Source organism: Magnolia sinica, chromosome 3 (genome assembly GCF_029962835.1).
Source record: "Magnolia sinica isolate HGM2019 chromosome 3, MsV1, whole genome shotgun sequence".
NCBI classification, from domain to species: domain Eukaryota; kingdom Viridiplantae; phylum Streptophyta; class Magnoliopsida; order Magnoliales; family Magnoliaceae; genus Magnolia; species Magnolia sinica.
The window spans coordinates 12,237,706-12,292,416 of NC_080575.1; the positions used below are offsets into that span (position 1 = coordinate 12,237,706).

Consider the following 54,711-nt stretch of genomic DNA (forward strand, 5'->3'; position numbering starts at 1 on the left):
TAGTGGGGCCCACACAGCTTGACCTCATGGGAAGTACCCATGAGGCAGACCTCATAGTATTACACACACACACACACACACACACACACACACACACACATGGTACTATGAGGTCGAGGTCGAGCTGTGTGGGCCCCACCGTGATGTTTGTCGGACATCAACGCCATGCATTTGATGGGTCCCTTTTACGCTAAAACATATAAAAGCACTTGGTTGGGCTCACCTAAGTTTTGGATGCTGCTGAAACTTGGTCTGACCCCTCATACAAGTGGGACATACGCAATGGATGGACTGGATTTGTGAACCACATCTAATGATTATGAATGTTTTAATGGAAGAGTAACCTCTCTCAATTATTGTATTTGGTGTGGCCACCCAAGTCATGGATTGACTTAATTTTTAAAGCCCTTGGCCCACCATGAAATGGTGCATCTGACTGATGGGGTAGATGTCCCACACGCATCATGGTGGGGCCCGAGATCAACCTCATACTACCATTTCCCCTCCCCCCCCCACACACACACACACACACACATACTGTCAATCAACATCTTCCCAATGGAACATTTCTCCGTGAAATAGAACATCATGTAATAACCCTTCATCATAATTTCCACAAGATGCTAAGAATAAATTCGAAACCCTTTCAAAGATTACGAGGGTATCAAAGAAAATCAATCGTTGCTTTGGACGGGGACTGATATTCTGATTAATAAAATGGAAGTATCACCTTATAAATTTTGGCACGTGAACGTGGATCACAGCTGTGGCCCACTATCCCGTTCAAAGGGAACAATGGGAGATGTTGGGTCGGGTGACATGCACCGTAGAAACCTTCAGATGGAATGTGCGGTTTGTCGTGTTGTTTATATGCCATTCAAACCAGTCATCAGGTATGCCCCCACTAAGATGAACAGAGGGAGGCAGATTAAGCGGATCCGTGATGGTGGTTCCACCATGGTGTATGTTTTTTTTATATCAACACCGTTCATCTGTTTTTTCAGCTCATTTTAGGATATAAGTCCAAAAATGAAGTAGACCCAAATCTCAGGTTGTCCACAAGGCAGGAAACAGTGATGATTGAACGCCCACCTTTAAAACTTCCTAAGGGGGCGTTTGGCGCATGGGATTAGGTGGGATGGAATTGCATTTGGTCCGTACCAATTCCACTCAATGTTTGGGAAGAATGGAAAAGCTTGGAATTAGATAAGATGGAATTGCATTGGTCCGTGCCAATTCCACTCAATGTTAGCAAGTTGTGTAGATCTTACCATGATGTGTGAGCTATATCCACACTGTCCACCCACTTTTCGAGATCATTTTCGAGAATGGGCCAAAAACTCAGGTAGATCTAAAGCTCAAGTGGACCCCACCATAGAAAGCGGCGGGGATTGAATACCTACCGTTGAAAGCTTCTTTGGAGCGAATTAAGTTTTGGATCTGCCTCATTTTTAGGCTCATGCCATAAAATGAGGTTACAAAACAAATGAACAATTTGAATATAACACATGTGTTATTCTCAATAATTTCAAATGATGGTAGGTATATCCATTCAATGTACCACTGTATTACCGTAGCATGAAATTAAGCTTATTCCATGCCAATCCCTGCCCTGTATAATAATTATGTTTTTTAAATCCCATCCCACCTAATCCTTCCCAATGCCATGCGCCAAACACCCCCTAAGGCCTATATTAATATTTATTTGCCATCCAACCCGTGCACAAGGTAACAAAAACCTTGGATGAAGGGAAAACACAAATATCAGCTTGATCCAAAAATTTTATAGCCCAAGAAATATTTAATGCTGGTCGTTCAATTACCATTGTTTCCTGTGATGTGGTCCACCTGAAATTTAGATCTGCTTCATTTTTGGGCTCATGTCTTAAAATGAGCTGAAAAAACAACAAAGAGGTTGGCGTGGATATAAAACACACATATCACGTCCACCGACCTCGAGATGTACCAAAACTTCACGCCATTTTAAAACTCTGATGGGCCGTACCACATGAATATACATGTTTTAGGTGTGATTGTACATGGCTCTCCTTGGTGTGTCCCACCTGAATTTTTATCATCATGACTCTTGGGATGTATGGTAAAGATGCAAAGGTACTATAAATGAGTTGTTTGGATTCCATACCCACATTAAGGGTGGGCCCCATACATCTCTAACGTATGGTAATTCCGATGTCTGTGATCATTCCCCCTAACATGCAGCATTCGGTAGAAGTGGGTCCATGGTCCGGTGATTCAAAACTGCTTGACTGATCTGAGATAACCATTCGAGCAATGGCCTACAATTACACAATAATGGCGAAAATACAACAATGGTCCAGATTTAACCTGAGATAATCTATAGATTAAAAGATTGAGATCTTCTAATCTGGGAGTGGACGCGGATTGCGTCCTACCCCCGCTCCTCTCCAGCTGGGAACGGGCAGGAGCTTTGAGTGGCCACCGTGATGCATAGGTCTTATCCACACCGTCCATCCATTTTTTACTATCATTTTATTATATAAGCCCAAAACTGTATATAAGCCCAAAACTGAGGCAGATCTAGATCCAAGGCAGATGTGGACTACACAGATGGGATTAAATCTTACCGTTGAAAACTTTTTAGGGGCCACGGAAGTTTTGGATGGAGCTCGCCAAAATATCTTGTATATCATTTATAAGGCCTTAGCCTTAATATCTTATCAGACATGTTATCTCTGTCACAGGGGTTAAATGATAACTTGCACAAGTGTTGACTCAAAAGTAATTCTATCCTGACATCCGCATTTCATCCCTTCAAAAATTCCAATTAAAGTAGGATTTTTTTTTATTTTTTATTTTTTTTATAACAAATATGAAAATAGTTACTTGTTGTTTACACACATTTTTGACGTCCTAGCATGGGCCAATCAAAGGTCGCCACATGCTGACACCACAATATCGTAATTGACACAAAGCATGCTCTCACACGAGAGTAATTACATTTCCTTCGACAACATGCATTTTGTGAAAAATGTGGATGCATGAGCCTTTAGGCTTTTATTTAGGAGAATATATATGTATAAGCATGTTATTATGATTATTGTGCCCATTAACGAGGTAATGTGCCCACCATGTCTATAAGAGACTCATCAAGAGATCAGATCTTATTACAAATCTAGTAATAATTCTTTCAGCGGAGCTGTCTCTCACAATCCTTCCAAAATGAAAGATTTTCTTAGAGATGTTTAAAAATACTGCAGCAAAAAAAGAAAAATTTTAAAAAAGATTCCCAAAAACTCGTAGATCGTATCAGTGCCTAAGCAAATTGGGCTATGGATTGAGTTCAAATTAGAAAAAATGGACATATCATCTGGATTGGGTTTGCAACCATTTCCCAACTAAAACAAAAAGAACGGGCAATGGACTCAAATAAGGATATGACCTGGCTGGCAACAGATTAATATTGGATAGGTCTAGACCACTTATCAAGGAAATTGAAAGAAACAGAGAGATTACCCAAAAGTCACATTGGGTAATCCAATCTAATGATGATGGTCCTATTAAAACTAAAAGAATGAAAAATCTTAACCCAATGGATCTGGCCCACCGTCGGGAGCAAACCTATACTAGATGTCAAATCCCACTCCTCTAATTAGAAATTGAGTGATCTAGACTAGGTTGCTCAGATGAACAGACGCGATTAAGCGAAAGATACTTCATAACAGTCCAATAGGTGAGCATCTATGTGTAGGAGAGGAATTATGAGATATAACGTCCGTAAACTTTTCAAAAACCTTCATGATTAAGAGTTTCCAGATATCCCTAAGGAGATTTTCTTATCTGGAAAGACAATAACATAAGCATGAAGGATCCAGAAGCGACAAGAAAATCCTAACGGGGGTTTTACCACTTCGAAGATCTATAAAAGGAGTAATCGAATAAGATTTTGAAGCCATATGCCAAACAAATTAGTCTATCTTTTATTTATTTTTTCTTTTCTTAGCCTAACTTAGTTTAGTTACTGTCTAATGGCTCCCACCATAATACCATAGGAGTAGAGATGGTATATAATATGATTCTTCCAAGTTACGATTTGGTTGGTCACACCTGGCTCAATTCATCTGTTGTAATAGGTGTATCAAATATTTATCAATTTTTATTTTAAAAAAAAAATCATTTGATTGTCTCACAAGTTGTCAGTTGTAGTAAATATTATTTTACAATACTTAATACAATCAACATCCTTTAACCTTTATTTAATTTGAATATGTATCTTTATTCATTTAAAAAGTGTTTTGAACTTAAATTATTTTTGAAAGAATAAATCCTTAGGGTTACATACCCATATCTATTGTCAAAAGACAAAAAGAAATCATTCAAAAGAAATAGCCTCATTTCCTTTCACCACTTATGAGCATAATGCAACTTCGGTGGCCATGAGGACCATGGATCTTCGATTCCAGTGTATCCATCTTGGTGAAGGGGACTCCAACAATTTAATCAACCCTTGAGTTAAGTGGACTATAGCACGCCCATGCATCCTACTCACACACGCATATCTAATATAGACTCTTGGTCACACAAGTGATCCTATTCAATCAAATTAGAGTACAACATGTGTTATTTATAAATACAAAAAGAAATGGTGTTTTCCTCTTATATAAGAAAAAAAAAGTCCTATATGTAAAAAAACAAAAAATGACATTGAAGATGGATACTAGCACATGTAAGACCTACATCGCAGAAGTGGAGGTGCTTAAAGTTGGATGACTGCACCTGCAACATATTTGTACATGTGGGGTGCTTGAAGATGAAGTTATCACTTGTTCCACAAATAATATGTTGGGGCATGTGGCATGTTGGTACACTTGAATATGCTAAAAGTTAAGCAACGCACATGTGTGTCATTTTTAGATAAATGATAGTACATGCTTCACATATGGTATATTGGCACATGTATGGCACTTAAAAATACGACATTGCATATACGAGCACTTAGAAGTTGGAAATAACACATGGCAATCACACGGGACATTTTATTAGAAGATGAAGGCTCATTTTCTTTCTTAAAACTAATATTTTTTTTTATAATTTGATTTTTAAAAATGATGTAGAGCAGGTCGCGGATAGTTACATGGCCAAGATGGATCAGAAAAGGCCCGATCGACGACAAAAGTAATCCAAACTATCGGACCTTAAATCAGGCATATCTCGCAATTCGAAATGAGTTATCAGACGTAAAATATATGATTTTGGGATAAAACGAGCTACTTTAGCCAACCAACTCCGCTATACCGGGTTACACAAGCCGGATTTACAAAATACCCCTAGATCGATGGTCATTTATCCATTTTAATTCCGTTTTTACTATAAATAGTAAGTTTTAGTTTGATTATAACTCTTCATTCGTTGAGCTTTAGGAATTGCGCCCAATGTGAAAAGAGCTTAGAATAATTAGGAGAACGGTTTGGTGAAGCCAAATAGGACACTTACTATTTTTGGCCGAAAACCTTGCGCACTAGTAGACATTATAACTGTCTATAAATAGCAAGCTTACTATTTATAGTAAGTTGCGAATTCTAGGAGTTTAAGTTGTAGTTTGATTCTGATTTCTTTCTCATTGCTTGATATCCCTATTTAAAAAGTTGTGAATTCGTTTTTACTAATTTATTAATCAATTTTGAATTTATTAGAATTTATTTTTATTTTCTTATTTTCTTTCCTCATGGATTCGAGAAGTATCTGTGAGGAGTCCAGATAAGTTATGTGGATTCGAAAGAGTTATCCTCTTGAGGAAAATGGTGCTCGACCTCACGTCCTTCCTAGCTTCAAAAAATAAAAATAAATAAATAAATAAATAATAGATGAAAAGAAAAACATTGTTTTATAGAAATTTACAAACGCAAACAGTGCAAATGTCATATCCATGTAAATGACATTTCCTCATTTTAAATTTCAACCGTTCAAACCAAGCTGTTCTTGTACGCAATGAGTACAATTTCTGAGTTAATTTATTGCGCCTGAGCATCAAGGGCCACTTTCCCAGAGTATCAAATAACCCCTCGTGAAGGAAGGCAGTGTTCAGCTTACTGAAATGGAATAATAGTCAGCCAGTCGGACCGCGTAGTGTACGGTCCACTTTTAGAAAGAAAGTCCCAAGTAGACTTTCCACGGACGGCCTTCTTTTTTTTTTTTGTTTTTCTTTTGGGATGATATGCTGATGAGACAAGGCGATTCACATTCCTACCGTGACACGTGTCCGGCTCTTGTCTGGAGAGAACAGTACGGACCTCTGGTCGACCATCAGTGTAATGTAAATGGTGGGCCCCACCTTGAAGATCACCTAAAAGAGATCACGCCCGTACCCTCTCATCAATTGACAACCGATGGTCTGATGTGGCCCACGTAAGACAATCCCATTTCGCTGGGACCCACCTTCTTAGAATCAGCATGTTGGTACGTGATCATTTCCCGTATCCAAGTTGCCAGGTGAAAGGCTCATACGCATGAATTACATGCCAGCCCATGATCTTCTCTGGCACATGTGTGAGATCCAATCCGTCCATCATATGCATCCTGCACTGTAGATGACATTGCCAAAACTTTCATCAATTTCACTGAAGAAATTGGCCACAGTTAAACCAAAGATACCTGTTTGTTTCTACTAGAAGGGCATCACGTGATGGGAGCCATATATAGATGGCTTGGATCTCTTACACGTGTGCAACGTTGGCAAATGGTTGGTATGTAAATGGGTTCAGGCATGAAGACACTTGTTGTAATAGGAGAGTACATTTAAACCGTTGATATTTCTATAATTTTAGTCTGTTCGTAGATCGAACGGCTAACGTCATCTTAGTAACCCGTACATTACCAGTGGCCTTTTGATGGTGGGAGCTTCTTGAAGGGCTCCGATCACACTTATTCGAGGACCCAACCCGCGGACTATGAATTCACTTCAGTAGTCCACCAACTGTAAGACGAGGGCCTCGGGATAAAGTTATATGCTTCCGTGAACTTCTTCCCTCATGGATATCTCCTTTCAATACACTCGTGCGATAAACTTCAACCAGTTTTTGGTGCAGATGGTCCCGTTTCGTGACGGGATGGTGGCGGGAGCTCATACGTATTGTACTTAAGGTTTTATATCCTTAAAATTACTTTTTTATTTGTTGGAAGATGAAAATGCCTCTCTACCACGTTTAACACTAGTACAATAGTCTCGTTTTAAAAATAGAAATATCATCCTAAAAAGATACGTGGGTTTATTAAAAGTTAAAATTTGACTTACCCCTTGACTGATTTGATTATTTTATTTTAATCGAACAGTCGCAAACTCACAGTAAAAATTTTCTTCTATATTTTATTTGAAGTTCTCTGTAGCTTACAAGTATACTAATCTTATGCATTAATTATAAATTGTTTTCTTTGATGTAGTTCATCTGTAATGAGTTTTGCTCTTAAACTTGGACTGATGAAATTAAATTAAAACTCTTTACATGTGGATGGGTTGAATTTACTTTACGAAAATTCGATGAGCCCCACATAAGATATGGATTGGTTCAAAATATGAGGCTCTTCTGCACGAGGGTCATTCGGTCGTTTCCTTCTTCCTTGATTTTTTTCACAAGAGAAGAGGATAGTGCCTTTTTTTATTCCCTTCCTTGGTTTCATGTATAATTATTTTTGAATTTTTTAAAAAAATTTGGTATGAATTGGGGGAGCTTGTGAAAGGAAGGGAATCTGAAATAATAACATAATAGATGAATTTTTATAATGGATGAATTTTGTAATAGAAAATTATTATAATGCTTGAATTTTGTAATTCAAAATTGTTGTAATGGATAAATGTTGTAATGAATGACTATTATAATGGCTGAATGTTGTATGGTGGATCGTCAATATTTATTGTGGATCACCGATATTCACTATGAATTGTTGATATTTTCACTGGGAATCATCGATATTCAGTGTAAATTGCCGATATTCACTATGGATCAATGATATTAAGAGTGGACCAATGATATTCACTGTGGCTAATATTTCCACTATGAATCACAGAATTCACTATGGATCATCGATCCCATGAAAATGGCCATAACTTTCTCGTTACATGTCCGATTTTGGTGATCTTATACTCATTAGAAAAATTATTTTATCAAATTACCTCTCTAACAAGTATAAGATACCTAAATCGGACTTGTAACGAGGGAGTTATGGCCATGGTCTCATATGGATAGCCCATGGTGAATATTTATCTATAGTGAATGATGAATTTTGGGCTCACTTTTAGTAAATCAAATAGTTTTCGAATGAGATGATTCTAATGTCATTTGAAAATTTATTAAATTATCTTTTTAACGAGCATAAGATAACCTAAATCGGACATGCAATGAGGGAGTTAGTTATGGTCATTTTGTTAGATCGATGGCCCACAACAAATATTAGCAATTTACAATTAATGATGAACTTTGAACCCACTTTTAGACAAATAGCTAATAATGTCCAAATAAGATGATTTTAAAGATATTGAAAAGTTCATCAAATTATATTTCCAGTGAGTACAAGATAACCTAAATCAGATATAAAATGTGGGAGTTATGGATATTTTCGTGGGATCGGCGATCCATAGTGTATATCTGTGATATATAATGGAAATATTAGCAATACTCTGAATATCAGTGGTCCACAGTGAATATCGGTAGTCCACTCTTAATATCAGCAGTCCACAGTAAATAGCGATGACGACACTGAATATTGGTGATCCACAACAAATATGGACGATTCATAGTAAATAGTGATGATCCACCATACAACATTTGTCCATTACAATATACTTACATCTCAACATTCTTCCATTACAAAAAATCATCAATTATAATAGCCATTCATTACAATATTCGTCACATTCATCTATTATAATATTCTTTCATTATGAAAAATCATCCATTACAACATTCTTCCACACCCTCCTCCCTTTCACAAACTCCCATAATTCATATTCAATAATAAAAAAAATGAAAAATAAATGAAACCAATGAAGGAAGAAGAAGTGGAACTACAAAATAACATCTTCCCTTTCACACCCTCCTCTCTCATAAAAAATACCAAGGAACGAAGAAAGAAACGGCCAAATGACCTCGTGCAGCAAGGGTCCCACATTTGAACCCATCAACATCTTATGTAAGGCGTCATTGGGTTATCGTGAAGCAAATCTAACCCGTTTACATGTAAGGTGTTTTAATTTCATGTCATTTATTCAAGTTTAAGGGAAAAACTCATTACGAATGGATCACACTAAATAAAATAATTCAAAATTAATACACAACATTACTATAATTGTGGGCCACATACATTTTCAAACAAAAAACAAAAAAAAAAAAAAAACTTTCATGGGTTCATGGCTGTCCAATTAAAATAAATGGCCAGATCGGCCAAGGAATGAGTTGAATTTCAATTTTCATTAATAGTCACACTCCTTTTCTTTCGAGAGAAGAGCCCGTCGTACGAATAGCACCTATGGGTACTGAGTATGGGTTGCCATGACCACATCACAGTATGAGGCCATCTAAACCAAAAACCCACTTAAATCCCATGTTATGAATGGTGTCGATCCAACTGCTACCATGTAAAAGCTTAAGCTGTAAGAGTGTGGTGTATCAGTCTATGTCAAGGTACTTTATCACTCCAATTGAAATAAGATAGCAAAATGACAAGAATTCGGTCACAGCCGCATGTCCACTAGATTTTTTTGTTGGCCAAAAGAGAGTTACACTATCTCATGCTCCTCCCATACACCGTTAGAAATCCCACTGAAATTGCCACGTACGCATCTATCTCATTTGGAATAAAACATGCAACAAAGATGATAATACAAGGAAAAACAAAAAGCCAAAGAGAATTAGCAAAGTTTTACATCATCCCACTCCAACGTAATACCAATTCCAATAAATAATGTAACATGCATGCGTATGCATAAAAGTTCCATGCATGCACCTTCTTCTGTTGATCTGAGCCGTTGTTATGATGGGCCAACACGTATGTAGCCCATTTCTAAAAAACCAACATGATAGGACTCCTTTATTCATCTAATCAGTCTCCAACAGAAGGAACATGTAAACCAATGGTCCAACAAATGAACGGTCAGAGTTTTCGATTTGATATTATTTTTAGCCAATATCGTATCCATGTAGTGGCCTACAGCCAGATCTATCCACCCACTTGCAGAAAATGTTCACCACGCGTACCATAAAGAGTGAGATGCACAGAACTTTCATGCACCAACATGCATATAAACATCCATCAAAATCCAATTTGTTCAAAAGAAGGTATGGCCAAACAAGCGACAAGATAATGCATAAAAATAATTGTAGACCTTTTCAAGCATAACGAGAAGAGGCCCATCTATCCAATCAATACCTCAGCATCATGAAACACCATCCATATTCCAAAACCATCAAAAACCATTGGTAAGATATTAGGAATATAGGTAGTGGACAGTATTATTTTAGATAGAAGAAAATAAAATAAAAATTAAATCAAACTAAAATGTATTTTCTCCATCACTTAAGAGAGCATGTATTCTATATTCTCTAGACATGTATATAATTGTGTAAGATAATATAATTGGTAGTCTGCAGGACCACCGAGGGTTACAGCCTGAAGAGCCTGTCTCACTGGGTCATTGATCCAAGTATGCCCCAAAGTGAATGGATCGTGTTAAATTCATGGGTCCCACCTATAAATGGATGGTCAAAACCAAAAAAAAAAGCCCGACAATGTGGACTCGCCAACCAGGATTCCTTTAATCCGATAGCTAGGATGTTTTGATCAGGACAGGTTCTTCACCACAGCCCATCAATGACATTGCATGACGGATTAACGAACCAGATCAAAAATGTTGGGGCTCATGTATGGAAAAAGAGGTGAATGTGTACATATTTAGGTGCTCCTGCAGAGTTCTAAACCATAACCTAATTCAATAGAAATAAAGAGAATATATAACACCCAAAAAAACTCACAACACCGGCCTTGCAAGATGAGTGGAATAATCGCTGGATCTCATTCCATATTCTAGAGCTGGAAACAGATTGCTAACCATATACCATTAGTGAAAGGAACACTGACGTTTCATACACCACCAAAACACTTCCATTGGTGAGAATCCACGGCATAGAATCGTATGCACCCACTAAAATCTCTCTCTCTCTCTCTCTCTCTCTCTCTCTCTCTCTCTCTCTCTCTATCCTATATATTCTCTTCATTGCTTCATTGAAGAACATGTCTCGTACAACCACTGCACTTATTTTCACCAACTCTCCAAAACAAGTGCACCCAAGAGAGATTTTTAAAGAAAAATGATAGGGTGGGAGGATGTATACAAAGTTGTGGTAGCCATGCTACCTCTATACTTCGCACTACTCCTGGGCTATGCATCAGTAAGGTGGTGGGCCATCTTCACTCCTGAACACTGCGACGCAATCAACCGGCTCGTATCGTTCTTCACGCTCCCGCTCTTCACATTCGAGTTCACGGCTAATATCGACCCTTTCAAAATGAACTACCGGTTCATCGCGGCGGATGCAATATCGAAGGTGATTATTGTAATCGTTCTAGCAGCATGGGCTAAGTGCAGTAGCAAAGGAAGTTATTGTTGGTCTATCACAAGCTTCTCTTTGTCTACTCTTACTAATACGTTGGTTGTGGGGGTCCCACTGCTTAAGGCCATGTATGGACCAGACAGTCAGGATCTTGTTGTACAGGCGTCTGTAGTGCAAGGGATCGTGTGGCTGACGATTCTTTTGTTCGTGTTGGAGATTAGAAAGACTACTAGTGATATTGCGATGGGGCCCATCAGTGTGGACACTCATGGTGTGGGGTCCACAAACCCAACAAAAGATTTAGAGTGTAATCAGCAGGGTGTGACAGTTGGAAGTAAGCCGTCGTTTTGGCAACTGATGAAGATCGTGTGGTTGAAACTTGCTCTTAATCCTAACTCTTATGCCAGCATCGTTGGTGTTGTGTGGGCTTTTGTCGCAAATAGGTATGGAAATTTCTTATAATAATTGATCAGAACCGTTGGATACTCATCATGATCAATGATCAATGAGTACAACGGCTTGGATCACATTTTACGCCATTATTTGCACTCGTGGGACCTGCCTTTTGGTAAACTAAGCAATACATCTTCTACATCAAAACAATCTTACCCAACTGATCAGAATTGATAACTGTCATCAATGGCCCAAACTTCAGCTGAATTGGACGGTTAGGATCATTGGATGGAGGAGATTTCAGTGGCACGAGATTCACCATATGAAAACCTCACTAGAGGGTGGGCCACGTACATATATTTCCTCTACATAACTAATAACTAAATAACAAGGATTGATATATAGGTGGCATATTAAAATGCCGATTTTGGTGGAGGGATCGGTGATGATCATGTCCAGAGCGGGCACTGGCATGGCTATGTTTAGTATGGGTAAGATATAGACCGTCTGATCAAGCTCTAGCCTGTTGTAGAATTTTCATACATGATAAGAATGTCATTTTTATTTTATTTTATTTTATTTTATTTTTTGTCTGCAGGGTTGTTCATGGGATTGCAGGAGAAGCTAATAGTTTGTGGGCCATGCCTGACTGTGGTTGGGATGGTGTTGAGGTTTTTCGCAGGGCCTGCAGCGATGGCGATCGGAGCCATTGCCATGGGTCTGCATGGCACGGTCTTACGTGTGGCTATCATTCAGGTAACCAACCTTTGGGATGAGATATATATAGTACGGTTGAGAAATGCTAAGTCCATTCTTGCAAATAGATATGGAAGGGGTGATTATCGCACATGTTCTGGGCCATTCATCTGTTGGGGCACACCAGCATGTATATGCCCTAGATGTACTATTAGCTTGGTCCACTTGATCAAGTGGACCTACGACCATTATTGCAAATAGAGATAGAAGGGGTGATTATTACACATGTCCCAAGTTGGAACATGTGTGTGGAATCCGGGCCATTCATCTGTTGGGGCACGCATCCATGTATATGCCCCAGCCATAATATTATCTTGGTCCACTTGATCAAATGGACCCATGACCATTATTGCAAATAGAGATAGAAAGGGGTGATGTCCCAAGTTGGAGCATGTGTGTGAGATCTAGGCCATTCATCTGTTGGGACACACGACCATGTATATGCCCCAGCCATGATGTTATCTTGGTCCACTTGATCAAGTGGACCCATGACCATTATTGCAAATAGAGATAGAAGGGGTGATTATCGCACACGTTCCAACTATGTCCCAAGTTGGAACATGTGTGTGGAATCCGGGCCATTCTTCTGTTGGGGCACGTGACCATGTATATGTCCCAGCCATACTATTAGCTTGGTCCACTTGATCAAGTGAACCCAGGCCATGTGTATGATAAAAAAATGGACACTTCACCAAGGGAATTTTACGCATAAATTCTCTCCAGATTTGGAATTTATGAAATAGTCCCTCGAGCAACCGATATTCCACGGCAATGCATTTTAATGGGTGAAATTACGTTACTGCTTTTCTTTGCCTTTTTCTTCAGAAGGTGGAGAATCCAGAATTGTGGGTCATGTGGTATGTGTATGAAATCCATGCCGTCTGATAGATACACACCAACATATTAGATGAACAAAAAATAAGACAGATCTAATTATAAGGTGGGCCAGTTCATAAAAAATAATATACAGCACTTGTAATATTCAAATTCAATTGTAACCCACCTGATGAATTGATCAGCCTGATTTTTTGTTCACATTACCACCATGGTGGGTACATATGTTGGATGGGTTGGATGTTATACACCTAACACATCCCACAGGTATAGACTTTCACTACTTTTTTAAGAAACATTACTTGAGACATTTTTTCTTCAACCCTCAAAAAGCGTAGATTCCTTGAAATTGACAAGTCCGCGTTTAATACGCGGTCCCTCATTTTTAGCCCAACCTTAAAATGAGCTGGCAAAACGGATGGACGGCGTGGATTACCGGGTGGAATTACCGGGTCCCCACCAGGGAGCATCTAGTCGATGGTTTCCCTCCAGTATTGTTAAATTCATACGTAAAAACATCCATGCATGAACTCCAGCAAAATGCTCATCTCTCGCGCGCTTGAGGGAAAAAAAGGTTTCCACACGCGATTCGATTGGTTACTTGGTTAACATGGGCAGTGGGACCCACACATCGAATATAATACCTCAGTTATTCTGCGGTTTACAATCTCGTGTGCACCACTTCCTTCACACGCGTACGCAAGATTAGTAGTGATCTAATACAGGATGTATGGATGGGATATTCTCGTTAGTCAAAGGTTTGAAATTGATGGTTTTGATCATGTGCAGGCAGCATTGCCACAATCCATCACGTCCTTCATCTACGCGCGAGAGTATGGATTGCATGCTGACGTGCTTAGTACCGCGTAAGTTGTTTTAAACTATTCCTTTTGCTACAGAAGCTTTCTCTAATGCATCCCCTCCTATTAATGCATTAGTGTGGTTCGGCACCTTAGCCGTTTGGATTTGGGTCCTTTTCAATGGCTCAAACTATACATGATGACCCTTACAATGGATTGGGAACACCCAAAGATACAAACTATCGGATTAAAGAATCTCAAACCTTCAAAGTTCATAGACAGTGTCCATCAAAAGTGTAAAAGATTTTAATGATAATCACCTTGACCACTCTCTTCTTTTATCCTCACTTCAAACCGGTAATGAAAGCACAAAATTTCCTTAAAAACTATATAATAATCTATTAAATGAAACCGAATCTTGATCTGTTTTGGACAAACATAGATTTCCTGTTTAATTGTAATTAGGTCAAGTCATCACTGACTGTTGCATTAAGTATTAACAGTGATAACATGGCCCTTTCACAATACAGACAAACAGGAAATCTCTATCTGTCACGGAGGATCCGGACTCCTTTTAAATAGGTTGATCAAAATCACATGATCAAAGGGTTAAAATATTCCAATTTAAGAGTTGTTATTTTTTGATGTCCCCTGTCCAAGGTGGGGCTCATGATATAAACAGTTTAGATCATTGCTAAATGTCCCCAGACATGGTCCATGCACAAAATTTTCTTGGATGCTTAATGCAACTGATTGTAGCCATTGAATTCGATCTGAGATTTCTACAAGATGGATCTAACATGAAAATGTTTGTTTTGCAGGGTGATCTTTGGAATGCTGGTTTCCTTGCCTGTGTTGATTGCATACTATATAGTTCTAGGATTTTTGAGTTAATCAATCTTGTATTTTTGGCTTTGGCATATTGGAAATTAGACCTAAATTTCCTTTTACTGGTCTCTAATTTCCAATAAAAAAAATTCATGAAATTTTCATTATGTGTGCCGAATAGGCATGAAACTTCTTGCAATTATATGATAAATAGATATCCTCTTACACACTAATTACATTCTTAATCAGGAATATAAGTAGTTTGTTGTTGGCCCACCAATCATATGGTCCACGTTTGAGTCGATGAAGAGCCACCCTTGGGTGTTGATAGGACTGTTGCAAATTGTATCTACAGTTCGACTCACAACCTTTAACATGTGCAGCCTCATTGGGGCCCACATGATGAGATGGTTGGATTATCAGAACCGTCAATGTATTGGGTGCTGACCCAGATGTGACGCTAGCGCTGGGAGAGACGATGAATGGATGATTGTTGCCAATGATATGGATAGATGAACGTGGAACATTGACGGGAAATTCTTTAGTGGACCATATTCAGCTCAATAAATCAATGGTCAGGATCTTTTTCAGCTCGTAGGCCATTCAAACTATCCCCATGGTGTGGACGGTAGGACTGGGGTGGGCCCCACACTCGGGGTTGAAATTTAGGCCTAGTATCCGGATTGTAGAATAAGCTTATTCTACAAGGACCGGCACTGAGGCCCATTGTATCAACGGTTTCTATCATCATATCCGGAACTAATAGTACACGTGTGAGCATGTGTGTGGGTTCATGCAATGACCCAAAATTTTGGTGTGTGCGGGCATACACGTGCATGCGTGCACACTGCATTTATCTAATCATACATGTATAAAACCATTCATTTATCCATGCATTCATATGTATGCACATCAACAAATTTTTGCAAAGAGTGATCATTAATGCGTGTGATAGACCTAGTTACTTTAGCCATCGATATTATAATTAATGCATGTATGACTTTGTGTACATATAAAATATTATATGTATGTATATGTTCGCTTTTGCTTCTAATGCACACAAAAAATTAACCGTTCATTTGTAATTAATTTCACCCAATCCTAACCCCATTAAACTTGCTCAACCATCTACATGTAGCTTGTGGAGTATATAATTCAAATCTAATTGTTAGTTTCCATATGAGTCACACACAACAAGTGAGATCATGAAAGAGCAAGAGCCATTGAAATTTATTTTTACTACCTTAGTATGATTATACCGCAATACTAAGCTCATTGGATAAAGTATGTCGAGTGTAAGTTAGGCGGTAAGTTACTTTCCGATCTAACGGTCCAAACTTTAGATTTGCATGTTCTAAACTCCGTATTACAAAAGGGGAGTTAGAAGAGCCAAAATGTTACTAGACTCTATCCAGATAACGCAGCAAGTTAAAAAAAAGAAAAAAAAATTAAAATTAAATTAAATTAAAGGGAGTGACGTAAGTGGCTAGGGAAACAAATCTAAACCTAGGACAATACATCGTGGGATCCATGGTTCATCATGGGCCACTCACCCCAGATCAAATCATAGCTATCAGCCATCTACTCTTGATATTCTAAATCATCCAACTTCCAACCATTCATTCTGTATGAAAGCCTAACTTTAACTATAACTGTCCGTTAACAGCCATCCACGAATTCAATCTATCTCTCCATCAACAACCTTCTTTTACATTTATACCTGTATCAAACCTTAATGTAAGACACGAGTTTGGGACACACAAAACATCCAACACGTGTCTCACTCGAGATAGAGTCAGTTTCAACATATAGTGCACCATCACACTGTGCACATGTATGCACCATTTAATCAAACAACTACAGCACCGTCACACCAAAGACTCCTTGTAACTCTTCTTCTTTTCACTGGATTGATATTAGAACTGTAACAGAATTTCCAAAAATCAACGACAGTAGGCGTGAACACCCATCACGATCAAAGACCTTAAAATCCAAACCATCCATCAAGCTGAACCATGAACGTTGCAATGATAAGCCTGCCTCATTCATGAACCCATGTCCTAGCATGATCACGCAAAATAGATGAACGGAGCAGATTTCTCACAAACATCACGGTGGACTCCACTAAATAAATAAATAAAAACAATCCAAGTATCCAGTGACGTGTGCTATGCACTATGCCGAATATCACTCTCCAACTCCACTTCTTATCCTTGTCAGTTTTGGATGTAGAGACCCACCTACATATGGCAATTATCTTCTTAAATTGCGGAAGCTATACCGTCCACAACCAATCCATCTAAACCGTTTACCTTCTAGACGTTCATCTAAACCATTTAAATCCTAATTCTCTATAAACCATCTTAACTACCCATCACCAAGATCTAACCATTGTTGAAAATCAGTGGTTTAAAAATAATAAAAATGAAAATTCAAATTTTTCAAAATTTTAGAATTTTCTCACCAAAATACTTTTTTGAATTTTTAAATTAAAAAGTGCGGTGTGTGTGCTTTGTCCCACATCGGAAATGCAAAGAATAGTTTTATGGTTTATATGAGATGTTGAGAAGGGTATTCTTACTTGGAGCTTTTTGGAGGAGATGAAACATAGGTTCGCACTAGAACACACGTACGCACGCACGCCCACTCGGGCGTAGGCGTGGGCAGTGAGGCAGCGCAGTGCGATGGGTCTGGTCAAAGCCTTAGGGCGGTGTAGATTTGAAATGTTGGAAATGAGTCTGGGTTTTATAGGTGACTGAAAACAGTCGGATCTTAAATCCAAAACGTCTAGCCGTTTCTTAAACGGATGGCTACCTTAAAAGCCACAACGGTCCGAAAACGGACGGGGCAGGATGATCCAACGGTCAGATCTACAGATCTAATGATCAGAAACGTCTGGGATTAATGGACAACGGACAGAAACATTTTTCGAACGTTCTGGACCATTGAATACCACACAGCAACGGATCTAAACCTGAGGCCTATATAAACTGGATCATTCCAGTCCGATTTCATCATCTCAACACAGCAACTCTCCCATCAAATCAGATACAGTCCATAGTTTCATACTAGAATACTGTTATCATCTCCATCGTCTAAGTCTGCCAGAATAAATCTACTGGACCATTCCAGTTCGATTTCATCATCTCAACACACCATCACGCTGGATCCAGATAAGGCTTATCTTATCCTGGAAGCAATTCTCCTGTAACCCATCAGCAGTTGATAAGGGAGCGAATCACGCTTTAAGGACAGCGTATTTTATACGTGATTCAGCCTAGTAATAATTTTTATTTTTTCTATTTTTTATTTTCGGTGTATCCAAAAGAACTTTTTCTAACAACCATTTCAACCGTACATGCAAGGCATCACACTCCACTACACCCACCTAACTTCCCAACGCAAGAAGATCCATACACATGTACCCATGTGACGTAGAAGGCTTCCACAGGCAACACACATCAGCATGACTCTCACCCTTCCGTTATCATCTCCTTCTTTGGTACTTCCTCAATCTGGAATCCATCTAGGATCGATCCTAACCGCCCATTTTTTTCAGATTTCGAAAGCACCATCTCAAACACCATTGGTAATGACTGCCTGCACCCACACAACAATTCTGAACCATCCATCCATCAAACCTCAAGAAATTGGCACTCGTCCTCTCCTTCTGAATTCTCCGTCACCTCTTCTCCTTCAATTTCAGAACCGCGTCAATCCACCAATCGGGGTCATTCGATCGTTGTTATTCAAACTCCGGTGTTCACATCCCTGATCCATCCACCTATCTATCTTCCAAAAGCCCATCCAAACCATGCATAAAGCATTGTTCGGTAGTTGGAACCCATAAACCACCAAATCATTTAAACCTTAGTACCGTCATTATCAATCAGTCCTCCCTTCTAAATGTCATGATCTAGCTAGCCATTAGTTAGGACTATAAATCTTGCATACCATATCAGCCCAGCAACATGAACAATAGAAATCTTTGATTGGAAACAACCATGATAGAACAGACTAACCTGAAATCCAAACCATTCATCAAATAGACCACTTGGGTGTTATTTTTTATACAAATATAGTGTCCTGAAACTCAACTTCTCACACAATCAGCGAGTGTAAACAGGAAGTTAATGTTATGTGTTACTTCAGCGGGAAAAACTCGTTGAGAGCGTAAGCGTGGGTCAGGTCCAGCATGCAACGCTAAGTGGGTCGTGGGCATATGGTCTAGTCTAGAAATCAACGGTCCAAATATAAGGTAGGTGATCTTCTCCATTGAAAACTTTACGTTAACATATAAATTGAATTGATTATTTGTTATATATTCAATTTATTTGATTATTGTCATTAGTTACATATTATTTTATTTGATTCTTAATTGCATATTATAGAGGTAATTTATTTGAGTTATTAACTGACTTCAATTAATTATCGTTATATGCTTAAATTGCAATTATTTTCTTATTATTAGATGATATATAATATATTTGAATTTACGGGTGCTTCGCCCTAAAAGGATTACTATGTTATTTTTATGGGTGCTCTGCCCAGGGTCATTCCCGAAAGGATCAGTACGATACGGATGCTCTGCCCAGGGTCATTCCCGAAAGGATCGGCATGGGTGCTTTGCCTTGAGCGATTACTAAAATGATCAACACACACGGGTGCTCTGCCCTGGGTATTTATCCTAAAAGTTTATTCACCAGGTGCTCTGTCGAGGGTCATTCCCAAAAAGGATCAACACACACAGGTGCTCTGCCCTGGATTGAACGAAAAAGGATTTTAGATGACTGTATTATCTTATTTTGCTATTATAAAAATAAATTGTTATTATTATCATATAAAATACTGATTCAATACTCGTAATTGATCCTATTTGTTTTATTGAGTTGTATTGGTGTTAGCGTAGAATTTTCAATTTTGGGAAGGATGTGACCCTGCGAGCCTTTGTGCTCACACCCATATAGATTATTTTGCAGGATTGGTGTATGAAGAATCAGTTGGGCAAGATTGAATATTTTTGTCCTTATTTATTTATAAATTAATTAAAATTCAATGTATGTTGTTATTATCTATTTTTAAATTTCAATGTAATTAAATATTCAAGGATTGATTAATGGACAATATTTAATGATAATGATTATTATCCTTTTAGTTACTCTGATTACCTTGAAAATGCATGGAAATAATGTGAGTTGCGTCGTATATTTTATTTAAATACAACTCACGGTCCTGAAATTCCAGTTGAATTTTGGGGCGTGACAGTTCATGTACGGGTGTATCATTTTAAGATATCGGATAGACTTCTGTTTTTATTTTTATTTTTTCTAGTGATAGACTTCCAGTACAACTATTCTACTAATATCCAAATGGAAAGAGAGAGAGGAATAATAGTAGATTAGTAGCAGCGGCAATGAGGGGAGTGGATTGCCCGCGCAGAGATATACCTATGCCAGGGCTGTGTGGGGCCCAAAGAGATATCCGTGACAAATCCATTCCGTCCATTTTTTTTTAAAGACCAAAATAGTTATGATTTTAAAAATCAGATATATCCAATACTCAGGTGAGCTACCCCAAACGAAAAGGTGGGAACAGAAATTTCCACCTTTGAAACTTTCATGGAACTGATCATGACGTTCATATGCCATCCAAACCGTTCATATGATTATTACCACTCAGATAAACTGTAGTCTCAGATATAATCCTGATACAAAACTCCTGTCACCCCAAGGGTTCAATCCCCACTATTTCATGTGGTATGGCCCACATGAGTTTTAAATCTGCCTGATTTTTAGAATTATGTCCTATTGTGATATTTAAAAACATATGGACGGAGTGGATTCATCATGGACATCTATGTAGGGCCCAAACAGCCCCGGGAACATGTATATCTCTGTGCTCGAGATCACAGGCAAGGCAAGCCACTCCCAACAAAAAGAGATATGATGGAACCTTGCAAACAAAGAGCATTGAAAAGACCACGCGCGTGTGCAATACAGCTCTTATACGCGCCACATATGTGAGAGCATGGAACATAGGTTCGAGATCCAATCAATCCATTAGGTTCGTCAAACAATAATCTGATTCTAGGTGGGATACAATATTGCAAAAGATAGACGGTTTAGAAAGCATGATGTGAGTTTTAACGACCGTACATTTTTCTTGCAAGTTCTGGCTCACCTGATAAGTGGATCAACCTGATTCTTGGACTAGGGCATCAATATAGTGGTTCTTTGGATCTTTTATCTACGTGCAGTAATGGCACGTGTGGCGTCACCATGAACTGTATAGCACACGCTTGTGGGCTTCGCAAAGCTCCCTAAAATAAATGAATTATCCACGGTTAAAATACTTATGTGTGATTGTTCATGTACGTAACGTATGCGTATGTGGCTATAGCCGTTGGATCGGTGCTCATGTTTTGTGATAAAAGCCGTTTATAGGATGGGCTGTGGATCTGATCCTTTCTTCCTCAAAAATATTCAAGATATAAGCATCCTAAGCTTTCAATCAATGACCCATAAAACAACGGTTAAGGAGACTGTCAGTATTCAAAGGAAGATATTTCAATCATCAAACGGTCCAAATACTCCAATCTGAGAATTCTTTTGGGAATGCGTCATCCATGATGAAAACAGTCATATAAACGGTTTGGATGAACTAATCTTCGAATTGGCCGTACACGTGTGAGCATGTATTTGGGGGAAGCGGATTGGCTAGTGTACCGCACACCAGCGATATGGGTAGTGTGGGTACGTGTCGTGCGAAGACGAGCCGAGTTGTACGAACGGTTTAAAGGAGATCAAAGTTACATGGCCTCAAATTATTATATCCACACCGTTCATCCATTTTTTTAGATCATTTTAGAGCATGATACAAAAAAAGATTCATATCCAAAGCTTAAGTGGACCACACTATAAATAGCAGTGGGACAATGATTCTCACCGTTAAAACATTTGTAGGGCCCCACATAGCGTTTATTTTCCATCCAATCTCTTGATAAGGTCACAAAGACATGAATGAAGAGGAAAAACAAATATCATATTGATCCAAAACTTCTGTGACCGCCAAAAGGGTTTCAATGGTAGACGTTCAATCCCACACAGCTTTTTGTAGTGTGATCCACTTTATCTTTCGATCTATCTTATTTTTCGGTTCAAGCCTTAGGACGAGCTCGCCAAATGAAAGGACGGTTTGGATGTAACACATAACTCATGATGGGACCCACAGAACTTGCTGACGTAAACACACCAGCCAGATCGGTGGTGTGTGGTACACCAGCCAATCCTCCGCTTCCGTATTTGGGTGTTTCACGTTTCAAAACATCCCTACGTATTGTTAGAGGACATATTCGACTGTATCCGTTGGATTTATCCTCATGTTGGGTGATCAAAACCGTTTATATGATGGGCCACATAGCTGATGTTATCTTCCAAAGAAATCTTCAAGATTGTAAGGCGGAAAACCTTAGATCAATGGCCCACAAACCAACGGTTAAGAGACTGTTCATAGCGTTTTCGTGTATCTTTAAACATCTTTTATCAAATGCGTTTATCCCATTTGTAAACTCTCCGAGACTTGTGACTGCCCATCTCATCCTGGCTACCCCAGATGTAAGCTGTGGGAGTGGGACTCTTTACTTTCTTCCCCCTATAAAATACCCTTCTTTGATTTTCTCCTCTTAAGTCTCTTTTTACACTTGTTACTCTGGTTTTTATTCATACTCTGCCCTATTTACCATGTCTGAGGAGAAACACCATCACCATCTTTTCCATCATCACAAGGAAGAAGAGGCTGGATCCACCGTTGATGATGGTCCAGTTGATTATGAGAAGGAAGTGAAGCACCACAAGCACATGGAGCAACTTGGCGAGCTTGGAGCCGCAGCCGCTGGTGCTTTTGCTGTGGTAAATCCTGACCGTTGATCACATGCATTCGACTATTCCATACAGTTTTCTTGTGTGTGGCCCTTCTGTGATGATCAACCCATTCATCAGGTGGGCCACATGATAAGAATGTAGAGTTTTTGTATGGTTTCCCATTGTTTTTTATGGTGGGGCCCACATGATGTGTGTGTTAGACAGGTTGGATCTCATGCACATATCACAATGGACCCCTGACTGTATTCAGAGCTATTGGGAGGTCGTCATTTAGTTCTCTATAGTGGGGCCCACCTTGTGATTGTATCATTTTTATTTTTGGGCCCACCTAAAATGATGGTTGGAACTACATAAGACGGGTTGGATGGCGTACATGCATCAAGGTGGCCCCACACATCGCAATTGCATTGTAATTTGGTTAGTCCTTTGATTGGAAAATGTGGACCATTCATGTAACCGGGTCCAGACCCATTTAAATGTGAAAAGACCCATTTTTCCTTTTATCTGTGACAAACGTAGTTTCAACATTTTCTAAGAAATCTTCATTTTCTTAATTGATGTTCTTTTAGCATGAGAAAAATAAAGCAGAGAAAGACCCAGAGCACGCAACCAAATACAGAATCGAAGAGGAGATTGCGGCTGCAGTTGCAGTAGGGAGTGGAGGATATGCCTTCCACGAGCATCATGAGAAGAAGGAAGCAAAGGAAGAAGAGGAAGAGGCCCATGGAAAGAAGCACCACCATCTCTTTTAAGAAGTTCTATTTTATCTGCTTAGAGCCAGTTCTATTTTTCATTCTAGTGACTTTTTTAACGTCATACTTTTGGTTACAATTAGTATTATTATTTTAGTCTTCATCTCAACATGTTGAGTTTGATTAGATTTTAAGATATAGTAGACAGACTTTCATACTCAATAGTTTCTTCTTCTTTTTCTTTTCTTTTTCCCAATTCTTAGTTTTGCTTAATTTACATACTCACATGGAACACAAAACAACATTTATATAAATAAATAATTTTAAAAAAAAAAATTTAAGAGAGAGATGGTCAATCCTTAAAGGAAGATAGTTAAGGGATTCTTAGCACATAAGAAATTTGCATTTTACCAAAGAATGCCAAGCTGAAAGGAAATTCCAAGTAGAAACTTTTCGTTTTGCTTTGGAAAGCATTGAAGCTCCAATCCGGTTAGCCCTTCTCTGGGTGATCGAGCTGGCTCCTCGGAGCTAGGATCCGAGCTCTATACTGATCTTTCACAAGGCTGAGCTTACAAGGTTCTGACCTGACCTTTTCTTATGGGTCGGTTCATTTTTTTCTCATAACAGTAAGCCCTCTTACTTCCAAGTTAGTAAAATAGGCTTGAGAAGTAGGTCTGACCTTGTCAGGTCAAATTGTTATTGCTCAAGATGTTAGGTCGTCCGGCCATTAATGCTGAATAAGACAGCAAGTGCGGGTTTCGAGGTGTTTTAGTAATTATGTACCTCACCATCGAGGTGACGTGTCACGGCTCGAGGTCACGTGGGCTGTCAGGGTGTCTTTAAGGCACCAAGCGAACCGCTTTTCAGCCGTGCATTGATTAGGTGCAATAAATGTTTGTACACGTGGTATGAAAGGGAATGCCCAAATCATTGGGCAGGGTCATTTGTCTCCCCCCCTTTGTCGATTTATCACCAGCGAGAGCATATGAACCTCCACATGTTGTTCCACACCAACCAAAAATTTAATTTGGAGTGGTGTGTGTTAGTTTTTTCTTGCTTGGCCCATCTTATCAATGGATTCTCTATATTTTTTGTCATCGCTGTAATTAGTATGGGTTGAATGTCAGACAGAGACATCGTGGGCCCCACAACTCTTAATGCGCCACTTTAAGAAACACCTATCCTCCAAAATCATTTTCTTAATTTTTTAAACAAACCCTCCTACAAGATTATTTCATAAAACTATTACAGAAGTGGTTTTTTTTTTTTTTTTAAGTGTTGCTTTGATTATGCAAGCTGATGTACACATTCTCCGATAGAGAGGATGGCTTGAGTTAATCCTAGAGGTGGATTTAACCATAACTCTCCCAGGGCGGATTTTACACTTAGTAAAGGGAAACAATTGCTTTCAAGATAGTCACATGACAATGTGACTCAATTTGGGTATTTGAAATCTAACAAACCGAACAAAAGGTGGGCCACAACATAATGAACATGTAGTATGAAAGGAGGATTATAGCATGATAAATATAAATATATTTTAATATTTATCAAGCCCCACCATGATTGACATGAAATCTGTCCATTACAAGCTTATTTTTGCCACGTTTGTGGGATGATTATAGTTAGGATGAAGGTAAAAACCAAATATCTGCCCATGTAAATATCTATAAAACCCACCATGATGAGTGTATGACATCCATCCCTCCATTACTTATACAAGCTCATTTTTGCCACCTTTGTGAGGTGATTACAGTGGGGATGAAGGGAAAACCCGAAACCCTAAAACCCAAATATTTACACATGTAAAATGCATAAAGCCTACCATGATTAATATGTGACATCTCAACGCGATAATTTAACGGGTTGGATTTAGGTTTACACATGAAATTACCGGGTTGTGTTTTGTTAACATGCTTGTCCCTACTCATGACTCAGTGGTAGACTCACCAGTTTCAACACAGGTCATGGGTTTGACTGCGCATTGTGGTGTGTGGGCGTATATATATTGAGAAATGCTAATACAGGCAGCACACACAAATATATATAATTAGCTTTTACAAGGACACAAGGGCTGACAATATTCATGACCCTAGGTCTGGCTAAATCCAACCCATTAATTTCATGTTAACAAAACACAACCCAAACCCGACCAATATGGGAAATGGGTCAGCCTGTACTCTGCAGGTTGGGTCAGTGGGCGGGGTCAAGTTTTCTCCATCCCTAATAGGTTACATGAACAATGCTTGCTCAGTGCTAGAAAATGAACCACACCAAAGAAAAACACTTCATAACGGATACTCTTGACCTTTTCATTTGAGGCCCACTGATATTGGTCTATAAGAGAAAAACAGCAAAAACAAATCCAAAGATATGTCACTAGGGTCTTCCAGTCCGGGATATCTGTTAGGGCAAGGTCCATCCAAAATGATTTAAATCACCAAATCATAAGCCCCACTTCCCCAGCCGATGCAATAATTTCCCCATTGAAAATAAGCCAAATAAGCCAAGTACACAATGGCAAATAAGGAGCCGCTTGTACGGTGATCAATGGCCAAGTCCATACTTTGAAGCCGAATCGAACAGAGAAAACACCCCCACCAAACTCCAGTATCAACTAGGATATGTGGACCCGCTGGCCCACACAAATACTCACAAAAAAAAAAAAAAAAAAAGACTAAAGATTAACGGCTGATTTTAGCCCTTGGCAAGTATCCTAGCAATGATCTGGCCAAGCTCTTCTCCACAATCCTCCTGTACATGATGTCCTGCCTGCAAAAACCACCAAGTCTATGATCAAATCACTTGGACATATATGAACAAACAGTAGCGGGACATAGCGATTACAGGCTGGACCCCTACAATGCAACCATGTTGTATATGCATGGAGAGAAATAATCCCCAGTAAAGAGGGTCATGAGCTAAAATCCACACTCAGGACTGACCCAAACTGCCTTGCCAATAGTCAGGCCTCTAAGCATGGCCCAAGTAGTTTTTAGGCATATGAACTCCTGCCCAGCCATGACTATATGCCTAAAGGCTCACCCCGGCTCACTTATCACCCATGCCACCGTCTGGTTGTCAATTCCAAACATATGTGAGGTTATGGCCGTTATGCTCTTTTCCAGGTAGCTGGAGAACATATGATGCTCATGATGTCGACTCTTTTATGCTGCTGCATTTGGAAGCTCTATTGGTTTGATTTTGAAATGCATAAAGTGGAATGGACCAAACAGCAATTGTTATTTTTATGCAAACAGGGCTTGAACACAATACCTCAATGTTGAAGTTAAGAGTGCCTACCACTGAATTACAAGCTCAAAACACTCCAGTTATTGCAAATCAATTCAATTAAATAGTGCATCCAAATGCAACCTTAAAAAGGAAGCTAAATGAAAGGTTGACAGCCTAGTCATAGAACAAAGCTATATTTCAGAATTAGAAGCACGGTTTTAAGACACGGACAGGTTCAATGCAACTAGTCCAAGTCGACTTGGATTTGGTGGTACCCAATCCAGTTCAATACCACAAGTCGCACCCCTGAGTCACCCCCTATTTGGGTGAGTTGCAGCTCGACTTGGGACTGAACGAGTTGATACGAGTCTCCTGGTCCTAAAACCATTGATTAGAAGCCAAGCATTATAATAAGCTCATTCAGTACCATTGGAAGTTCAACCAGTTTATGGTTTAATCCTTTACAGAAATCTTCAACACCATCATAGCTCAACCAGCGGTCTCTTTGGCCCCAACATATTGTTGTGGGCACTTTCCAAGTCTGGCTGGATAATACTGCCCTCATGTCTTCAACATAAGCCTGCATTTTAGAGATATCAATGAAAAGAATTGCAGCATTATTATTACAATGAAGAACATGTGAAAAAAGAAATGTAGGAATGTGTTAGCCAGTCATCTGCTTTCTTTGGCGGATGGCAATTCATCACCACCGTCATCTTAGCCTTTCTCCTAGTAAATTTGGGGCCAGATTTAACGGGGTGCAGTCCAGTAGTATTGGTACCTATGTAAATTCATGGTGGTGAGCTTGTAGAAAGCGCTCACCCTTGAATTTCAAACTCGCCCACCTGAGTCAGAAAACAGCTTAAATTGTCCCCCACCTTTATCTGGACTGGAAGAAGGGTATGAACAGCTTTAAATAAATATCCACAACATGGTGTGCCCCCCACGCTAATCAACGGTGGACGTTCCCTCTTAATATGTTCCCTGTGTTGTGGCCCATCTGAGTTTTGGATCAGAACGATTTTTGGGATCTGGGGGTTTTCCAAGGTGAAGCATCTTATAGACTAGAGAAGGCAATGGGCCAGACCTAGGAAAGGGGATATCAGTATTTGAATAGGCACAGCCCGGTATACCTGGCTCGACCAGTTCAAAATCCAGGCCCAAGGCCCACCCATTGCTAGGCCTATTATGATGGGTTGGATTCCATGAATGCATCATTGGGTCCCCATTTGCCCGGTACCCACCATGTAAGCCTACAGTGGTACTGGTACCACTGGAGAGCACCCCACAATAAATGGCAGATTAGCAAAATTTTGCAACCAGTTGCCCACTGGAGAAAGGCCATGGCAGTGGCTCACTTTGACAACACCGGCAGCCAACACAGTCCCACCTAGCGCTAACCCGTAAGCTAACTAATACACACTCACCTCAAAAGAGCAGGCAAGCACACCACATTCATTGAGGAACAGTTTCTAGACAAACCACGAGCACTAGGCACACACACAAACATGGAATTTCCTTGAATCATGTAATAAACACAAACACCCAAGCTGGGGGTTCGAGTCCTTACCTCAGTGGTAGACTATGAGGAGTTTCAACATGAGGTCTTGGGTTCGATACCCATAGGTGGTGAAATCCCACTACAGCGTGCGTGGGTGTGTGTCGGGTGCGTGTGTAAAAATAAAAAAATAAAATAAAATAAAATAAGCACCCAAGCTGGCACCATTGTACAGACACTCAGCACCACTGGATCAAAAGTGGAAAGGCCATGCTCGAATGCGTGTGTGTGTGCATGCACGCACACGCATATGCGCACATGTATGTACAGGAGGTCCCAAGTCCAACCAGTTGGACCACAAGTTAATAGTCCACCTAGATTATAGCTTCCAACCTATTAACTTGAGACCTCACGCACACGTGTGTGTGTGTGTGTGTACATATACACATAAATATACATACATATACACATATATATGAGCTGTACATGAACCGTGTTAGCTCGGTTAACTCACTCGACTTGACTCGGCTTGAAACTGAGTTCGAGCTGATTTTTTTAGCTCGAAAAATATTTCAAGCCAAGTCAACTCAGCTCGGAACTTGACTCGAACTTGACTTGATTCGACTCGGAACGGGTTCACTTAATATGCATATTTTGTAAATATTTATATATTTAAATAAATTATATATTATATATTATATATTATATTATATTATATTATATTACATATATTAAAAACTCTAAAATCTAAACTCGAACTCAGCTCGTAGGCTCGAACTCAAACTCGACTCGAAAGATCGAGCTCAAGCTCGGCTCGAGCTGGCCCAAGCTGCTGACCAAGCTGAGCCGAGCTGGCCGGTCAGGCTCGAGGACCAAGCCGAGCTGGGCCAAGCTTGACTCGGTTCGGCTCTTGTACAGCTCTACATATATACATATGTGTACACACACACACACGTGTGTGTGCACGCGCTTATTTATTTCTTCCATATATTGGACAGACATGCTAGTACGGCAGTGGGGGAAGGGTATACTAAGTTACAAACCCTTGTTCCCGTGCTTTCCTATTCTTCTATGTGTGCACATACAAAACTCACCTTTTGGCAGAAACTAACAGACCCTAGACAAACCTTTTTCGCTTCATTCAGAAAATAGTCATTTTCAGTCAATTGCGTTTTTTTGAGTCAGTTGTGTTGAAAACTCACCAAAAGCGAGTAAAAACTGGAATCCCAGCTAATGAAAAACTAAAAAGAAAAAAAGCTCAAATTTAAACCTAAAAATAAAAATAATAAATAACTCATTACAAAACAAAGGGCAAGCAACTTTAAAGTCTTACAGAGCAACTCTATAAACGAGTGATAGAGAATTAACTTTTCACAAGTTGGGAAGGGAGACCAATAAATCATATCCAATAGGGCCAGAACTGGCTGTCATGGGCCAACTTGGGTAAGATCATAGGCCTGCAGATTAGACATGGCCCAATTTTTAGGCACGACAACTAAATAGGCTGAGGCAAGGCACAGTTTTCACTGCATTTATTGAGTCCAGCCTGAGTCATGGTCCACAGACCAACCTATGGCAGACAGGCTGGTCCCGCTCCTGAATTTCAGCCAATCAAAGGCTTCCCAAGTTTGAGCACAACATGAAAAGCATGAACCCAAGGAATTTCCTAAATTCCAGGCATTAACAAGCTGGGGCTGATTCCCATATGCTTCACTTGCTTTTCACCCATCCCTTTGAAAATCCTCAGGAAGATAGTTTTCCAGGACCAGACATGAATGCTTATTGAAAGAAAGACCACATATAGGCACTCATACATGTTTACCAGTAAAACATGTTGATGAATCCTAAGAAATATTACATGGAGACTGAAGAGGTGAATAGCGGCAAATACACTAACTTGGCAAGCGTGCAAGAACTAGGCCACTTAATAGGTCAATCTCTATGTGAGCATGCTCTGCCCCAAAAACCAGATGGTTACATTTGTCAGGTAGGCAACATGTGTCCAATTAATATAGATAGTGGATTGACTGCAGTTGCAGGCTGCAGGGGAATCCTGCAGCCCTAAGATATGTGGGGACCCTGTGATATATGTGTTATATCCACTCTGTCCATCTGTTTCACAGGCTTATTTTAGAACATGGGCCGAAGCATGAGACAGATCCAAAGTTCAAGTGGAACACAGCACAGGAAACAGTGGGGATTGAACGCCCACCATTAAAAACTTGTTGAGGGCAACGGAAGTTTTGGATCAAGCGGATATTGTGTTTTCCCTTCATCCAGTTGGGCTAATGTTATGAACAGGTTGGATAGCATATAAATATCACAGTGGGCCCTAGGAAGGTTTCAACATTGGGTGTCTTTATCCCCACTGTTTCCTGTATTGGGGTCCATTTAAGCTTTGGATCTGCCTCATGTTTGGGCTCATGTCCTAAAATGAGATGACAAAATGGACGGACAGAGTGGATATAACACATACATCATGGTGGGCCCCACATATTAGGAAGGCAGTCAATCAGTGTCCATGAATATAGATAGGCAAATTGCTATCTTCTAACAGTCCATTGTCCCCATACAAGTGTGGCCTACCTGATGAATGATTGGCCTGATTTATGGGCCAGAGCATGCTGATAGTGAGAGCCACCTAATTATAAGAACAAATCTCATACACGCATGCCACGCTGGCACGTCCTTCGATTCACCTATTCATCTCTTCTTAAGTGAATCATCATGCATTCCTCAACCTAAGAATGAACATAACAAGTTGCATGTCAGAAATAACACTGAAATCCAAGCATCCATGCGATATCCAGGCCACACTGTAGTATAAGCATTAATGCAATGTCTGGGTATTGTCATTGTCAAAGGAGAATACACCAACTTTGGATTATGAGGCATATAATACAACTAATCATTTCCGAATAGTGATCAAAGAGAAATCTTAGGACTCTGGTACTGGGTCAATTATCTATACCATACATCTGCCCCACCATAGCTGGGAAATATTATAAACATCTCCTGTATTAGAAGATCCCAACACTGAGTGGTGGCTACAAATAGGTGACCATGTAAAAGAAATATCAAAACAGTCCAAATTCAGATGCAGAAGTTCCAAAGATCAAAGGGTTGGGATCTTTCAATCTGGGAGATTTTGTAACATTTTCCCATACATGGTAGGCCCATTCAATCAACAAATTGGATCACTAAAACATGGGCATGCAGGTAGAGAATTGGGAGCATCAAACATTTCCTGAAGCTCAAGATCCTATTTGACATGGAAGGGAAATGGAATCCAACTGAAGAGATTAAGTATATGTACCAATACTGAAAAACAATCCCATTTACAATTGCTATAAACTTGATAATTAGGCCCAAAAGGGACTGTTGAAACAAATCCCACAGCCTTACACCCTGATCCATATCTCAAGTGGCAGACTGAGTGAAAATATCTCGTTTCAACACTAAAGTCTTGGTATCGATTCCCTAGTGGGGGTGGCTAACAGTGAAGTGTGAACTGACATTGGGTGTGTACTAACAAGCTAACCTTTTAAAAAAATAAAAAAATGAAAATCCCACAGCCTTCTAGTTTCTAGAACCTGAAAAGAAATACAATAAAATCATTCCTTAAAGAAGAACTCCAAAGAAACTCCCATTCAATCAATGATCAACAGTATGGTTCATACGTATGGCCCAACGGGCCTGTATATACGCTACGATCTTTGTCTATAGCCTAGAATAATCTAATGCATTTGAACAATTGTCTTCTTGCACTCAAAATTGTAACAAAGGAGAACTGAACAAGGAAACTGAAATAAAGAATTCAAATTCAAGTATAACTCCAATATACTAGTGGTTTGGTCATGGGTCTCTATACCCAACCGTATGGTATATACCTGCTGTATGGTTGTATACAAGCCTCAAAACAGCAACCGGTTGACATATGGACCTATAAACACCACCCAATCGGACCCATCAACCCCACAGTCCAGTCAATTGGCATATAAAGCTAACCCCTCTTCGTGGGCACCAACTGTCAATAAGGATACCCTCTAGAAGATAAACTGCCACGTATGAGTTAAGTGGAGCCCACTTTGGCTAGGGGTGTACACGAACCGAGCTAGCTCGGTTAGCTCGCTCGATTCGACTCAGTTCGAAGCTGTGTTCGAGCCGAGTCAAGCTGATTTTTGGAGCTTGAAAATGAGTTCGAGCTGGCCCCAGCTCGACTCGACTCGGATTGAATCCAGCTCGAACTCGGCTCAACTCGAACCAGTTTGGTGACTCGGTTACTTTGATATTGATGTTGCTCACCAAGTGTTTGATGAAATGACTCAACGAAGTGTGGCTGGTGGCAAGGAAGGTATGTATATGAAACAAATACCCTTTTTTCTTGATTTTTATGTTGCTTAGAAGGTGTTTGATAAAATACCTGTAAAACCATTGCTGCTGTATGTAAAACAGTGAGATTTTGAAGGTGCAGTCCATGTGTTTGTGAAAATGCTGCCCAGGCGAACTCGGCTAGATCTTGGCTCGAACTCAGCTCGAACTGGCCCGAGCTGCTGTCCAAACCAAGCTGAGCTGGCCAGTCAGGCTCGAGGACCGAGCCGAGATGAGTCGAGCTGGGGTCAGCTAGTGGCCGAGTCAAGTGGAGCTGAGGCCAGCTCAACTCAGTGTACACCCCTAACTTTGGCCCTTCTTTGACACACAAGTGTGATTGTCTGGCCCGGATGCATCTCTATTGGTCATCATGATCACGTATATCCACATGCAGAATTGTATTAAAAAGTTCTAAGGAATTCTATTCATAAGTGCACTGATAGTGGTTGTGAATGAAGTCTTCAAAAGAAAATGTTGTCAATGACCAAATGGCTGACAAATGCATTGCTAGAAAAGAAAGGCTAACCTTCAGCTCCTTCTTCATTGCCTTGCTTATAGCATTTAATGCAAAACCAGAAGAACCAGATGTTAGATATGGTCTTCTATAAACCATTGCATCTTCCTCTTTCATCGCATATGGCCCACAGCTCATCAATGTTTTATCACTAGCTCTGAGAGGGTCCTGGAGGATTCACAATTTATCAATCAGGTTAACAGTACATTTATCTTTCATCAACAGAACGCAATCATAAACGATCTTCTAACCTGGGAGAAAATCTCACCCAGCAGGAAATTGCTGAATGAGGATAAGGCTGATGGCAATTTTGTATGCTCGTCCGTCAGCTTCATGCAATCATGAACATATCAGATTTCTTTCTGTCAGGTTTTAAGCACAATTCCTCATGAAATTCTCGTATTTGTTCAGATTTCGTTCTAATTATTTTGCTAACTGCTAAGCTCTCATGCCCCCCACCTCCACATGGCAACATGCCAATTTGGTGTCCATGTGTGACAATCCGAACAATGCAGCAAGTGGGCATCACCAAATAGACAACATCATCTAAACCTTGTCCACCTGATAGTCAATTGGCATGAACTTTTGGCCTGGTCATCTACATGGTATGACCCAACTGATACAAGGATACAATGCTAAGATGTCAAACACATGGTTGCTGTGGATGTTTCTGCAGAGATGTGCATGAATCCAGTTTTCCAATACCATTAGGTTCATTTGTTTACTCTAGGTTCTAACAATCCATACCGGAGGATTGAGAAGTACAAGATGTTTCAGCTTTTCCTGATGAGAGCTAGCATACTTGACAATGACCGGAGCGAAGTATCCCTGCAAAATATTTCAATTCTTAGATTTCCAATTTTCAGTTGCATATCACACTTTAATGCAGCTTGATTATGCGGTTTGCATAATTGTAATCAACAAAGTTAGAATCTAAAATGTACCTGAACGACAAGGGAAAGCTTCTCTGTCGCAAATTCATTGATAAGAGATTCCAAGGATGACACGTATTCTGTGAATCAAAAAAGAGTTTTATATGAATGAAAAATGTTGAATCTTTCAAATGGAGGAATTATCTGATCCTCTGCCTAGGAATTTGCATAGTATCATCAGGCCCTGAGGTTGGTTCCAAGTTTGAAGATCCAGACTCCTGACGGTCCCTACCATGGAGTGGGCCATACCCCAAAAGCCTCCCAGGTTGAAGGATCCTAGCTATTCATTCTTTGGTATTTTTCAGTTGAATGCATATTGTTCGTGTATTCTTAACCATTTGTTTGCCAGCTGCCAGTCAGGGTAGATCAAGAAAGCAGCAGCAGCAAAGGGATTAGGATTGTCCCAAAAGAAAGATTTTTAAGGCATGGACCATCCTTGGTTGGGATTATCAGATCAACTGTCTGGATGAACAGGTCATGGGCCCCACTTGTACCAACTCGAGGTATGATAACACTGCATATTCACTGGCCAAGGACCATAAAACTCCTCTTTAGAAGGAATGGATATGTACATATTTGTCTTATATCTATACTTCTAAAAGAAGTTACCATCCAAAGTGTAGTCAAAACCATATCTTGGTTGAGGCTTATCTGAAAATCCAAAACCTGAAAAACAGTTAAAATTAAACTTTTGTTAGCATATACAGATGCACAGACCATAGATAAATGCAGACAAACATTCATGCATAATGACTTAATATTTAGAAGCTCCACATTCAGACAAGAGTAGAAAAGCCGCTATCAGCAACTTTTGAAGACAAAATGTCCACCGAAGATCCTTTCCTGCAAAGCCGGGACCAAAAATGCATTCGTAAATAATAAGAGAACATTGAACAGTCACAAGTGCTGCAGTAACACTTTCTCCTGGTGTTGCAACCAAATTTGAGGACAACACTGCAGCAGAAGTCGATGGTGTTTTTGTTGAAGATCATAAGAAATTCCTCTTCAAGAAATTAGAAAGGAGGATGTGGTTTTTCTCAAATATTTCTTGGAAAGAAAACTGTCATATTCATAAAGGTGATATCTTGATATGGACTCAGTATTGCCTGTTGAAAAATAATTAACCAATCCAAAGAGTGTTGAAGCTATACTTGTTCAACTGAGAAACAGATTCAGGAATATTGTGAGCATTGTCTCTTTATATAATGATTTATTATGGTTATTACATCGAATGGGCAGGGAAACATATGTATTTGCAAGAGGAACAAGTTTCTCACTAGCAACAATTGATTATTATTTTTTTAGAAAATTGATTGATGGGTTGGTTGAAACTCTTCTCAAGCAATGAAAACTCAAATTGCATGGATTATAAAAAGGAAATTCAATCAAGGATATCAACAACAGAGATCTAACAACACAAGGGCAACAGGAACTTCTCATTTCATTTTTTATAATCAAGTGAAACAAACATTTCCCTTTTTTTTTGGAAGTTGTGAAACTAATTTTTGTTAGATTTGGGAGTACAAAAGAATACTTCCATGTTGAAAACCCGGATGTGATCCTGGATAATATAGTTTTTCATTTACTGTTTAAGTAAGAAATTTCATATTCAGCTTTCTGAATATTAGAGACCATGGACCACCACATAATCGCATTAATGTTCAATCCATGCAACCAACATTCTTAACTATATTTCTTCAAACATTGCTGATAAAAGACAATATTATTTCCTCAAATATATGGAATTTTGTTAACTGAAGTTGCACTCTTTAAACTGTCAACTATATAGCATGGCTATTTTATTGGTCATGGTCAAGTCTTTGAACTGATATTATCAGGACAAATGACCAAATCAATAAAAACACAAAAGATATCTAAAAATTTCATATACCCCAAAACAGTCTCCAATACCACATCAGCTAGGGTATCAACATCTGCATGCTCCAAAAAAAGAAATAAATAAATAAAAATAAAAAAGAAGTTTCAGTTTTCCCTTGTGTTTCTGACCTGGAGGCTTCCCTTAGGTATCATTTTTTCTAAAATGAGAGCCTCCCTGGGTATGGCACTAAATTTCAAGCACCCATGTATTATCATAACTTTTGGATAATTACAGATTAAATAATAGGCCTCTATGAATTAAAGGAAGATTGAAATAGTATATAAATTGAGAAAAAAAAAACAACTGATGATCAATAAAATAAGTGAACCCCTCAAACACACACATGCATGCTTAAATAAAGAAACAACATAGAATGTCTTAAATGTGCACTATAAAATGGAATTAGGCCCCAGCATCTGTTGTAACTTCTTTTTTTCCTGTTTAGAAAAGACAATCTGTTGCGACAGTAGGAATTACCTAGCCAATCAAAAGCAATGGCACGATAATCTTTTGACAGTGTGGGAAGAACTTTGCGATAGGAATATGCCTGTTAATAGCATAAAAAGAGATGCGACTTAGCATAGGTTCCTTAGTTTCCTCCATTGAACCCAAGAAAAACATAATTTTTAACCATACACCTCCAATAAATTATCATTAAATGATTCAAAACCAAAAAGATTAGTATGATGTTAATGAAAAAAAAAAAACTTTAGGAGATGCAACTCCTTTAGTAAAAAAAAAAAAACCTACTTAAACCTAATGTGGTTAGAACTTAGAAGTAAATTACACCGTAATGAATTCTTTATGGAACATCTATGCTAAATGAATAAAACCAGCATGAATAATAGAAGTTGAACATCAATAGGACATTTGGTAATTGGCTTACACCATACATTTCTGATGTAATTTTCATAACTGAGAAAATTCTTTTACATGATAATAAATTGTTCTCCAAGTGCTTATAGTTTTTTTTTTATTTTCCCTTTTCTAGGAGCGACAAATTTCATTTTAAGGAGCTGAATTCATGAACTGTTCTCTTATTGTTTTATGAATTTTTATTCCTGTGCAAAATTCACGAATGCCTATTGCATCAGATATCCAACAAGTTACCACTTGCATTGAATTTCTTTTTTTCTGAAGATTTTGAAGTTCTAAATTCTAATGATCGAATGACAAATGCAAGGATTTCCTAGGCATCCAGACAAGTACATAAGACTTTCATTCAGCCATAGGAATAGATTTAAGAGCACTTATTTCTTATTTTCATAGAAACTGTGAGGACATTCTTAGGGATTTCAGTTTTGACCCTGGTTCATGAAAGCCGAAACTACATCATCATCATCATCATCATCATCATCATCTAAGCCTTATTCCAACTAATTGGAATCAGATACATGAATCTTTTTCCACCATTTCACTCTATCAAGGACCATAGCTTTAGTCAGACCATAGGTCATCAAGTCTCCAGGTTCTGATGCAGTGCATCACTTTTAGGGAATGCCCAGCCAGAGTTTGGAATGTCATACTGTTAGGAATAGGATTCATGTTGGAGGTTATGGCATAAGTTTGGCACCAGCAGCCGACCTGACACAATCTTCTTCCTTTATCCGGGCTTGGGACTGGCAATCAGAGCACTAAACTCCCACAGACAATGTGATAGACTATTGCATAGGTTGATTACAATCAGGCACTTAATAGTCTATGACATAGATTGATTATTTTGTAATTAATAGTCAAAACTTCTCTCCAGATATATTGCATATGTTTGATTTCTTTTTTATTTATTTACAAGTTTCTTTAGGGCATGCTTGGATTCACTGAAACAAGTAGAGAACCAACATTTCCGCAAAAATCCCTCTTCACTTCTTTTTTTTCAATTTTCTGGAAATGTTGTTTCCTCTTTTCCCAATTTTTTTCAAAATTGGCCCTTTTTCGTTTCCTTGCTGACATAAGAAACAGAGTTTCCCCAAAAACGAAGGAAAAAAAGGAGACATGCCAATATGAGAGTTCTTCTCTTGATGATGGGTTTTACATGCATGTGGATTCTTACACATGCACTTGATTGTTCCGCAAAGTCCCTTTTCACTTGATTGTTTTTATCGATTTTCTGGAAATGTTGTTTCCTCTTTTACCAAATTTCTTTGAAATTAGCCCTTTTTCGTTTCCTTACAAGGAATCGGTGGATCATCTATTCCTACATTGCCTGTTTGTTAGTTCTCTCTGGGCAGATATGTTAGCTCAGTTCCAGTTGATGTGGTCCAGTCCGATGTCAGTGGACCATCTTTATGCTTAGGAAAATCCCATTTGGAGAATGGCTTTGCTTGATATTTGGTGGGCCATTTGGGAAGAGAGAAACAATTGGTGTTTCAACAATGTTCATGATCATAGGAGAAAAAATTAATTCATTTTGAAATATCCATGATATATATATATATATATATATATATTTAAAAAAAAAAAAAAAACAACAACAACAACTGCCAATCAGACAATATTCTTACCTGTGAAGGAAAACCATGCATCAACATAACCAAAGGATTAGCAGCACTTCCTTCTTCAATGCAAAACCATCTATCATACAGAAAAACAAAGTTCAAATATAAGTTGGTAAATCCTAGAAACAGTCCATTTTATTTTAAAACCGAGTTTGGGTAACATGGAAACCTATGGCTAATAAATACCAGGATCCCAAGCTTGAAGGTTTCCTGAGTATGACTCCAAATAAGCCGGTAGCCTCCTAATCCATAGACTGCTGAATTCACCTGAAAACATCAGCTGAGGCTTGAGAAGCAGCACCCATTGTAAGGCCAAAAATGGGATCCTTTGCCTTCCCACCACTATCAAGAACAGGATGAGCTTTCACCTACACATAAAATAGATCATAAAGCATACCGTTTAGATCGAAAGAACACTTAAAAGAGGATTCTTCTATGAATACCAATACAATGTAACATGACGATAATAAGATATCCAATACAATGTAACAAGGGGATAATAAGATATGCAAATTATCCTACACTGCATGCCACACAAGCATCAAAACGATGCATAGATTCAATAGGAAAGTAATATTTTGCAAAAAAAAAAAAGCTAGTTTCCATGCTTAAAACCTTTGTCCTCGCCAAAGCTTAAGCAGCAAGTGTCTTCTAACAGTAACGGTGGCCATAACAGCCACCACCATTACCATTACGATTTACGATACAGGCCCCTTTTTTGAAAAAAAAAAAAAATCTGTTTCGGGACCATTACGGGTCATTTTTCTGTAATGACCATTTTGGACTCGTAAAGTGTAACGGCTGTTACGTAACCATTTTGGCATACCATGTTCAGCAGCCATATAGCTATATGCGATCATATACCATATCTATTTCGCTTGAATTTATGCACTCCGGATTTGACTGTTTATGCTCACTACATGACTCCAGAACAAAAACTTATTGGAGAATAAATCTAAATTATATGCACCAAAAAATCCCTTTGTCCATTAATAATTCTGATTTGGGTTTTTACGGCTCTAATGGGTATAGGTTAGCTTCCGTAAGTGTAGTCAATCCCATCAAAGGTTTTCACAGCATTAAACTGCCAGTCATACTCCAGTATCTAGATTGACAATGTGCCCATCCAGAAAAGAGTATAAGTCCAGTCTCAAACATTTACATCAACCATTGGTTTTCTCTAAAGTAACTTCCCTATACAAAAGAAATTGCACTTAGACTTCCATTCAACCAAGCTACCTATTAAAACTCTTCATACTAAATACCAACCTACCACAATACACGTGGAAACCTTTTTCCTCTTAACATTACACAACCAACTACATATTAATTTAGTAACACTCTAGTCCACATTTCTTGCAAAAACTAGGCTACTGAATACCATAGCTTCAACAAATTCTAACTATACATGTTTGCCAACTTGTGACGCTTCCTAACAATCTTATCCTAATTTCTAGCAATCTAACAAAACAAGTAGAAACATTTTTCCTCTTAACATTATGATGAGGACATCACTTCACGCACACCCTTGCATATGTATCAAAGGAGGAGTTGGGCCACACCAATTTTCCTGTGGCTAGACAAGTATCCATGATCGTGTTGAAGACCCCATGGGCATATGCAAGCATCTGGAAGACCCCACACTGGGAAGATACACATGGACTGCTTTATGGAGTGATCCAGACCGTTGGATCGAAAGGACATGACGATTGGGCCGTTGGATCACGTGATCGAGCAATTGATCGTGGAGTGCCCACACTAGTTTTTCTTAGATTTTATCATCTTATAGTATTTAGTTTTGTTTATGTTATGTTTGGATACCATTATGAGTGTTTTTAGTTGATTTTAGTTAGATTTGGGTTATTTTCGTCAAATTCACAAAACATGGTGTTTATTGTGATTTTCAAACTTTGTTGAAGTTATAAAAGAGGGTGGACGTGTGACCTTCTCCTTCATTGGATTTTGTGATTAAAATAAAAGGAAAGAGAGAAAAGCTCTTGCTTTCTTCTTCCATCTTCATGCGATTTGAAGATACTTCCATGTGATTTGGAAAGGAGATTGGTGCAAGGCTAATCTTCACCAACGGAGGTGCGGGGTCTCCATCTATCCCCACACCATCTTCTCTCTTCTCCTCCATCAAGGTATTTTCTTCGAATTCTTCGATTCTCCCATCCTCACCCTTCATCCTTTCATAAATCCATCTTTCATTTACCTTTCAACAATCTCGAACCCTAACCAACCTAACCCGTCCATCCCACGCCAGTGTGACCGTACGGCCACATGTGTGAATCCTTCGAATTGGCCGTACGGCCACACCTTGCCCCTTTTGGCTTTCTATCATCCTTATATCAAAACCCATTTCTTCTATTCCCAAAATCCTGACCCTAAACCTAAAATCCCTAATTTTCCTACTTTCCCAAATTACTCAAACCCTAATTTTTACCCTATGTTGTATTAGGCCTTCTGCTTCGAAATAGACTATATCATATGCTGATTGGATGTCCCTACATCCATTAGATCCTAGTTTCGTTTTATTTAATGATCTTGTGATGTTGGTAAATTAGGCTAGGATCATGCGTGATGTTCTTTGCTTTTTCATGGGATTCGTGATGATTATGGCAATGCTTGAGTTTTTTTGTTAATTATCTTAATTCTGCTACTTAATCTCACATGTTATTTGGTTCATGCATTAGTCCTGCATCACATTACGCAACCAACTACATATTAATTTAGTTGGACTTTGGTCCATGTTTCTTGCAGAAACTAGGCTAGCGAATACCATCGCTTCAACAAATTCTAACTACACAGGTTTACCACCATATCTACAACAAATTCTAACTACACAGGTTTACTAACATGCGACACTTCCTAACAATCTCACCCTACTTTCTAACTAGTCACCAACCATTGCTGTAAAAACATGGAACAGGTTCAGCTAGAACTTTCCACCCAACCAGCCTGGTTTCTTGAAAAAACAATAATATAGACACTGTTCTCACCAGTCGGTTTGGTTTATTCTTGGTACCACCAGTGTAGAGGGAGTTCTGGATTCCCTTTTGATCCTTGGAATGGTGGTGAGAAGGGATGAATTCAGGTATTAGATTCACATCGACCACAGTAAGAGATGAACTGCCACATTTGTAAGAAGAAGAGATTTTCAAGAGTTGGGTAACTGTTTGGGTGTGGGAACAGTTGTCAAGACAATCTACGTACAACGAAGCACCTGAATCGTCGTATGGCCGTGTGTGAAGTGGTAGTGAAGAATCCAGATTCCAGAGCAGGTGGAAGCAGAGACTGTACTCTCTATGGCTAATGTAAAGTGTGCAATCATAGTCAAGGAGTGCAATAGAATGATAGTCAAGATTTTGGAAGAAGACAGCAATCAGGTAGAGCAGAGGAATAGGAACTAGTCCCATTAACAAGTCCTGGAAGGTCTCCACCTATTCATATTAAATTCCGAAGCCCCACAACAAGGAGAGGCTGCTCTCAAAGATATCTTCTCCAGAAGGGATCAGAGTAATGAGATGAAGATGTCAAGGTGAAGGCCATGTTAGCATTAGGGGACCAGTTGGCTAACATCGACCTCTATGGTCCTTTAAATGTGGGTATGGATTTTGGCTGGACTGAACCAGTCAAACCAGTTTTGCATTGTGGATCGGTGAAATTGTCATCTATTTGATTTCCTTCTCTGTTCTTATTCTAGGGTCCAGTTTTGAAATCTTGATTTAGTTGCATTGTGAATTGGTGAACTGATTACAAAAACCAGCCGCCTACATACATACTAACAAGAATCATGTATTACCATTTACAGAGGAAAAATATATTCAAGGCTAAATATCGGTACTTACAATCTTCCCACGCTTAAACCATTCATCGGATGGGCTCGGCCCATCTGAATATTTTCCTGCCCATACAATCACAAGACTTTCAGCATAAATACCCAATTTCCCTTAGAACCCAAAAACTCAATATCCCAAAATTCAACAAAAGAATCTCGAATTTCAGATAGGATCTAAAACAAGCCGATGAATTATAAGTGGGCCCTGCTGGTATGGGGGGAATCGCCAACAACCACACTGACCACAAATGAACATTTGCATGTTGAATTTTGGATAATTGACCATCTGCCTTTATAATCATCCATTTGAGAGCCACTGATTGGACGGGTAGGATTGTCCGATCAGTCTGATTTTCCGGATATGCCCTGTCTACATTGGTACCCATAATTCAGACTGTCTGGATTAACCACATGCAAGCTGCTACGCATGTGGAACATGATAATTCCTTAAAACAAAACAATTCCAATATAATTAAAAGAGAGAGAGAGAGAGAGAGAGAGAGAGAGAGAGAGAGAGAACCAAAGCTAACCTCCGCTGAAAGAGAATCCGTCCCCGATTGAAACAGGAGCATCTAACAAATATTCCTGCACAGATTCAAAAGTTAGATCCGTCCTCCCAAAATTAAGTTGAAACCGGATCGTAGAACGTAGATTTCCTTACATTGTCGCTATCGCGACTCGTTGATTTACACCGGAATCTGGATTTCTGTTTCTGGATATCGGGACGGCTGAAATCGAGACTTGCGGGTGGGAAGCGAGTGTGGAGAGTGGATGGGGGAGGAAGCCGAGATCGGAGGGCTGAGATGTTGGCTTCGATGATGGCCATGATGATGAGAAGAGAATGTTGGGAATGGAAGAGAGATGAAGAAGAGAAGCTAGGGTTTCGTTCATGACTCTTTTTTAGGGTTTTTCTCTGTTTCTGGAGATAGGGTTTCTCTGGTTCTCGTCTCTCTCTCTTTCCCTCTCAAAACGGTTCGAACCAACGTGCATTTTGGAAGTGAAAAGACTACCAGTTTTGAAAAATGGTGGTAAGTTTCTCTCCACGTCTCACTGAGTACCCCATCCACACCATCCATTTTTTGTTCTCGCAGTAGATGAAGGGGCGCGGACCCCGTGGGGCCCATCTTGATGTACGTAACTACATCCACACCGTCCATCTGTATTGAAAACTCATTTTAGAGCATGATCCAAAAAATGAAGCAGATGCAAATCCCAGATGGACCATAGTACATGAAAAACAGTAGTAATTGACCATTAAAAACTTCTTGTAGGCCACAGAAGCTTTGGATCAAGATGATATTTGTGTGGTCTGTTCATATAGGTCTTCGTGACCTTATCAACAGGTTGAATGGCAAATAAACATTCGGGTGGACTCTATTAAGTTTTTAATGGTGTGGATTCGATCACTATTATTTCCTGTAGCGTGGTCCACCTAAGATTTGAGCATGCTTCATTTTTGGAATCATGCCCTGAAATGAGCTTTGAAAATGGTTGGATGGTGTGGATTTACGGCAAATACATCTCTGTGAGCCGCATAGTCAGGGTCCCACTCACCTGAGTAAATTTGGTAGTGGTGTACATCGAGTCGAACCGAATCAAGCTGGCCTCAGCTCGTCTTGGCTCAGACACTAGCTGACCTCAGCTCGAACTTGGATCGGCTTAGTCCTTAAGCCTAACTAGCCAGCTCAGCTCAGTTCAGTCAGTAGCTCGAGCCAAATCGAGCCGAGTTCGAGCCAAGATCAAGCCGAGTTTGCCATTGCAGCATTTTCACAAACACATGTACTGCACCTTCAAAATCTCACTATATTTGAGACAGTAGCCATGGTTTTAAAGGTATTTTATCAAACACCTTCCAAGCAACATAAAAATCAAAAAAAAAAAAAGGGTGTTGATTTCATATACATACCTTCCTTGCCACCCGCCACACTTTGAGTCATTTCATCAGACACTTGGTGAGCAACATCAATATCAAAGTAATCGAGTCACCGAACCGGTTCGATCCAAGTTTGATTCGAGCTGGGTTCGATCCGATTCGAGGTCAAAAAATCAGCTCGACTCAGCTCGAACTCAGCTTCGAACCAAGTCGATTCGAGCTTTTTCGAGTTGAGTTGAGCTAGCTCGGTTCGTGTACACCTCTAAATCTGGGTCTCACCTGATTTGCTCCCTAGATAAACATACTTCTAAAATAACAATAATCGAGTGATCATAACCGTCAATTTAATTGCTATCAGATAGATGGTTAAAAATAAAGTAGCAAGTCGTCCAAATTAGATGGCAAAATGGCATGTTTAATACTATTTTAGTGAAATTTTTGGTTCAAAGATTTTGGAAGGAGTGCATTGTGTTTCAAGGGTGTCAACGGCTAGGGAAGCAGATTAGGTGCGGCCCTTGACATGGGGTCCACCTTGATGTATGTATTCTCTATGTTGTCCTCCATATTTCCATATCATTTTAGGACATATCCAAAAAATGAAGCAGATCCAAATCTCGAGTGGACCATATTATGGGAAATAATGGTAATTTAACCCTACACCATTAGAAACTTCTTACATCTCACTCTATTTTTTATGTAATGTTTACTTGCCATCCAACCTGTTGATAATGTTACACAAACATGGATGAAGGGTAATAACAAGTATCATTTTGATGTAAAAAAACTCTCATTGTCTACAAAAAGTTTCTAATGGTTAATTGTCAGTTTGTCACTTTTTCCCATGGTTAGTCCACTCGAGATTTGGATTTGATTCATTTTGGGACTCAAGCCCTGAAAATATTGAGCAAAACATATGGACGAAGTGGATATAGAAAACCTACATCAAGGTGGGCTAGAAGGGCATTTACCAACTTTATACCGTCAATCGCAATTCAAATTTGGATTACACTTTGGCCTCGTATGAATACGAGATCATACAAAATTTAGACACCCATATATGACCATACACTGTTGAATATTGACCGCCTCAAAGCCAATTCCTCCCTTTTGGCGTAAAAGGTAAAATTTTAGATTCAGGCTTTTCCCACCATTGATCAACTACCAATTTTTTCCTAATCTTCTGCCTATCGTGACTACACACTTCCTCTAAAATTGTGTCATAATCATTAATGTGGACCATTAATTGATATTAAGTTCGTTTTGATACTCACTAGAAAAACTTTCAAGATAAGCCTATGACCAACTTCACATTCTCAACCATGCCCAAACGCGACCGACCCTACGAAACCGATGAAGGAAGTGAATTTCCAGAAAACTCACCACAGTAGACCCCACATGTCCCTCACAATCGAACCAGAAGCAAGAAGCTTCTGCATGCTGTAACAGCGCACGAGTCCCTCTCGCTCAGGAGAAATTCTTCCATCGAAACTCCTGGGCTCGGTAACTCTAACAAAATCTGAGCTATTCAATCCTCACTAAGGGAGGATCCGACTCCAACCAAAACTCTCGGAAAGTCTGGTGAATCCCCAAGACACTATGATTGCTTAAGGATACGGTTTCGGATGCGAAACCGCGTGAGGAACGGGTAGCTGCACGTCTTCACTGGGACCACCAAAGAAGCGATCTGGAGCTTCAATCTGAAGCATCTCTGAACTTCCTAGGATGAATCTAAACCATCCAACGAAAGCGGATTCAAGGGAAACAGCGCGGGTGCGAATAGGCCATTAACACAGGTCGTTTTCCTCGCCAAGAAATGATAACCATTGATCTTTGACTGACCACGTAATGGAAATCTGAAACGATCTTTATATGAGTCTAAGGACTATCATCTAAACCCTGGAATCCAACCAAGATAAGACGGTTGAATATGAAGCAACAATAGATCAAGAAAAGAAAATAATAATAATAATAATAATTTCTGCACGTCGGTTGTACATGGATTGCAACAACGTTGACCCGATGAGTTTCCTTCCGAGAAGACTCTCTCGAAGCACATGTAAGACTTATAAAAACCCTACCTCATTAGGAAACTATATCACATACAATCAGAGAGAGAGAGAGAGAGAGAGAGTTGTTAGAAAAAACGTGAGAGGGAGAAAACGGATGAAGAAGAGAGAGAGAGAGAGGATCGAGCATTGCTCGGGCATCGATCAGCAACTCAGCGAGTCGTTAGCCTTGGTCAAGCCAAGTCCAGCATTTTTCATAGGTGAGTTGATTTTTTTTTTTTTTTTATTTTTTGCAATGATACTCAGCTACTGTTGGATTCCATCCAATTCTAAATTAGAACATGGTTTGTAAATTTACTCCATAGTGAGTCAAACAGAGTCGGCTCGGCATAGGAACTCGCTAAACTTTGGTTATGCCAGGACTGAGGTAAATTATTTATTTATACAATAACCTAGTTCAAGCTTTCTAATTTAGTCATTATCTAATGTAAATGTAGATCTACATCTATACTAAACCCTAACCTAAAGTTTCGATCCGAACCATACCATCCATATAATGTGACGATCTAACTGCAAGAATCGTGTTAACTATGCTAGAGTTGGGTACTACAACACACCTATTCAAATATAGCAATGTTAGAGGGTGATTGAATTCAAGAGGTACGGGATTCCTTTAACCTTACACTAATTTGATTTAACTTATACATTGTTTATCTTATTTTTGCATACTTTGATTTTACTGTGATTTCCATGCAATCAACTGATGGACTGTTATGAATCATTTATTCATACAAGAATTATGATTAAGGTATGATTTTAATTATGCGTGATTATTATGAATTCATGCGAGGTGATGGATACAAGCCTTGCCCTTCGTCGATTTTGAGAGCGACATGTGTTTCCACTCTATATTGAGTTGACTTTTGCTCATCTCCCCTTAGTTTGTTAAGTTAGCCTAATGCTACTCTTCTCCTTTATTAAGTTAGCATTATGCTACCTCCCTTTACGGCTCGGGCATATGTCTTAGAATTTCAAAATTCTCATGGTTCGATTTATTTCCCCATTAATGCAAGTAATGTGTCAAAGTTTCGCATCTTCTGATTCATATATTTTATCGTGGACGTAATGCACTCTGAGTAGTGACTCTCTTAGTCGAGACGTAATTACATGGGTCTGGGTAGTGGCGCACAATCAATGTAAGTAAATCGATGTGCATGTTACATCACTTCCGGGATTGAATGTCGCAAATAGTCGCTCCATAAATAAATCATATCAAGTAAATCTTTCGATCGTTGTTGCACCGCCTCGAGGTATTCATGTAAATCCACGGTAACGTTGGACACGCCGACGAATCTCCATAGTATGAGATGCAGGACGAGCCTAAGTTTCTATGAATTCTATTCCACATTGTGATTTGTCACTACATATGATGGACCGCACACACTATGTTAGGCATGCATTCATGTAGAATGGTTGCGCATGCTGATACCACTTGTAGCGGTGAAGTATGAGATGTATCAGAACCCTCACATTATTATTATGGATCTCTTGAATTATTGTCAATTTTAAAAGATAAGCATCACTATGAGTAGGGCATTGACCCTCTCCAAACATACAAATATTGCAAGTGAAGCACAGATCGAATACGCGGGTAATGATAACTCTATGGAAGATTATTCTAAATAAATAAGAAGAGTAGCATTACACGTAGTTTTATTTATTTTTCGCTGTAAAACTTTGAATAATGTAATAAGCTCCCACTTGAGAGGGTGTTAGACAGTTAGTTGATTTTATATTTTGAAGGAATAAGAAATACAGTTAACTTCATTCTTGTGAATGGTTGTTTTCGTAAGTATAAGTGAATATACTCTAAATGGAAAAAAAAAAAGTGCGATTTTGAAGTATCTAATTATTATATTATTAATAACCAAAATTCTCGGGCATTAGTATGTACTCGAACTGCGAAAATTCGGGACGTTACATAGGCTAATATTGAGTGTTAAGGGTCGGTAAGTAACAACATAAGCTAATTACAATGAACAAAATTTTAGAATTTTTTAAATCTAACATAGCGAAAATCTAGAATGTTACAAAGTGTTGTATGAAAATCTCATACTAGGTGATACCCGCATGCAGACTTTCAAGTAGTCTAATCATCTCTATCAAGTGATGCCCTTGCCTTAATCATAGCCAAACCTAACTATTCACTGCACCTTATGCATGGACAACGAGTATACTTTAATGAACATAAATCAAAATTTTAATCGTCAATTAAACCTTAATTTACCAAAATGCGTATGCTGCCTCATTGTCTATACTCCCACTTACCCTAAGCATGCTATGATGCAATTATCAGTTAGGGTTTACAAACACTTGACGATTATATATCATATTCTTTTCAAGGAATCCCAGAGAATGTTTTTTTCTCCATATTTTAATTCAGAGAACTATAATACCGCAACGTCTAACACATGCCTTTGCGATAGACGTTAAAATTCGGTTCCAATGCATGATGTCGTAAGTTCTCTCATTGCACCATATCAAGCTACGAAACTCATGCCATGTAACAAAACTGAAACTGAACTTCTCACTGATGAGGCATTCGGTGTATACCAACTTATTTATCTTATTAGTTTCACCCGACTAGTGTTATTGGTCATGAGCTGAATATATGTATCACATTTTCTTATTTATGGATCCTATATACCCACAATTTCTCTCACAAGGATCACCAATGTGTCTACAACATCAAGCGCAGGTGCTTAAACTGTCACAACATTGAGATCGACTCCCACTGTTCCCTCATTAATCAAATAATTAGAAGGGCAAAAGTGGTTTTGAGAGAGAATCTCATGTTGCATATACTAAGATTTTCTGAAGTTAGAGACAGATGTCTCCTATCATTTCCAGTCAAGCTTTTCTCATGGATTCCTGGATTTTCTGAAGTTAGAGACAGATGTCTCCTATCATTTCCAGTCAAGCTTTTCTCATGGATTCCTGGCTTAAAAATCTTTAATGTCATTATAAATACATCTGGCTCAAAGTGACAATATTACTTGTCTAGGCTAGAAATCATTGTGTACATCACTTTTATTTTTATCTATAAACAAGGTTGTTATCATTCACATCCACATTCCATGCATTAGAGTATCGAGGCATTAATCCAACATTCAAATTTAAAAGAAAACCAAACGAACTATTTAATTTAAAAACTAGTGTACTATAAAATAAATGTAAGGGTTTCAAAATTCAAATGCAAATTAATTTATGTATTTAAAAGAAATACAAAATCATAAGCCTCGATTCTCCTACTAAAAAGGTACATGTTGATCACGTAGCACTCCACATCTCTGGGTCTCAAGCTCCTAAGATGTCATTGTACGAGATACAAGATATGAGTGAATAGCCTGGAATTGATTCACATCATGATAGATGTAATCAATTAAAACCTCAGAAACTATCAAACAAGAATACTTACATTTACCTTTGTTTCTATTCCTCTTAAGCCAAACTTTGTACTTATGACATTGTTTCTTTAAGTGTCCCTCCTGATTGCAAAAGTAACAAGGTCCGACCACTTGGTTTTGGTCCTTCAACTCTGTATCATCGCCTGTCATCTTCCATTTATCTTTACCCTTATTATTAAACCCTCTCTTTCTTTTCTTTGGGTTATTGTCATGAGATGAATACCCGAGATGAGCAATTCCTAGTCACTCTCTCTTAGGCTTCTCTTCCTTTTGCACACGGTACAATATCAACTCAATCAGTGTCCATTTTTTTCTTAATATTATAATTGACATTGAAAATGTTGAAGTTGGAAGGAAGAAAAATTAACACTATTTTGACCACTAGGTTTTCTAGAATGTTCAACTAAAGTGCCCTTAACTTAGCTACGAGATCAGATATCTTTATAATTTGCTTCCTAATTCCGTCACCGTTATATTTCAGAGATGAGTTCAGACAGAACCATTATAACATATTCCTTATATAATTTAGTAAATATCTTTTCAATTTCTTCAATGAATTCTTTCGCATTCTTCTTCTCAGATATAACTCCACGAAAAGAGAGAACCGTTATAGCATCTACATAAGAGGCTACCTTGTACAATATAGGATTCACAAAGCTCTTATGTGAATATTAAAATACAATATTGTATGGAAACATTTCTCTAATTTAGATGCAGAACCTTTCATCGAGAAATTTACCACTGTAGATGCCACCTTTTATCTAGCGTCTTTTATAAAGTATTCGAAACTTAACTCACCAACTTAGACCTTGCACGTACGGACAGTGAATTTGAGGATGAAAATACCCCTCCTTTTCACTACCATTCTCTTCCCTTCCCTTCCTTTCCTCGGACCATGTCTGAAAAAAAAAAAAAAAAAAAGAAACGAAAAATCATTTTCAACAACAAAAATTTGTTGCTTGAATCGCACCATCGCGATCCTGTCACTGGATCCCACCCCCTCCATACATCTACATTTTTTTGATTTTCTGAAAATGGTCTCTCCACGGAAGCAAGCACGCACCATAGGTATAATGTAGTATATTTCCCTAAACGGTGTAAATTTTTTGTGGGCCATTGAACTGCTGGATGAAGCAGGCATCTTGGTTTTCAGTTCATCCATGTAAAAATCATCCTATGAACATGATGGATTACAAATAAAACATCATTACGGGGCATAGCAAGGTTTCTACGGTGGAATCACTATTTCCTGTGGTATGATCCACTTGATATTTAGATATGCTATCATTTTGAGCTCAAACCCTTACTTTAGATGGAAAAACAGATGAACATCATGGATAGTCCACATACATTCAAGGCGGGCCCAACTCAGTTAACTCAGTACGATAAGAGCGTACTTGAGTAAACTGGTTTCCCAATTTACAAGACTTTTTGGTCCATTTGACCTACTTCTCGGCAATATGATTGAGTCATCACGGACATTCCCGGTGCATGATTGGTGAAATTCCCTGAGCAATTCATGAATTTGACAGAGAAATGATAAAAATATGACCGGGAACTTCCACAGATTCATGTAATGTAACAGAAAATATTATGAACCGCTCGGTCAATGTCATTAACTGCTTAGTTAAATTCACCGAAGAGAAATTGAATTTCATATAAAGCTTGTTAAATTATGTGTTAGGCTAGTTCAATTTCATTTAAAATTCATTCCAACTCATGTTATCCTCCCTGAATTTCGTGTATGCCTTGTTGAGTTTCATGTTAGCCTCATTGAGTTTCAGGTTAGCCTCACTCAATTTCAAGCTTACCTCCATCAAATTTATGTTTCCCTTGCTCAATTTCTAGGTTGCTCGCTCAATTTCTAGTTTGCCTCACTCAATTGCTAGGTTGCCTCGTTGAATTTCTAGGTCGCCTCGCTCAATTTCTTGTTTGCCTTACTCAATTTCTAGTTTGCCTTGCTCAATTGCTAGGTTGCCTCATTGAATTTCTAGGTTGCCTTACTAAATTTTTAGGTTGCCTCGCTCAATTTTTACATTGACTTGTTGATTTTTCAGCTCGCCTCGCTCAATTTCTAGTTGCCTCGCTCAATTTCTAGGTTTCCTCGTACAAATTTTACGTTGCCTCGCTCAACTTTGTAGGTTCCCTCGCTCACTTTCTATGTTACTTCGCTCAATTTCTAAGTCGCCTCGCTCAACTTCTAGGTCGCCTTGCTCAATTTTTTAGGTTGCCTCGCTGAATTTTCAGCTTGCCTCGCTCAATTATCACCTTACCTCACTCAACTTCTAGTTTGTCTCACTCAATTTAGAGCTTGCCTCGCTCAATTTTGAGCTTACCTCGCTAAATTTCTATGTTGTCTCGCTCAATTTCTAGGTTTCCTCGCACAAATTTTACGTTGCCTTGCTCAACTTTGTAGGTTCCCTCGCTCACTTTCTATGTTGCCTCGCTCAATTTCTAAGTCGCCTCGCTCAATTTCACTTTGCCTCGCTCAATTTTTTAGGTTGCCTCACTCAATTATCAGCTTGCCTTGCTCAACTTCTAGTTTACCTCGCTCAATTTTGAGCTTGCCTTGCTCATTTTCTAGCTTGCCTCGCTCAATTTCTAGGTTGTCTTGTTGAATTCTTGGTTGCCTCACTCAATTTCTAGGTTACCTCGCTCAATTTTTATATTGCCTTGCTCAATTTTTAGGTCGCCTCGCTCAATTTCTAGGTTACCTCGCTCAATTTCTACGTTTCCTCGTGCAAATTTTACGTTGCCTTGCTCAACTTTGTACGTTCCCTCACTCACTTTCTATGTTGCCTCGTTCAATTTCTAAATTGCCTCGCTCAATTTTTTAGGTTACCTCACTCAATTTCAAACTCCCCCCGCTCGATTTCATGTTTCCCCCGCACAATTTCTAGCTTGCCTCCCTTAATTACCAACTTGCCTCGATGAACTTATAGCTTGCCTCGATCAAAATTAATGCTTGCCTTGCTCAATTTCACTTGAATCTTATTCAATTTATGCTGAAGCTCGCTCAAATTCATCAAGATCTTGAATGAATGATTTCGTTCCATTCCTAGGTTGCCTCGCTGAATTTCTAGGTTGTCTCGCTCAATTTCTAGGTTTCCTCACTCAATTTCTTAGCCGAAAATTCAGAGGATGGTAAGCTTGTCATGATCGAGGAAACTTAATAATTGAGCGAGGCAGGCTGAATTTGAGTCAGGGAAATATGATGTTGAGCGAGGCGCACCCTTTTCAGTTTCAAGGCAGCTCTTGAACTGCATGAGTCTCTGGAATGTAAAGCCCATAACCTGATATTTGAACAATTGGCCCCATTAGGGCTATATATGTTAGAAAAAGTCTTCCTAGGGCCAAATGGACAAAACTACAGTCTATATAAACTCTAAAAACTCTCTCCCTCACACCTATACAAAATTTCTGCAAGGAGGAGAGAGAGAGAGAGAGAGAGAGAGAGCTAAATTTGTCGGCTGCTGTAGAAGCAAACCCGCCAGCCATGGAAAGGTAAATCAGCCCAGCCCTGAAGTAAATCTAAACTCATTTACAGATCTACCTTGCATCTAGAATAACTAGAAGAAATTGATGATCTGTTATGATATCAAGCAACTGAATCTTATACTTGTATAATGTTTACCTTTACCCCTTTAAAATCCCACCATCTTATTCCAAGTAAACTTGTACCCTCATCTTCTCTTTCTCAGCTTCTAATGCGGACATCGAAAACCATTACCCAACGTTTCATAGTCAAAGGGTTACAACAAATGTTCGATGACAACAATCAAATATTAGTGGCCCTTGCTAGAAGATTGCCAAGATTTTTGAAGAGTATCAAGCTTTGCTACTCAAAAGATCCCTTTTTCGCATGTTGTGGGCTAGCTTGGTACTCTTTTGATCATTCTTAGAATCCTGAGTTATAAACCTGTTAGTGGGTTACCCTCAGAATATTTTAAACTTCCCTTCCTTTCTGAAATTTTAACCATACTACAAAGCTAGTATGGTCAAAATCTCTTTTAAATTCCCTTTATGGATTGGATCAATCAACTCTTTCCAGAGTACTTCGAAAAATTTGCATTGATTGGATGGTAAAAAAAAAAAAAATGTTGTAAGCATAATGCGAAATATGGATGGATAGGATTGTTATATGAGACAAGTCCAATCAAATATTAATGCCTCGCTCAATTCCTAGGTTCTCTCACTTAATTCCTAGGTTGCCTCGCTCAATTTCTAAGTTGCCTCGTTCAATTCCTAGGTTCCCTCGTTCAATTTCTAGGTTGCCTCGATCAATTCCTAGGTTGCCTTGCTCAATTTTGAGCTTGCCTCGCTCAATTCCTAGGTTCCCTCGCTCAATTTTGAGCATGCCTCGCTCAATTTCTAGGTTCCCTTGCTCAATTTCTAGGTTGCCTCGCTCAATTCCTAGGTTGGTTGGCTCAATTCTTAAGTTGCCTCACTCAATTTTGAGCTTGTCTCGCTCAATTTATAGGTTGCCTCGCTCAATTTCTACATTGGCCCGCTCAATTTCATGTTTGCCCCACTCAATTTCAAGTTTCCCCTTTTAAATTTCATGTTTCCCCCGCTCAATTTTCAGTTTCCCTCGCTAAATTTCTAGTTCGCCCCACTCAATTTATAGTTTGCCCTGCTCAATTTTCAGTTTCCCCCGCTGAGGCTCATTATTTCAAAATTTGGACTGTTGGACCATGGACCCCACATGAATACTAGTCTTAACTCTTCAACAAATGCTTGATGGTTAGGAACCATAATTCCTATACAAACTAAGAGCTAACATGCTTGAATCCCCTGCATTTTTGGTATAAAACTTAAGCAACAAGATCAAGCGACAGTATG

At 39.0% G+C, this 54,711-nt stretch overlaps 3 protein-coding genes across 8 annotated transcripts; 2 read left to right on the forward strand and 1 right to left on the reverse strand.

Moving 5' to 3' along the window:
• The first annotated feature begins 11,243 nt into the window (after positions 1–11,243).
• On the forward strand, positions 11,244–15,423 carry LOC131239533 (auxin efflux carrier component 5). The gene is made up of 5 exons (XM_058237280.1): positions 11,244–12,022; positions 12,378–12,463; positions 12,571–12,728; positions 14,352–14,428; positions 15,184–15,423. Exons 1-5 carry the CDS (start codon positions 11,337–11,339, stop codon positions 15,254–15,256), a joined length of 1,080 nt encoding a protein of 359 aa, XP_058093263.1. The 5' UTR covers positions 11,244–11,336; the 3' UTR covers positions 15,257–15,423.
• Positions 15,424–22,019: 6,596 nt separating this feature from the next.
• On the forward strand, positions 22,020–23,984 carry LOC131241425 (abscisic stress-ripening protein 2-like). Its single transcript, XM_058240223.1, has 2 exons — positions 22,020–23,097; positions 23,640–23,984. The coding sequence occupies exons 1-2, from the start codon at positions 22,930–22,932 to the stop codon at positions 23,820–23,822; spliced, it is 351 nt and encodes a 116-aa protein (XP_058096206.1). The 5' UTR covers positions 22,020–22,929; the 3' UTR covers positions 23,823–23,984.
• Positions 23,985–26,053: 2,069 nt separating this feature from the next.
• LOC131239535 (uncharacterized) lies at positions 26,054–43,575 on the reverse strand. Of its 6 annotated transcripts, none has more exons than XM_058237282.1 (13): positions 43,185–43,567; positions 43,054–43,108; positions 42,534–42,589; positions 38,953–39,053; positions 38,692–38,761; positions 36,668–36,737; positions 34,921–34,977; positions 34,324–34,391; positions 34,127–34,207; positions 33,631–33,708; positions 33,392–33,547; positions 27,424–27,576; positions 26,054–26,534 (listed from the first exon to the last, which is right to left on the reverse strand). In XM_058237282.1, the coding sequence occupies exons 1-13, from the start codon at positions 43,347–43,349 to the stop codon at positions 26,460–26,462; spliced, it is 1,185 nt and encodes a 394-aa protein (XP_058093265.1). In that variant the 5' UTR covers positions 43,350–43,567; the 3' UTR covers positions 26,054–26,459. The 6 variants fall into 6 exon arrangements, 5 of the variants coding, with proteins under 5 accessions (XP_058093265.1, XP_058093267.1, XP_058093266.1 ...); XR_009168262.1 differs by lacking the exon at positions 26,054–26,534 and adding an exon at positions 31,081–31,235 and having other exon boundaries at positions 27,443–27,576; positions 43,185–43,575; XM_058237284.1 differs by lacking the exon at positions 27,424–27,576 and having other exon boundaries at positions 43,185–43,575.
• Between the last annotated feature and the right edge of the window lie 11,136 nt (positions 43,576–54,711).

Excerpts from the sequence above, each read along its gene's own strand:
- LOC131239533 (XM_058237280.1), top strand. The coding sequence starts at position 11,337 with ATGATAGGGTGGGAGGATGTATACAAAGTTGTGGTAGCCATGCTACCT. Across the intron at positions 12,023-12,377 it reads TGGGCTTTTGTCGCAAATAG|GTGGCATATTAAAATGCCGA; the intron begins GTATGGAAATTT and ends ATTGATATATAG. Across the intron at positions 12,464-12,570 it reads CATGGCTATGTTTAGTATGG|GGTTGTTCATGGGATTGCAG; the intron begins GTAAGATATAGA and ends TTTTGTCTGCAG.
- LOC131241425 (XM_058240223.1), top strand. The coding sequence starts at position 22,930 with ATGTCTGAGGAGAAACACCATCACCATCTTTTCCATCATCACAAGGAA. Across the intron at positions 23,098-23,639 it reads CCGCTGGTGCTTTTGCTGTG|CATGAGAAAAATAAAGCAGA; the intron begins GTAAATCCTGAC and ends ATGTTCTTTTAG.
- LOC131239535 (XM_058237282.1), bottom strand. The coding sequence starts at position 43,349 with ATGGCCATCATCGAAGCCAACATCTCAGCCCTCCGATCTCGGCTTCCT. Across the intron at positions 38,762-38,952 it reads GCCTCAGCTGATGTTTTCAG|ATGGTTTTGCATTGAAGAAG; the intron begins GTGAATTCAGCA and ends TCTGTATGATAG. Across the intron at positions 34,392-34,920 it reads TTTTGACTACACTTTGGATG|AATACGTGTCATCCTTGGAA; the intron begins GTAACTTCTTTT and ends TTTGATTCACAG.